The 72089-nt window shown below is 50.0% G+C and overlaps 2 protein-coding genes across 2 annotated transcripts; both read right to left on the bottom strand.

The window, feature by feature from the left end:
- Positions 1 to 38793: 38793 nt before the first annotated feature.
- RPP25L (ribonuclease P/MRP subunit p25 like) lies at positions 38794 to 49819 on the bottom strand. Its single transcript, XM_083155453.1, has 2 exons — positions 49531 to 49819; positions 38794 to 39759 (listed from the first exon to the last, which is right to left on the bottom strand). Exon 2 carries the CDS (start codon positions 39742 to 39744, stop codon positions 39187 to 39189), a length of 558 nt encoding a protein of 185 aa, XP_083011579.1. The 5' UTR covers positions 39745 to 39759; positions 49531 to 49819; the 3' UTR covers positions 38794 to 39186.
- Positions 49820 to 53043: 3224 nt separating this feature from the next.
- DCTN3 (dynactin subunit 3) lies at positions 53044 to 69800 on the bottom strand. The gene is made up of 7 exons (XM_083155452.1): positions 69648 to 69800; positions 68522 to 68606; positions 64932 to 65018; positions 63965 to 64048; positions 56197 to 56255; positions 54165 to 54224; positions 53044 to 53624 (listed from the first exon to the last, which is right to left on the bottom strand). The coding sequence occupies exons 1-7, from the start codon at positions 69729 to 69731 to the stop codon at positions 53535 to 53537; spliced, it is 549 nt and encodes a 182-aa protein (XP_083011578.1). The 5' UTR covers positions 69732 to 69800; the 3' UTR covers positions 53044 to 53534.
- Positions 69801 to 72089: the final 2289 nt, after the last annotated feature.

The following is a 72089-nucleotide window of genomic DNA, read 5'->3' as shown; positions in this document are numbered from 1 at the left end:
GAACGCTAGCTGTATTGTCCTCTAGTGATTAGAGAATGGTATCTGTATAGTCTTCTAGTCAGCAGAGAACGCTAGCTGTATTGTCCTCTAGTGATTAGAGAATGGTATCTGTATAGTCTTCTAGTCAGCAGAGAACGCTAGCTATATTGTCCTCTAGTGATTAGAGAATGGTATCTGTATTGTTTCTAGTCAGCAGAGAACGCTAGCTGTATTGTCCTCTAGTGATTAGAGAATGGTATCTGTATTGTCTTCTAGTCAGCAGAGAACGCTAGCTGTATTGTCCTCTAGTGATTAGAGAATGGTATCTGTATAGTCTTCTAGTCAGCAGAGAACGCTAGCTGTATTGTCCTCTAGTGATTAGAGAATGGTATCTGTATTGTCTTCTAGTCAGCAGAGAACGCTAGCTGTATTGTCCTCTAGTGATTAGAGAATGGTATCTGTATTGTTTCTAGTCAGCAGAGAACGCTAGCTGTATTGTCCTCTAGTGATTAGAGAATGGTATCTGTATTGTTTCTAGTCAGCAGAGAACGCTAGCTGTATTGTCCTCTAGTGATTAGAGAATGGTATCTGTATAGTCTTCTAGTCAGCAGAGAACGCTAGCTGTATTGTCCTCTAGTGATTAGAGAATGGTATCTGTATTGTCTTCTATCTAGCCATTAGAGAACGGTATCTGTATTGTTCTCTATCCACCAGAGAACGGCATAATAATAATACACCTGATTCCAACCTCCAGTAATTATTTTATTAGCATTACTTCTGCAGCTGATAACTGTCCCTACTTTCCAGCACTTTCCCCAGGTTTTAACTACTTGTCCCTAATATTTGTTGCCCCTGGAACTCCCCCTAATTGCCAATACTGGAATCATCTGAATGAGTGTTGGGTGTGACCGCGTCCTGCAGTCTGACACTGTAACGAGGGGAATTCCAGGAATGTGTCCCGAGGTGTCGGCAGCTGGCAAGTGATAACCAGTTACCCATCATTATCTTCTGAATCACGGGCACCAATAACTCTGCCACGTGCAGGATAGTAAACATGACACATATAGGGTCACTACAGAGGTCTAGTATTGCTGCTACGTTTCTAGATTGTCAGCTCATACGGTTCCTCCCTGCACTGGGGCAGATTATCTAGAAGTATGAAATGAGAGAGAACATCATTCCATTGCCGGTTGTATGTTGGGTCGGGCGGCTCTCTGCGATTCCAGGACAGCTGCTATTCTGAGAATAACACCTTGATGAACGAGTAATTCCAGTGAGTGGTAATACGCACAGGAGCGTCTGGGCATCGCCAGGTGAGTAATACACCTGCACAGATTCCATTATCCGCATGGTCTGGGGAAAGGTGTACATGCTTATCATGCTCCCTTACATGTATGTAGTAGGCTGCCATGTGAGGAGGGAGGAGCTTCCCTTACACGGCAGTCACAGGCGTCCTGTGCCCGCTCGGCCTTCCCTAGAGCTCTGTCATAGGCGGACGTGACTCTCCACCAGCTCTGTGAGAGCAGCAGGACCCCGCGCCCCAGCTTCTGCCAACGGACTAGTTCTAGGGAAGGCCCCTCACTTACTACATACAGAGAGGACATCCAGTAATGTCAGACAGTCACTAAGCGGCAGCAGCAGCGGGTCAGACAGTCACTAAGCGGCAGCAGCAGGTCAGACAGTCACTAAGCAGCAGCAGCAGGTCAGACTGTCACTTAGCGGCAGCAGCAAGTCAGACAGTCACTAAGCGGCAGCAGCAAGTCAGACAGTCACTAAGCGGCAGCAGCAGGTCAGACAGTCAATAAGCGGCAGCAGCAGGTCAGACAGTCAATAAGCGGCAGCAGCAGGTCAGACTGTCACTTAGCGGCAGCAGCAGGTCAGACTGTCACTTAGCGGCAGCAGGTCAGACAGTCACTAAGCGGCAGCAGCAGGTCAGACAGTCACTTAGCGGCAGCAGCAGGTCAGACAGTCACTAAGTGGCAGCAGCAGGTCAGACAGTCACTAAGTGGCAGCAGCAGGTCAGACAGTCACTTAGCGGCAGCAGCAGGTCAGACAGTCACTAAGCGGCAGCAGCAGGTCAGACAGTCACTAAGCGGCAGCAGCAGGTCAGACAGTCACTAAGCGGCAGCAGCGGGTCAGACTGTCACTTAGCGGCAGCAGCAAGTCAGACAGTCACTAAGCGGCAGCAGGTCAGACAGTCACTAAGCGGCAGCAGCAGGTCAGACAGTCAATAAGCGGCAGCAGCAGGTCAGACGGTCACTTAGCGGCAGCAGCAGGTCAGACAGTCACTAAGCGGCAGCAGCAGGTCAGACTGTCACTTAGCGGCAGCAGCAGGTCAGACAGTCACTTAGCGGCAGCAGCAGGTCAGACAGTCACTAAGCGGCAGCAGCAGGTCAGACAGTCACTAAGCGGCAGCAGCAGGTCAGACAGTCACTTAGCGGCAGCAGCAGGTCAGACAGTCACTAAGCAGCAGCAGCAGGTCAGACAGTCACTAAGCGGCAGCAGCAGGTCAGACAGTCACTAAGCGGCAGCAGCAGGTCAGACTGTCACTTAGCGGCAGCAGCAGGTCAGACAGTCACTAAGCGGCAACAGGTCAGACAGTCACTAAGCAGCAGCAGCAGGTCAGACAGTCAATCAGCGGCAACAGCAGGTCAGACAGTCACTTAGCGGCAGCAGCAGGTCAGACAGTCACTAAGCGGCAGCAGCAGGTCAGACTGTCACTAAGCGGCAGCAGCGGGTCAGACAGTCACTAAGCGGCAGCAGCGGGTCAGTCACTAAGCGGCAGCAGCGGGTCAGACAGTCACTTAGCGGCAGCAGCGGGTCAGACAGTCACTAAGCGGCAGCAGCAGGTCAGACTATCACAGCATGCCGGTGTAAAACGAACCTTGCAGTCAGGTGTAATTATTGCTGCATGTTACTTACACTCAGTAACTGCGTTCCCTGTATATTGTCATTCACCCTGATAATGTTCATATGTCACTATGTAATAAAGATCACCAATGACATAGAAACATAGAATGTGACGGCAGATAAGAACCATTTGGCCCATCTAGTCTGCCCATTTTTTAAACATGTTACCTCAAACCATATTTGATCCTTATTTTTATGTAAGGATATCAATATGCCTATCCCAAGCATGTTTACATTGTACTACTGTATTTACGTCTACCACCTCTGTTGGGAGGCTATTCCACTTATCTACTACTCTTTCTGTGAAGTAATTCTTCCTCAAATTTCCCCTGAATCTTCCTCCCTCCATGGAGTACCCAGACCCCCAGTAACCCCTCCACGGAGTACCCAGGCCCCCAGTAACCCCTCCGTGGAGTACCCAGGCCCCCAGTAACCCCTCCATGGAGTACCCAGACCCACAGAAACCCCTCATTGGAGTACCCAGACCCCCAGTAACCCCTCATTGGAGTACCCAGACCCCCAGTAACCCCTCCATAGAGTACCCAGACCCCCAGTACCCCCTCCATAGTGCCCAGACCCCCAGTACCCCCTCACTGGAGTACCCAGACCCCCCAGTAACCCCTCAGTGGAGTACCCAGACCCCCAGTAACCCCTCCATAGTACCCATACCCCCAGTACCCCCTCCATAGTGCCCAGACCCCCAGTAACCCCTCACTGGAGTACCCAGACCCCCAGTAACCCCTCCATAGAGTACCCAGACCCCCAGTAACCCCTCCATAGTGCCCAGACCCCCAGTACCCCCTCCATAGTGCCCAGACCCCCAGTAACCCCTCCATAGAGTACCCAGACCCCCAGTAACCCCTCCATAGAGTACCCAGACCCCCAGTACCCCCTCCATAGTGCCCAGACCCCCAGTAACCCCTCCATAGAGTACCCAGACCCCCAGTAACCCCTCATTGGAGTACCCAGACCCCCCAATAACCCCTCACTGGAGTACCCAGACCCCCCAGTAACCCCTCATTGGAGTACCCAGACCCCCCAGTAACCCCTCATTGGAGTACCCAGACCCCCAGTAACCCCTCATTGGAGTACCCAGACCCCCAGTAACCCCTCACTGGAGTACCTGGATCCACAGTAACCCACCATAGAGTACCCAGACCCCCAGTACCCCCTCCATAGTGCCCAGACCCCCAGTAACCCCTCACTGGAGTACCCAGATCCACAGTAACCCCACCATAGAGTACCCAGACCCCCAGTAACCCCTCCATAGTGCCCAGACCCCCAGTAACCCCTCCATAGTGCCCAGACACCCAGTAACCCCTCCATAGTGCCCAGACCCCCAGTAACCCCACCATAGAGTACCCAGACCCCCAGTAACCCCTCCATAGTACCCAGACCCCCAGTAACCCCACCATAGAGTACCCAGACCCCCAGTAACCCCTCCATAGTACCCACCCTCCCATTATGCTGTGAAGTCACCGTTCGGGAGGTAGCGGCTACACTGGGTAATTGGGGCGGTTTGAACCCTTTCTAGACTGCAGATACCATTTACAGGGTAAGAAATGTCTGCGCACTGGCAGTGAACATGTTAACCTTCCACAAGTCCTAAACTGTGTCATGTCGGAGCCTCGGTAACAGCCAACACCCCCCAAATATGCAGTGCCCCCCGCATCCACACCTCTGTACTAATTAAATAAATTACCTCCATGGGCATCCCCGGACCTCCAGTGGGAACTGCCATACTGGTGACATCGCGCCAGGCCCTCAGCAGGGGGCATCCAGGAACCACAGACTGCTTCATCCCAAACACAGCGTGGGGGTCCTGAGGACCCCATAGCCTGGCACAGAGACCTCTAGAGATGGGGGCATTATACGCTCAATCAGGAGACCGAGGGCAAATGGTGCCACCAGCTACCGGGAACCCGGCTCTAATTCTCCAGGTAACTCACTGTCCCCGAGATACCTGATCTCTGCAGTGATGCCAGCTATGTGCTGCATGCCAACTTTACAGCCTCAGCGTGGCCAATCTCTGAATCATATATCTCAGAGCCAGGGTGATGCCCTCCTGCTGTAAGTGCCCACTCTCCAAATGACAGAAGTGTAATTAATCTCAAACTGTGCCCTTAGTGCCTGGGTCTGTATCACCTGCAAGGTCCTGGGTGGTCAGTGTGATGCCAGGGGTGGGTGCATTCTCCTGGGCACAGGTTCTGTATCACCTGTAAAGTCCTGGGTGGTCAGTGTGATGCCAGGGGTGGGTGCATTCTGCTGGGCACAGGTTCTGTATCATCGGCAAGGTCCTGGGTGGTCAGTGTGATGCCAGGGGTGGGTGCATTCTGCTGGGCACAGGTTCTGTATCATCGGCAAGGTCCTGGGTGGTCAGTGTGATGCCAGGGGTGGGTGCTCTCTCCTAGGCACAGGGAATATACGACCTGTAGGTTGTAGAATTCGTGCCCCAGGGAACAGGCTCTGCCTGGCATGCGATGCCCCTGTGTGCCCCTTCTCCAGGACTGACAATGTCTCTCTGTGCATAACATTAACTTCAGGACTCACTCGCTGCTGCCGGAGCCGGGGAGGGGGGTAGACGAGGCGCCGCCCGGGCATCACACCCCTTATTAACCCTGATTGGCCCCCGACGGGATTGGCCACTCGCAGCCGCCCGGCCGGTCACAATGTGAGCGCTGCTGCCCTCCAGCGGCCACCGAGCAGAATGCACTGTTTGTTCAAAGTGGGAGCGCTGCTGCCCTCCAGCGGCCACCCAGGAAAATCTCCTGCTGGTCACACAGCGTGAGTGCGATGCTGCCATCCAGCGGCCACTGAGAAGATTGCAACATTGCTCATGCAGGACACAGATGAAAGCCTTATTATAATTCATGTAAAATCACTTGTAGCCTGTACCCTAATACGCAGGTTTGGATATTTTAAATAAGTAAATTATCTTTAAATGAATGCGATAATAATATTACATTTAGGTTATTTGCTGGCAGCCATAGGCGTGCGCAGAACATTTTATTAGGGGGTGCACCATCAAAGGGATGTGCCTAGCACTACCTATTGGGCATGTCTAACACCGCCAATCAGGCGTGTCTACCATCATATATGGACACTCACTACAATATAAAACGTCTCTCAGCCACACCATAATATGCTGCCTCTTTCAGTTTTAATCTTCTAATTACTCTGTGTAACAGTACATGCCAATAAAGTAAAAAATATATATGGATGAGGCAGGTATGTAGTGATATGGCAACAGTCTAGTACTATTAACAAACACACATAATTGATTGATGGGTGCTTTGTTTAATGGAATACAGTGCTAAAAAGCAAAAGTCTTTGGTAAAAGGTATTGCTGATATTCAAAGGTGTACATACGGGTGGGCACAGCATTAGATTGTGCCTGTGCACCCTTAACAGTCAATGTGCGCACACCTATGCTGGCAGCTGAGCGTTCTCTGCCTCTGATATGTTACTGAGCGGTGGTTATATTATTTATTATTATTTATTATTATTTATTTACAGTGTCTTATATAGCGCAGCAGATTCCGTTACAGTGTCTTATATAGCGCAGCAGATTCCGTTACAGTGTCTTATATAGCGCAGCAGATTCCATTACAGTGTCTTATATAGTGCAGCAGATTCCGTTACAGCGTCTTATATAGCGCAGCAGATTCCGTTACAGTGTCTTATATAGCGCAGCAGATTCCGTTACAGCGTCTTATATAGTGCAGCAGATTCCGTTACAGTGTCTTATATAGCGCAGCAGATTCCGTTACAGTGTCTTATATAGCGCAGCAGATTCCATTACAGTGTCTTATATAGTGCAGCAGATTCCGTTACAGTGTCTTATATAGCGCAGCAGATTCCGTTACAGTGTCTTATATAGCGCAGCAGATTCTGTTACAGCGTCTTATATAGCGCAGCAGATTCCGTTACAGTGTCTTATATAGGGCAGTAGATTCCGTTACAGCGTCTTATATAGTGCAGCAGATTCCGTTACAGTGTCTTATATAGTGCAGCAGATTCCGTTACAGCGTCTTATATAGCGCAGCAGATTCCGTTACAGTGTCTTATATAGCGCAGTAGATTCCGTTACAGCGTCTTATATAGTGCAGCAGATTCCGTTACAGTGTATTATATAGCGCAGCAGATTCCGTTACAGTGTCTTATATAGTGCAGCAGATTCTGTTACAGCGTCTTATATAGCGCAGCAGATTCCGTTACAGTGTCTTATATAGCGCAGTAGATTCCGTTACAGCGTCTTATATAGTGCAGCAGATTCCGTTACAGTGTATTATATAGCGCAGCAGATTCCGTTAGTGGCTTATATAGTGCAGCAGATTCCGTTACAGCGTCTTATATAGCGCAGCAGATTCAGATACAGGTTCTTATATAGCGCAGCAGATTCCGTTACAGCGTCTTATATAACGCAGCAGATTTAGATACAGGTTCTTATATAGCGCAGCAGATTCCGTTACAGCGTCTTATATAGCGCAGCAGATTCCGTTACATCGTCTTATATAGCGCAGCAGATTCCGTTACAGCGTCTTATATATAGAGCAGCAGATTCCGTTACAGGTTCTTATATAGCGCAGCAGATTCCGTTACAGCGTCTTATATAGCGCAGCAGATTCCGTTACAGCGTCTTATATAGCGCAGCGGATCCGTTACAGCGTCTTATATAGCGCAGCAGATTCCATTACAGCGTCTTATATAGCGCAGCAGATTCCGTTACAGCGTCTTATATAGCGCAGCGGATCCGTTACAGCGTCTTATATAGCGCAGCAGATTCCATTACAGCGTCTTATATAGCGCAGCAGATTCCGTTACAGCGTCTTATATAGAGCAGCAGATTCTGTTACAGCGTCTTATATAGCGCAGCATATTCCGGTACAGCGTCTTATATAGCGCAGCAGATTCCGTCACAGCGTCTTATATAGCGCAGCAGATTCAATTACAGCGTCTTACATAGCGCAGCAGATTCCGTTACAGCGTCTTATATAGCGCAGCAGATCCGTTACAGCGTCTTATATAGCGCAGCAGATTCCGTTACAGCGTCTTATATAGCGCAGCAGATTCCGTTACAGCGTCTTACAGTATATAGCGCAGCAGATTCCGTTACAGCGTCTTATATAGCGCAGCAGATTCCGTTACAGCGTCTTATATAGCGCAGCAGATTCCGTTACAGTGTCTTATATAGCGCAGAAGATTCCGTTACAGTGTCTTATATAGCGCAGCAGATTCCGTTACAGTGTCTTATATAGCGCAGCAGATTCCGTTACAGTGTCTTATATAGTGTAGCAGATTCCTTTACAGTGTCTTATATAGCGCAGCAGATTCCGTTACAGCGTCTTATATAGCGCAGCAGATTCCGTTACAGTGTCTTATATAGCGCAACAGATTCCGTTACAGGTTCTTATATAGCGCAGCAGATTCCGTTACAGTGTCTTATATAGCGCAGCAGATTCCGTTACAGTGTCTTATATAGCGCAGCAGATTCCGTTACAGTGTCTTATATAGTGTAGCAGATTCCTTTACAGCGTCTTATATAGCGCAGCAGATTCCGTTACAGTGTCTTATATAGCGCAACAGATTCCGTTACAGGTTCTTATATAGCGCAGCAGATTCCGTTACAGTGTCTTATATAGCGCAGCAGATTCCGTTACAGTGTCTTATATAGCGCAGCAGATTCCGTTACAGTGTCTTATATAGCGCAGCAGATTCTGTTACAGGTTCTTATATAGCGCAGAAGATTCCATTACAGTGTCTTATATAGCGCAGCAGATTCCGTTACAGTGTCTTATATAGCGCAGAAGATTCCGTTACAGCGTCTTATATAGCGCAGCAGATTTTGTTACAGCGTCTTATATAGCGCAGCAGATTCCATTACAGCGTCTTATATAGCGCAGCAGATTCCGTTACAGCGTCTTATATAACGCCCCAGATTCCGTTACAGCGTCTTATATAGCGCAGAAGATTCCGTTACAGCGTCTTATATAACGCACCAGATTCCGTTACAGCGTCTTCTATAGCGCAGAAGATTCCGTTACAGTGTCTTATATAGCGCAGAAGATTCCGTTACAGTGTCTTTTATAGCGCAGCCGATTCCGTTACAGTGTCTCATATAGCGCAGCAGATTCCGTTACAGCGTCTTATATAACGCACCAGATTCCGTTACAGCGTCTTATATAGCGCAGAAGATTCCGTTACAGCGTCTTATATAACGCACCAGATTCCGTTACAGCGTCTTCTATAGCGCAGAAGATTCCGTTACAGTGTCTTATATAGCGCAGAAGATTCCGTTACAGTGTCTTTTATAGCGCAGCCGATTCCGTTACAGTGTCTTATATAGCGCAGCAGATTCCGTTACAGTGTCTTATATAGCGCAGCAGATTCCGTTACAGTGTCTTATATAGCGCAGCAGATTCCGTTACAGTGTCTTATGCAGTGCAGCAGATTCTGTTACAGTGTCTTATATAAAGCAGCGGATTCCGTTACAGCGTCTTATATAGCGCAGCGGATTCCTTTACTGTGTCTTATATAGCGCAACAGATTCCGGTACAGTGTCTTATATAGCGCAGCAGATTCCATTACACTGTCTTATATAGCGCAGCAGATTCCGTTACAGTTTCTTATATAGAGCAGCAGATTCCGTTACAGTGTCTTATATAGCGCAGCAGATTCCATTACACTGTCTTATATAACGCAGCAGATTCCGTTACAGGTTCTTATATAGCACAGCAGATTCCGTTACAGGTTCTTTTATAGCGCAGCAGGTTCCGTTACAGTGTCTTATATAGCGCAGCACTTTCCGTTACAGAGTCTTATATAGCGCAGCAGATTCCGTTACAGAGTCTTATATAGCGCAGCAGATTCCGTTACAGCGTCTTATATAGCGCAGCAGATTCCGTTACAGTGTGTTATATAGCGCAGCAGATTCCGTTACAGCGTCTTATATAGCGCAGCAGATTCCGTTACAGCGTCTTATATAGCGCAGCAGATTCCGTTACAGAGTCTTATATAGCGCAGCAGATTCCGTTACAGGTTCTTATATAGCGCAGCAGATTCCGTTACAGTTTCGTATATAGCGCAGCAGATTCCGTTACAGTGTCTTATATAGTGCAGCAGATTCCGTTACAGCGTCTTATATAGTGCAGCAGATTCCGTTACAGTGTCTTATATAGCGCAGCAGATTCCGTTACAGTGTCTTATATAGCGCAGCCGATTCCGTTACAGTGTCTTATATAGCACAGCAGATTCCGTTACAGCGTCTTATATAGAGCAGCAGATTCCGTTACAGCGTCTTATATATCGCAGCAGATTCCGTTACAGTGTCTTATATAGCGCAGCAGATTCCGTTACAGTTTCTTATATAGAGCAGCAGATTCCGTTACAGTTTCTTATATAGCGCAGCAGATTCTGTTACACTTTACAATAGTAGACAGTGATAAAACAAACTGGGTACCAACAGACAGACTTGGAGGTAGGAGGGCCCTGCTGCAAGCTTACAATCTATAGGAACATTGGTGGGAAACACAAGGACAGGCACCAGTAATACCATAGCAGTCCCACCAAGTTACAGGTCCAGAAGGGAAGCTATATAATACATAGGTGTCTCAGAGGGTTATGTGTGCGGTATATAAATATGATAGGCTTGCCTGAAGAGGTGAGTTTTCAGGGAACACTTGAACGTTTGGAGGCTAGTGGAGAGTCTTATTGTGCGTGGAAGGGCATTCCATAGGGTGGGAGCAGCCCGATGAAAGTCCTTTATATCCTATGTCCATTACTACAGTACAGAACACTGATTGTATTCTGGGGCAGTAACTAGGAACATCTGACATTGTGTCTGGGCCTCATTCAGAGGGGGGGTAATGGAGATGTTGGGTGCAAGCGACCGATTCCATGAGTCACTGCACATGCGTCCCGATGATTATCACTCAGAGATGCAGATATACATTTCAGCCAGTCAGTGGGTGTTCCTGCGTGGTAACTGGGGCGGTGATTATCCAGATGTGGGCATGTCGCAGATGTGTCGCGGTCTGTCATGGATGTATTTGCATTGACATAAACCGCCATGTCCAGACAAAGACTCGGTGCCTCCATAGGGCTGGTGCAATCTCCGATGCTGTGATACGCACATTGATGGATTAGCGCCACAGCAGGGGGCATTAGCATAAAGGTAATATCATGGCTGCCGCTGCGCCCACCCCTGAATCAGGCCCACAGACACAGTACATTACTGAGCACGATGAAAACCAGATAACATCATGTGATATTTGTGGTGTTTTATCCTCTTTTCTTGTTCTACAATCTACGTTTGTACCGTCTATTTATAGATCATTTCCTGTTATCTGGGTCACATGATCTCCAGTTTGTGCCAACACAAAGTCTTTGTTGTCGGAATCTGTCACCAGAGCTGAATAGTCACACAATATACCACATACACAGGGCACATACGTTATTGTAAGATATACACAATATACCCCATACAACAATATATACAGGGCACATACGTTATTGTAAGATATACACAATATACCACATACAACAATATATACAGGGCACATACGTTATTGTAAGATATACACAATATACCACATACAACAAAATATACAGGGCACATACGTTATTGTAAGATATACACAATATACCCCATACAACCATATACACAGGGCACATATGTTATTGGAAGATATACACAATATACCACGTACAACAATATATACAGGACACATACGTTTTTGTAAGATATACACAATATACCACATACAACAATATATACAGGGCACATACGTTATTGGAAGATATACACAATATACCACATACAACAATATATACAGGGCACATACCTTATTGGAAGATATACACAATATACCCCATACAACAATATATACAGGGCACATACGTTATTGTAAGATATACACAATATACCCCATACAACAATATATACAGGGCACATACGTTATTGGAAGATATACACAATATACCACATACAACAATATATACAGGGCACATACGTTATTGTAAGATATACACAATATACCATATACAACAATACATACAGGGCACATACGTTATTGTAAGATATACACAATATACCACATACAACAATATATACAGGGCACATACGTTATTGGAAGATATACACAATATACCACATACAACAATATATACAGGGCACATACGTTATTGTAAGATATACACAATATGCCACATACAAACAATATATACAGGGCACATACGTTATTGTAAGATATACACAATATACCATATACAACAATATATACAGGGCACATACGTTATTGTAAGATATACACAATATACCATATACAACAATACATACAGGGCACATACGTTATTGTAAGATATACACAATATACCACATACAACAATATATACAGGGCACATACGTTATTGTAAGAAATACACAATATACCACATACAACAATATATACAGGGCACATACGTTATTGTCCGATATACACAATATACCACATACAACAATACATACAGGGCACATACGTTATTGTAAGATATACACAATATACCACATACAACAATATATACAGGGCACATACGTTATTGTAAGATATACACAATATACCACATACAACAATATATACAGGGCACATACGTTATTGTAAGATATACACAATATACCACATACAACAATATATACAGGGCACATACGTTATTGTAAGATATACATAATATGCCCCATACAACAATATACACAGGGCACATACGTTATTGTAAGATATACACAATATACCCCATACAACAATATATACAGGGCACATACGTTATTGTAAGATATACATACTATACCACATACAACAATATATACAGGGCACATACGTTATTGTCCGATATACACAATATACCACATACAACAATACATACAGGGCACATACGTTATTGTAAGATATACACAATATACCACATACAACAATACATACAGGGCACATACGTTATTGTAAGATATACACAATATACCACATACAACAATATATACAGGGCACATACGTTATTGTAAGATATACACAATATAACACATACAACAATATATACAGGGCACATACGTTATTGTAAGATATACACAATATACCACATACAACAATACATACAGGGCACATACGTTATTGTAAGATATACACAATATACCACATACAACAATACATACAGGGCACATACGTTATTGTAAGATATACACAATATACCACATACAAACAATATATACAGGGCACATACGTTATTGTAAGATATACACAATATGCCACATACAAACAATATATACAGGGCACATACGTTATTGTAAGATATACACAATATACCCCATACAACAATATATACAGGCCACATACGTTATTGTAAGATATACACAATTTTACCACATACAACAATACATACAGGGCACATACGTTATTGTAAGATATACACAATATACCACATACAACAATACATACGGGGCACATACGTTATTGTAAGATATACACAATATACCACATACAACAATACATACGGGGCACATACGTTATTGTAAGATATACACAATATACCACATACAACAATATACACAGGGCACACACTAAATTCCTGGTGTGCAGGACGCTACGCAGGGGCAGGTAGAAGAACTTTCCTCCAATCACATACCACCAGCCAGACATTTGCCCCTGTCAGTATCAGGCCTCGCTATTTATAATGCAGAGCAAGATGGCAGCTATTGTGGAACCAAATGATAGACATGCACATTGAGTTGACTCCTACAAAAGGCCGACAGTGTTCAATGTAGACGACGAGTACAAAACATCAACAAGTTATAAAGGTTGACGTTGGTTGATGTGTATTACACGCAGTGTGTGCCGCATGCAGAGGCATTGGTGCTCTTTGGTGTGAGTAACAGTATCAGGGATCTGTCCCCAGTGTCACGTGGCCATGGGCCTAATTCAGACCTGATCACAGGGCACATTTTGTTTGCAAATGGACAAAGCAGGTGGGGCAGATGTAACTGATGCAGAGAGATTAAAGCTGGGTACACACTGGTAGATATATCTACAGATCAATTGATTGTATTCTCCATACATGCTGCCCGATCTATCGGGACTGACATCACAAATGGGCGGGTGCATTTGCATGTGCCCACCCACTGAGCTGTCAATCACCGGCTGCTCCCAGCTCAGCTGTAAGGGCAGTCTGTGGATTGCCCGTATGCACAGCTCGATATACAGTATCTTTATAGATATATCGGGCATCAGCTGTTTTGCACAACCGACGTGATATACCTGTGAATGACGCCGTTCACAGATATATCGCTCGTACACACTGGTGCATCGATATATAATTCATTCAATTGCACGGCCAATATATTGGCCAGTGTGTACGCACCTTTAGAGTTGGGTGGGGTGTGTTCAACCTGAAATCTAAATTGCAGTGTAATAATAAAGCAGCCAGTATTTACCCTGCACAGAAAAATATATTTCACCCAACTCTAACTCTCTTTGCACCTGTAACATCTGCCCCACCTGCAGTGCAGCATGTTTTTTTCCATTTGGAAACACAATGTCTGAATTATTTTCCTGTCCCTGTCTTTGGATGTGAGCTGGGGGAGGAAGAGAGTTTAAAAATCATACTAAATGCATTGCATGAAACTATAGAAAATGCTGTTTCGGTGGCTTTTACCCATAACTCCCTGGGGCTCGTCGCTGTGTCTTTGCTAGAAGTGGACGGAGCAGAAATGTATTACTGACAAGAAGCAGAATAATGTGCTGGCAGTGGGCAGTGGGCAGCGCAGTCAGCAGTGGGCATCGCGCGGCCTCTGGTGTCATGGCAGAAGGTGAGATCCTCACATGGGGGCAGCACATGGGGGCATGTCAGCCCCTTCCTCTATAAAAGCCTTTCTGTGTTCTCTATATTTAGCCTCTGACAGCAGCCGAGCGGTTCCGGGCCCCAGAGAGAGCTGTCAGCTTCTCTCACACTCATCCTGTATCGGGCGTCCATCTGGGACAGTAATTAGGAAGTAATAGCATCTGCCATGACAAGAGCATTAGACGTGGACGGACACGTGGATTCCTGCTGCCTGGCCGGCCGGTTAGGGCCTCGTTAGAGGGATTGTCCTACAGGGACCCCCCGGGTATTCCCGACACAGGGACCCCACCGGATATTCCCGACACAGGGACCCCACCGTATATTCCAGACACAGGGACCCCCACTGGGTATTCCCGACACAGGGACCCCCACCGGGTATTCCAGACACAGGGACCCCCACCGGGTATTCCCGACACAGGGACCCCACCGGATATTCCCGACACAGGGACCCCACCGGTTATTCCCGACACAGGGACCCCACCGGATATTCCCGACACAGGGACCCCCACCAGATATTCACGACACAGGGACCCCCACCGGATATTCCCGACACAGGGACCCCCACCGGGTATTCCCGACACAGGGACCCCCACCAGATATTCCCGACACAGGGACCCCCACCGGATATTCCCGACACAGGGACCCCCACCAGATATTCCCGACACAGGGACCCCCACCGGATATTCCCGACACAGGGACCCCCACCAGATATTCCCGACACAGGGACCCCCACCGGATATTCCCGACACAGGGACCCCACCGGATATTCCCGACACAGGGACCCCCACCGGATATTCCCGACACAGGGACCCCCACCAGATATTCCCGACACAGGGACCCCCACCGGATATTCCCGACACAGGGACCCCCACCAGATATTCCCGACACAGGGACCCCACCGGATATTCCCGACACAGGGACCCCCACCGGGTATTCCCGACACAGGGACCCCACCGGATATTCCCGACACAGGGACCCCACCGGATATTCCCGACACAGGGACCCCCACCGGAAATTCCAGACACAGGGACCCCCACCATGTATTCCTGACACAGGGACCCCCACCGGGTATTCCCGACACAGGGACCCCCACCGGGTATTCCAGACACAGGGACCCCACCGGATATTCCTGACACAGGGACCCCACCGTATATTCCCGACACAGGGACCCCACCGAATATTCCCAAAACAGGGACCCCCACCGGATATTCCCGACACAGGGACCCCCACCAGATATTCCCGACACAGGGACCCCACCGGATATTCCCGACACAGGGACCCCCACCGGAAATTCCCGACACAGGGACCCCCACCATGTATTCCCGACACAGGGACCCCCACCATGTATTCCCGACACAGGGACCCCCACCGGGTATTCCCGACACAGGGACCCCCACCGGAAATTCCCGACACAGGGACCCCCACCATGTATTCCCAACACAGGGACCCCCACCGGGTATTCCCGACACAGGGACCCCCACCGGATAATCCCGACACAGGGACCCCCACCATGTATTCCCGACACAGGGACCCCACCGAATATTCCCAAAACAGGGACCCCCACCGGATATTCCCAACACAGGGACCCCCACCAGATATTCCCGACACAGGGACCCCACCGGATATTCCCGACACAGGGACCCCCACCGGGTATTCCCGACACAGGGACCCCCACCGGAAATTCCCGACACAGGGACACCCACCATGTATTCCCGACACAGGGACCCCCACCATGTATTCCCGACACAGGGACCCCCACCGGGTATTCCCGACACAGGGACCCCCACCGGAAATTCCCGACACAGGGACCCCCACCGGATAATCCCGACACAGGGACCCCCACCATGTATTCCCGACACAGGGACCCCCACCGGATATTCCCGACACAGGGACCCCCACCATGTATTTCCGACACAGGGACCCCCACCGAATATTCCCGACACAGGAACCCCCACCGTGTATTCCCAACACAGGGACCCCCCTGCGTGGGGCAGGAGAGGTGGGGGTGATGCGTGGGGCAGGAGAGGTGGGGGTGATGCATGGGGTAGGAGTGGTGGGAGTGATGCATGGGGCAGGAGAGGTGGGGGTGATGCGTGGGGCAGGAGAGGTGGGGGTGATGCGTGGGGCAGGAGAGGTGGGGGTGATGCGTGGGGCAGAAGAGGTGGGGGTGATGCGTGGGGCAGGAGAGGTGGGGATGATGCGTGGGGCAGGAGAGGAGGGGGTGAATGCATGGGGCAGGAGAGGTGGGGGTGATGCCTCTCCCTGAGCTCAGTCCCAGCTAGTACCCGTAGTGTAGGTGTGTAACGCACAGCAGGACCCCTCCTCCTCTCCCTGAGCGCAATCCCAGCTAGTAGCCGTAGTGTAGGTGTGTAACGCACAGCAGGACCCCTCCTCCCCTCCCTGAGCTCAGTACTGGCTAGTAGCCGTAGTGTAGGTGTGTAACGCACAGCAGGACCCCTCCTCCGCTCCCTGAGCTCAGTCTCGGCTAGTAGCCGTAGTGTAGGTGTGTAACGCACAGCAGGACCCCTCCTCCTCTCTCTGAGCTCAGTCCCAGCTAGTAGCCGTAGTGTAGGTGTGTAACGCACAGCAGGACCCCTCCTCCTCTCCCTGAGCTCAGTCCCGGCTAGAAGCTGTAGTGTAGGTGTGTAACGCACAGCAGGACCCCTCCTCCTCTCCCTGAGCTCAATCCCGGCTAATAGCTGTGGTGCAGGTGTGTAACGCACAGCAGGACCCCTCCTCCTCTCTCTGAGCTCACTCCCAGCTAGTAGCCGTAGTGTAGGTGTGTAACGCACAGCAGGACCCCTCCTCCCCTACCTGAGCTCAGTCCCGGCTAGTAGCTGTAATGCACCTGTGGGTACTTATGTAGTATCTGGGCGTCCGATTTTTTGATTGTATGCCTTAAGTTAAGGCATACAATCAGATGCGATGCGATGTGATATCGCATCGCATCGCATGCGACCATCGGATGCGATGCGATGACCCGATTTTTCCATAGGAATCAATGTTAAAATGGACTGAGTCCATTTTAACATGGAATTCAATGGGGAAAAAGGGGTCCTTTTCATACCCCTACTATCCAAGTGGGCATGGAGTTGGATATAAACCTGTGGCGAGCGTAGCGAGCCACCGAGCCCGAAGCGTGGCGAGCGAAGCGAGCCCCGCGAGGGGACGGTATTCTGTGTCCCCTCGTGGCTTTTTCCCATTGAATTCATGTTAAAATGGACTCAGTCCATTTTAACATTGATTCCTATGGAAAAATCGGGTCATCGCATCGCATCCGATGGTCGCATGCGATGCGATGTGCCCGATCCGACCCGATTTTTAAATCGGACGCCCAGATACTACATAAGTACCCACCTGTGTAACGCACAGCATGACCCCTCCTCCCCTACCTGAGCTCAGTCCCGGCTAGTAGCTGTAATGCACCTGTGTAACGCACAGCAGGACCCCTCCTCCCCTCCCTGAGCTCAGTCCCGGCTAGTAGCTGTAATGCACCTGTGTAACGCACAGCAGGACCCCTCCTCCCCTCCCTGAGCTCAGTCCCGGCTAGTAGCTGTAATGCACCTGTGTAACGCACAGCATGACCCCTCCTCCCCTACCTGAGCTCAGTCCCGGCTAGTAGCTGTAATGCACCTGTGTAACGCACAGCAGGACCCCTCCTCCCCTCCCTGAGCTCAGTCCCGGCTAGTAGCTGTAATGCACCTGTGTAACGCACAGCAGGACCCCTCCTCCCCTCCCTGAGCTCAGTCCCGGCTAGTAGCTGTAATGCACCTGTGTAACGCACAGCATGACCCCTCCTCCCCTACCTGAGCTCAGTCCCGGCTAGTAGCTGTAATGCACCTGTGTAACGCACAGCAGGACCCCTCCTCCCCTCCCTGAGCTCAGTCCCGGCTAGTAGCTGTAATGCACCTGTGTAACGCACAGCAGGACCCCTCCTCCCCTCCCTGAGCTCAGTCCCGGCTAGTAGCTGTAATGCACCTGTGTAACGCACAGCAGGACCCCTCCTCCCCTACCTGAGCTCAGTCCCGGCTAGTAGCTGTAATGCACCTGTGTAACGCACAGCATGACCCCTCCTCCCCTACCTGAGCTCAGTCCCGGCTAGTAGCCGTAGTGCAGGTGTGTAACGCACAGCAGGACCCCTCCTCCCCTACCTGAGCTCAGTCCCGGCTAGTAGCTGTAATGCACCTGTGTAACGCACAGCAGGACCCCTCCTCCCCTCCCTGAGCTCAGTCCTGGGTAGTAGCCGTAGTGCAGGTGTGTAACGCACAGCAGGACCCCTCCTCCTCTCCCTGAGCTCAGTCCCAGGTGGGCAGCTAAGTGATGGGCTGAGTGGATGTAATGCTGCTATTAGTTACACATGGCTGATGCACATTGCTGAGCTGTCTCCTCTCAGCCAAAGAATGAGGCCAAATGCACTTTACGTGTAAGTGCTCGCTGGTGCCTTCCACACGTCAGGGGCAATTCTGCCGAGTCTCATGGAGCGGTGCCAGGCTGCCATCCCACTGGTGCCAACGTGATAAGCAGGTCAGAGAGGAAGCCGGGATTATATATATAACTACAGGCTTATCTATCTATCTATCTATCTATCTATCTATCTATAACATATCTATCTATCTATCTATCTATCTATCTATCTATCTATCTATCTATCTATCTATCTATAACATATCTATCTATCTATCTATAACATATCTATCTATCTATCTATCTATCTATCTATAACATATCTATCTATCTATCTATCTACCTATCTATCTATCTATCACATATCTATCTATCTATCTATCTATCACATATCTATCTATCTATCTATCTATAACATATCTATCTATCTATCTATCTATCTATAACATATCTATCTATCTATCTATCTATCTATCTATAACATATCTATCTATCTATCTATCTATCTATAACATATCTATCTATCTATCTATCTATCTATCTATCTATCTATCTATCTATCTATCTATCACATATCTATCTATCTATAACATATCTATCTATAACATATCTATCTATCTATCTATCTATCTATAACATATCTATCTATCTATCTATAACATATCTATCTATGTATCTATTTATCTATCTATCACATATCTATCTATCTATCTATCTATCTATCTATCTATCTATAACATACCTATCTATCTATCTATAACATATCTATCTATCTATCTATCTATCTATCTATCTATCTATCTATCTATAACATATCTATCTATCTATAACATATCTATCTATCTATCTATAACATATCTATCTATCTATCTATCTATCTATCTATCTATCTATCACATATCTATCTATCTATAACATACCTATCTATCTATCTATCTATCTATCTATAACATATCTATCTATCTATATCTATCTATCAATCAATCTATCTATCTATCTAATATATATTTATCTTCTATCTACAGTATCTATCTAATATCTATCTATCTATCTATCTATCTATCTATCTATCTATCTGTCTGTCTGTCTATCTATCTCATATCTATCTATCTATCTATCTATCTATCTATCTATCTATCTAATATATATTTATCTTCTATCTACAGTATCTATCTATCTATCTATCTATCTATCTATCTAATCTATCTATCTAATATATATTTATCTTCTATCTATCTATCTATCTATCTCATTATCTATCTATCTATCTATCTATCTATCTATCTATCTATCTATCTACCTACCTACCTACCTCAGGGCTGTTACTAGGTGGTGCAGACGGTGCGCGGCACATAGCACATCTCCGCTGTGAACACATCTTCCGTCATTCCCCTTTGTGTGTGCACACCATTACCACTACTGTGTACTGCAATTTAGTATAGTACTAGTGTCCTCCTCCTCTGCAGGGCGCACTGCTACCATTACACATTGCAGTGGCACTACCCTGCAAGGGGCCTCTCATCTCTCGGCAGGGGCACTACCATGCAAGGGGTCTCTCACCTCTCGGCAGGGGCACTACCCTGTAAGGGGTCTCATCTCTCGGCAGGGGCACTACCCTGTAAGGGGTCTCTCATCTCTCGGCAGGAGCACTACCCTGCAAGGGGTCTCTCATCTCTCGGCAGGGGCATTACCCTGTAAGGGGTCTCTCACCTCTCGTCAGGGGCACTACCCTGCAAGGGCTCTCTCACCTCTCGGCAGGGGCACGACCCTGCAAGGGCTCTCTCACCTCTCGGCAGGGGCACGACCCTGCAAGGGCTCTCTCATCTCTCGGCAGGGGCACTACCCTGTAAGGGTTCTCTCATCTCTCGGCAGGGGCACTACCCTGCAAGGGGTCTCTCCCCTCTCGGCAGGGGCACTACCCTGCAAGGGGTCTCTCATCTCTCGGCAGGGGCACTACCCTGCAAGGGGTCTCTCTACTCTTGGCAGGGGCACTTCCCTGCAAGGGGTCTCTCCCCTCTCGGCAGGGGCACTACCCTGCAAGGGGTCTCTCATCTCTCGGCAGGGGCACTACCCTGCGAGGGGTCTCTCACCTCTCGGCAGGGGCACTACCCTGCGAGGGGTCTCTCACCTCTCGGCAGGGGCACTACCCTGCGAGGGGTCTCTCCCCTCTCGGCAGGGGCACTACCCTGCGAGGGGTCTCTCACCTCTCGGCAGGGGCACTACCCTGCGAGGGGTCTCTCACCTCTCGGCAGGGGCACTACCCTGCGAGGGGTCTCTCCCCTCTCGGCAGGGGCACTACCCTGCGAGGGGTCTCTCCCCTCTCGGCAGGGGCACTACCCTGTGAGGGGTCTCTCACCTCTCGGCAGGGGCACTACCCTGTGAGGGGTCTCTCACCTCTCGGCAGGGGCACTACCCTGTGAGGGGTCTCTCACCTCTCGGCAGGGGCACTACCCTGTGAGGGGTCTCTCACCTCTCGGCAGGGGCACTACCCTGTGAGGGGTCTCTCACCTCTCGGCAGGGGCACTACCCTGCAAGGGGTCTCTCACCTCTCGGCAGGGGCACTACCCTGCAAGGGGTCTCTCACCTCTCGGCAGGGGCACTACCCTGCAAGGGGTCTCTCACCTCTCGGCAGGGGCACTACCCTGCAAGGGGTCTCTCACCTCTCGGCAGGGGCACTACCCTGCAAGGGGTCTCTCATCTCTCGGCAGGGGCACTACCCTGCAAGGGGTCTCTCACCTCTCGGCAGGGGCACTACCCTGCAAGGGGTCTCTCACCTCTCGGCAGGGGCACTACCCTGTAAGGGGTCTCTCCCCTCTCGGCAGGGGCACTACCCTGTAAGGGGTCTCTCACCTCTCGGCAGGGGCACTACCCTGTAAGGGGTCTCTCCCCTCTCGGCAGGGGCACTACCCTGTAAGGGGTCTCTCCCCTCTCGGCAGGGGCACTACCCTGTAAGGGGTCTCTCCCCTCTCGGCAGGGGCACTACCCTGTAAGGGGTCTCTCCCCTCTCGGCAGGGGCACTACCCTGTAAGGGGTCTCTCACCTCTCGGCAGGGGCACTATCCTGTAAGGGGTCTCTCACCCTCTCTCTGTCACTGCAGGGAAATGTTTGTGTCAATCTATTGTCACTGCCGACGTTTTGGTCTCGACATAGACATTGTTGACGTAGACATATACCACAAGCGTTAGTCATTATCTATACGCCTGTATCAGCTGTGACGCAGTCGGTGGCGCAGCGCACATACACCACAGGGGCGATGAGCTCTGTCGTCCGCGCCATTTGCTTTGGATCTGACGGCGGAGGTGTAAATGCGCCAAACATGGCGGCAGCCAGGTAAGAGCTCTCCAACGTTTCTGGCATAGTAGCAGATAATAACGTGTATAGATTCCGTGCGTCAGTGTAATACTGGTACCAGCAGCAGATGATATATCCGCCATTATACCCCAATCACATTCGGTGACCTCTAGTGAGACTCCTCCGCCATCTTCCTCCACCGCCTGTAGCCGGGTATGAATATGTGATATTGTGCGTCCTTCCCTGGCGCTGATTGTCCGTCTCAGCAGGCAGCGTAATAAGCAGCTATCTGATAACTGAGCGCTGCCTGGCGCCTGTCACATCATCGGCCGAGTCCCTACTGTGATCCACCCAAACACTTCATACATTTCCCGCCACCACAGCAGCGTCACAGCCGGCCACTCAAGGTGACCTTGGGCACTGTCTGCCCACAGCGCGGTGTAACGTGTGGTCTCTGCCAGGAAAACAGCAAAACACTTATTAAGAGAAAATAATCAATGTCGTCTGCAGCGATTTAGGGGACTCGAGATTTACAGCCAACAATTACCCAGAGGAAGCTGGGAGTAGTAGTGTCACATAGATCATCCCCCCTGCATTGTAAGGAAGGGGGAATCGCAATTAAGTCTGCAGTGATGAAATGCATTAATAGACGAGGCCGCTAATTAGCCTGCGCTGCAGCCTGTATGATGCATGGGGGTAATGTACTGTATGTAGGGATAGTAGTCAGCTGTCTGCGGAGGATTCTCTCCCCACAATGCTCTAACAGCAGCCTCAGGTCCTCCCAGTGAGACCCTGTGTTATACAGCAGATACACGTGTCCCTGCAATGTCTTATACACCCACATAGAAACATAGGGGCGATTATCAATACACTGCGCATGCGTACAGCCCATACTCAGCATGCGCAATTACACCCTGGGCCAAATGGGCGGCATAGTAGCCAACATTATTCTCCCTGTTGCACCCAAGCTCCGATTGATCTATAAGGATTATATTGGTCTCTAGTTTCTCTGCGCTCCAGGAACTAGGACGATATAACATCTGTAGTATCGGCCGGTGTAATGGTAAGCTCCACTGGGGCAGGGACTGATGTGAATGTTCATATATACTCTGTACAGCGCTGCGGAATATGTGCGCTATAAGTAACTGGTAATAAATAATAATATAGAGCAACACGTTTTTATTTTCACCCCAACAATTTCTTCCCCAAATGCTTATTATCATTCTCCTTTATATGTTTGGCGCTTACAGAGGATAGAGCTGACATACAAGGGTGCACTGAAACAAATCATGTCAGAGAATATTTTGGGGTGATGCGGCGGAACAAGGGGAAGCCGGGGAATCTTTATTACTGCGCCTAATTTCCCCCCAGTGTGGTCTCAGCTCAGGGTCATTTTAACCCTTGAACCCCTAAGTACCCCAGTTACAGGAGAGGTGAGTGCCAGCCAGGCATCGTTACCTGGATCAACTCTAGGACTACTGGTGGTAATGAGCCCCACTTAACCCATACATCAGCCACAGGTCCTGAAAGCCGTCAGTGGATAGTAGCAGTGGCTTAGCCCAAATCTGGCCTTCACTTGTTGCTACAGCCCACACTACCGTGATGAATGGTACAAACCGCGCCATCTTCTCTCTCCTCCCGTCCATGGGTTATTATAGTCACAGGACACCTGCCGCCCGCCCCGTTCTCGGACTGGACGCTGTCAGCGGAGATTTGCGAACGCTGTAAAAATCATTCAATGTTCGGCGACCATCATATGATTTGGGGCCCGCACACTACCCTGTAATACATCCATTCGCAGTGCTGCTGATGTGTTCGCTGGGTGGCGGGCATTTGCTCATCTGGGGGGGGGGGGGGGGGGGGGGGCGACATCGCTGCTTAGTGAGCCAACCAGAATCAGTCCCTATGTGTATAAGCGACACTACTGTGTGGCATAATGTGAATAAAGGGCACTATAACTATGTGGTGTAATATGAATCAGGTGCACTACATGCAGGGTATTGTGAGTATAATACCCCTTTCACATTGCAGCTAGAACACGGTATATTGGTTTAAAACGTTTCTAGCTGTAATGTGAAAGGTGCAGTGAGAATTTACTGGTTTTAAAATACCAGTAATTCAAAACGGGTTAAAAGCAGAGTCCTGCCCGTCAGAGCCAATCCATTGAAATTGTGCTACTCTGTGAGGAAGGGCACAAATTTAGTAGTTTGAAAGTGGTTCCGAAAACCCTGGTACTGGCCCGGGCACCGCCTAATCGGTGCTTAAACCTAATGTCCACCTAACGACTACCTCCCGGTGCCCTCGGACCCCTTAGAGCACAAGTACAGAATTCATGGCACCTGTAGCCGCCATTTATCAGTTCCACCTGCTTGGACCTCGCTGACGTGGAGGCAGGTCATGCGTGTGGTAATGCCGGAGAGGCTCATTATGTTTGTGCAGGCCGGGTATAATGTGGGTGCGGATTGCACTGGAGTGGCGACTGTCTCCGCTACGTTCCCCCATTCTTCCTTGGCAGACTTGCGCTGTGTCTGCAGATAACTGCTCAGAGAACAGATTATTGCAGTGAATGGGGACGTTCGGCCGGTTATCAGCCCTGTGACGGCATCTCTCAGCCTGGCACAGCACATTCAGCTGAATAGAAGCAGAGCTCCGTGTAATCTTCCTCATGGCTCAGCAGATATGAGAACCGGGCCTCGCACACAAAGCGTCTTTGTACAGAGACAATTCCTTCCAGTCTGTGCCTGAAATCTGGGAGCCAGAAATACAGACATTGTTACTGTGATGAATGAGGGCTCCGCTGGCAGGACCATGTGCCAGTCTCACGGGGCCCCGAGTCCGATATCTCTAGAGGAGGCATGATATGAATAGACAATTCCATCCCCCCTGTGACCGGACGCCTGCCCTTACGCTCTGGCCAATAGGGGATTCCCTGTTACCGTCAGTAACCGCCTGTTACTGACTACACCCACTACGCGGTGGGCGGGGATATCGCTGCCACCACCAGGCTCCTACTTAGGTGAGGCCTGGAGCCACCGTTACCTCCTCAGGCCTAAACGCTGGCACCTGAGTAATACGTGCTGGAGTGTGCGTGTCAACATGCTGCGGACACAAACCTCACTGGCGTCACTTGGTTCCCCACTGGTCACGGACCAGACCTCTGCTTCAGTAGCTGGCAGAGCGGTACTTCGGAGGACGCTGGATACTGGTACCCAGAACAGCCGGAGAACGGAATTATTGCAGTAATTCTGTTGGTCGCAAGATGGAGATGGTCGCCTTGTGGCAGAAAGGTGTTTATTTGCCAATAGATCTTAAAAGATCTCTTCTCCTTTTACTAGGAGGTACAGCATACAGGTAATGTTACAGCGTTCAGATCAGGTAGATGTACAGTTTCCAGGGCTCACAGGCCCTCCTTTTATGCTACTCCAATACACATTACCACAGGGGGTAAGCCCACACTGGGGTCTCCAACCAATCAGCTTAAGTGCATGAGACGTGCATGCGCTGGGCACATGCACATTCAGCATTGTTCTTATGGACAGAGGGGAGTGGTTACTCCTCGGAGCCTGTGCTGGAACCTGGCTAGTCCTTTCCCCCAGCCTGCACACAGCCCCCCCCCAGTGCCCGGAGTGCTGGGGGTTAATCACTTTCACCTCGCCGCAGCCTCTGACCGGGGCTGTGGTGCACCCCTCTCTCCCCCCGGCGCCTGGAGGCAGCGCGGCACTACCACCGCCTCCTGCCTCCGGCACGCCAGGAGTTAAGAGTCCCTCTTGCTGCAGCCGCCGGAGCTGACCGGGCTGCAGCACAACAATGCCCGTGTCTGGCTCCCCGTCTTCTTCCCGGAGGTACGCAGCACTGCCTCCCGCCTCCGATGCGCCGGGGGTTAAGTGTGCCTCTGATCCCCCGTGCCGGAGCCGCACGCCGGGAGCCGGAGTGTCCAGATGCCCAGCTGCAGTGCCGGTCAGCTTCCCGGCCTCTGACCCGCCGCAGCTCCTGGTGGGACCTGGAGGGTGCACACAGAGGGTGTCCGCGGCCGCCGGATGGGGACCGATGCCGCAGCGCCAATAAAAAACCACAATACTATCCACATTTGAATTTGGCACCAAGCGCCCTTTGTCTAAGATGGCGCCATGGCACGGAGGGTTAACTCCTTCACCAGAGGGTGCTCCTGCCCATATGGCTCCTCCTGGCTCAGTACTGCTCCCTGTCCATGCAGTGACGCAATAGTCCGAACCACAATGTCCTGGTAATAAATATGTGTCATCAGCACTGGAGCTGGTACCAGAGCCTCCCTCAGTGACTGGAATGCCAACTCACAAGCAGGTCTTGGGAAGACCCTTCCTAGTCACTACTGTAAGGGGCGTCACTTCCGAACTAGTCAGGGACAACTGGTCCGTAGGGCTTTACAGGCTCTAAGGTCAGTACCTGTCTGGGGGTTGTGGGCTGGGGACAGCCTTTGGTCGCTTCCAACTTCACTGGTCTGGGCCTACCCCTGTCTCCTCCCACACTAGTCCCCAGGCACTGCACCTCTGTCACTTCACCCGGTCACCCATCTGCACTAACTGTCAGACCTGCCCTCTTGTCCTTCTCAAAGGACCTATGTCTCTGGGAACCCACCCTGTCTGTTGTATCCCCTTTCCACCTTCCTGACTACCCTGGGCATGAACCCTTTCCGCCAGGGCACACTACCTGTCCCCACCCCATCAAGGCCACTGTGCGCTTGGCACCTGATGCCTGCCAGGGATGAGTCAGAGAGTTGAGCCTCCCTAACCCCCTGCCAGTGGCCCAAACTTTCTCCTAAAGGGGGACACTCTACAGGGGGATCTAGGTTGACATTTATAGGGTCATTCTAGTTGGGGTCAGTCATGTAAAGGTCAGTGTGGTCGCTCGTACTCACCACCGGAGTTGGCAAACCACTAGGAACAGGAGCATCGCTGGGTACCCCCACAGGATTCAACAAGCTGGCACACACATCCTCTGTGTTGCTAGGGGACATAGGCACACCAGAGGCAAAAGGCATGCTGGGGAGATGTGCTGATCTAGCTGGTGTGGTCTGTTCCTCTGGTCTGGTGTCAATGGTAAGGACGGTAGTCTGGCAGCTTAACTCCAGGCGATGGTGTTAGCAAACGTGGTAACGATTCCACCACCAAGATCATTCCCCAGGACTACATCTGTTGGGAGGCCATCCATGACGGCAACATCTCGCAACTCTGGTCAGCCCCCCAATCTAGGTAGACTCTGGCCATGGGTACCTCTCGCTTCGCTCCATCTGCCATTGTAACATTGGCAGTGCAACCCTGCAATACTGTATGAGATCCCCGGCAGCATGAGATCCCCAGCAGCATGAAATTCCCCGCAGCATGAGATCCCCCGCAGCATGAGATCCCCCGCAGTATGAGATCCCCCGCAGCATGAGATCTGTCCCATTGGTCGCTCAGTTTAGACAGTCGGCCACCACTAGGAAGAGCGCTGGTGGTGTTGAACTTCTTCCAGTTACAGATGATGGAGGTCACTGTGCTCATTGGGACCTTCCGATATGTTTCTGTGCCCTTCCCTTAGTTTGTGCCTGGAGATAATCCTGTGTTGGAGGTCTGCAGACAATTCCTGTGACTCCATGCTTGGTGTGTGCTCTGACATCACTGTCACGTGTGGGACCTTATATAGGGCCGTATTCATCAAATAATATTTGCGGCTAAATCCCCGAAAACACCCGTTTTAAACCTCAAATATTTAGTATCCCCCTAATGTATCACAGGGCACCTTTTGCGATTCCCTCCTGCACCGCCGCCGGCCGCATCCCCTATAGGTTTCTATGGGGGATGCGAAGCTGCCCGATGTATCAACAATGGGCAGTCTGGCTTCGCATCCCTGGGCTATCGCCATTCTGATATGGCCATACCCCATTGTAGCCTATGGCTACACATCGGTCAGCGGGGTTGCGGGTGGTCAGCGTGTAACCAAGCATGCGCAGACCCCCCCCCCCTGGCTTCGGGCATCGCAGGGACGGGATCTTTTCGGAGCCCTGTCCCTGCCCGGTAATACATTGAGGTGAAATGATCGGTAACATTCCGCCCAGATCGCATTGTAAATGCGATCAATGGTAAATGGGGCCCATAGACAGGTGTGCGCCTTTCCAAATCATGTCCAATCACCTGAATGTACCCCAGCTGGACTGTAACCTGTAGGAACATCTCAAGGATAATAAGCGGAACAGGATGCACCCAGGCCGTGAATACTTGTAAATGTGATTTCTAAGAGAACGTCCGGATTCAGGCCTGGAACATCTCACACCTCCTGTAGCTGAGCTCAGCATTCATCCATCTGCGGAGTTACTCAATGCGACAGGTAATGGGTCCGAGTCCCCTCGCACCAGGGCAGTGTGTGACCCCTGTACAACCTCAGTCAGGGCAGCTGGGAGAACGCACAGGACGTACGCGGCGTATTACACAGCTTTAGCTTCTTACCCCCTCGGGATACCGCCATTAGGTTTACCCTATAAAGGTCGACATGCATTAGGCCAACACCTGATATAGGTCAACAGGGTCAAAAGGTCGACTGTGGGAAGGTCAACTGTCAAAATGCCAACATGAGGTTTACATGTTTTTGTGCCGACAGGCGGTATTTCATCCGCTACGGCGCGGTGGGAGATTATAACAGTGTGCCGAGCGCAGCGAGCCGTGCGAGGGGACGCGGCACATTTAGACGGTGTCCATGTCGACCTTTTGACTGTCAACTTAATGCGTGCGTCGATCTTCTCACCCTGTTGGCCATGTTGAGCCCTGTCGACATTATCAGCCATACCCCCTAGTTCCTTTTCTCTTCACCCCTTCTCGATCCTTGTTCCCAACCTGCCCCCATTATCTGACAATTTCATACTCAGCACTGATCTATGCAAACGTGTGGCCTATACACGAATCTGGGCCTGGATACAGGGCCTGATTCAGTGGCGTCCAGCACAGGGCAAGGCCACCCCACCTGCTTGGTACAACCCTGATTTACAGCCACATCGCTAAACTACGAGCATCATCAGCGGCTGCCTGGCTGCGTAGTGGGTGCGTGTGACGTCACACAGCCACCGCCGGCCCTCCACCCGCGCCAGAGGTAAAGTCTGTGCATGCTTACCACTAATGATGCCAGCGAGAGAGATGGGTAAGGAGCGGTCACCAGTCCTGAGACAGCTACATCATTATCAGAGCGACTCTCTGCCAGCACCACCTAATCCCACTAATGCGGCCATCTGTGGGTGCCCAGGCATCCGACCATAATCCTGTGTATACTGTACCCACTGCTCTATGTGATGCCAGCTCTATGCATCTCTCACATTGGCACACAATGTCTCTAGTTTATTGAGCCATGAGTTTATCTGTGCCACTCCCAGAGCAGCTGGCAGACGTCCTGGTGGCCCAGCAATTGCTACTTTTTTTTTTATTACAGACTATCTTATTTTAATTGGTGCAGTTGCTGCAGAACCTCTTGTAAACCAGTCAGGCTATATAAGGTTATTTTGCATTTTGGAGATTCTATGGCAGGTTTATTTATTACCAATTCTATACAAGCAATAGCCACTTGGGAGGTCTCACTGTCCACACGAGGTGGCGCTGAGGCACATATAGGGCCTTATTCTGGTTGGTGCGGCCGGGCCGTACGCGTACGTTCCGGGGTTTTTTATGATCTGCGCATGCGTACATTCGCTAATGCGCAGGCGCAAACACTCCACAACGCTTACGGACGGGTCTCTACGTGCGAAAAAACCTGTACGCGAGTGTACGGGCATTGGGGGCGGCATAGGGGCGTGTTGAGGGGAGCGGCCGAAATAATGATGGAAAATGGGCGTAAACATGGGCGTACACGGGGGTGTGCACCAAAAATGAGCGGTGCTACTACCGCACGATCGACTAAAGCACCGTTCATTTCGGACACAAAACAGGCGGCCGCCAACCGCCATCTCAGACCACCCCTACAGATACCGCATGCCAGCGTGCGCCTGGGTTTGCTAATTTACGCTGATTACTACTCAAACACATACACCTGAATGTAATAAGCAATGCTGCAGTCTATTAAGTCCAAACCATGATTTCACTACCTGCAAGCCACACACAGCACTCAAACACATTGGAAGCTTATCTTTCTATACTTCTCTACATGTAAAGGTTTGTTTAATTTAAGCTAAGAATCTTTTTAAGACCTGCTTATATATGCTAAGGTAGGTATTTGTTAAACAGTTATACACATTCACTACGTGCTTTCATAGACTTTACACAGTAGCACACTCAATCTACAAAAGTCGACATGTGTCAACATGTTCACTCTAATACAAACATAGGTTTTGTATTTATGATACAATAACATAAACCACATCTAACACCTACAAAGGATGTTTCAGCAATGTTTTAAGCCCATGCCCAATATTTTGCACATTAATTAATTCAATCAATTAATTAATTTTCATAATTATAGTTGAAAGGCAAGATTTGCAGGTCCATATATGTGAAGGGTATGGCAGCGTACACGGACGTACGCTCACTCTCACGAGCGGTGACATAAGCTGAGTTTTCTATTGAAAACAATAGGGACCCGTCCGTGCAAGCTGGCGTACGCTCAGATCTCCGCAAGAAGTCGGCGGGAAGACGGACGAGAGACGTCCGTAAACGGTGGCGTACGCTCTGTTGTACGCCAGTTGTCGGAGTGTAAGGGCTGGCCCGTCCGTGTACGTTGGCGTACGCACAATTGTACGCCACTCCCCTTTGTTTCTGGCCGTACGTATGCGGCTGAGTTGTGGGTGGACTTAACCCCAACAGCCGCGTACGGATAGCGTACGTTAATAGCGAACGTACGCACGTTTGGCCGCTACGATCAGAATAACCTCCATAGTTACATAGTAGGTGAGGCTGAATAAAGACTTGCGTCCATCTAGTTCAACCTATGTTTATAGTAGCTAATCCCTTGTTGTATAGTATGTTATGATATTTTAAAGACAGATTATGTTACTTATTTGTACCCATGGATGTTTTTAACCAATAAATGTTTATACAACCTTATTTTAAATTTATTTATAGTGTCTGCCGACACCACTTCTCCAGGAAGAGAGTTCCAAAGTTTGACTGCTCTGACTGTAAAGAAATGTTTTCTTCTAGATGAACAAAATCTTTTTTCTTGTAATCTAAACTCGTGCCCTCGCGTCCTAGATTCCTTTCTAGTAGAAAAAGGGTGTTTGACAGTTCCTTATATTGGCCCCTAATATATTTATACATGTTGAGCATGTCCCCCCTTAAACGTCTCTTCTCTAGTGTAAATAGTCCCAGATTGCTTAATCTCTCCCCGTAGCTTAAATTCTCCATTCCCCTAATAAGCTTTGTTGCTCTTCTTTGGATTTTTTCTAATCCTATGATGTCCTTTTTATAGTGCGGGGCCCAGAATTGTACTCCGTATCCGAGGTGCGGTCTCACCAATGCTTTGTACAGAGGCATAATTACTTTTGAGTCCCTAGTTTCCATGCCCCTTTTAATACATGCGAGAATTTTGTTGGCCTTATTTGGTGCTATATTACATTGAGCACTACACCCCAGTTTATTGTCTATTTGGACTCCTAGATCCTTTTCCAGTACTGATTTACCCAATTCACCCCCGCTTTGGTTATAACTAGCACACTGGTTATGTCTCCCAAGGTGTATGACCTTGCATTTGTCCACATTGAACCTCATCTTCCACTTTTTTCCCCACTCATCCAGATTGTCAAGATCATTTTGAAGCGTGGTGACATCTTCTGATGATTTAATAACTCTGCTCAGTTTTGAATCATCAGCAAAGATGGAAACATTGCTGAGTAACCCCATCCCAATATCGTTAATAAAAATGTTAAATAAAATGGGCCCTAGAACCGACCCCTGTGGCACTCCACTTAGTACCGGTATCATATCTGATACGGCACCATTCACAACCACTCTTTGTTCTCTATTACACAGCCAGTTCCCTACCCATCTGCAGATATTTGCCCCTAATCCCATGTCCTCCATTTTATTAATCAATCTCTTGTGTGGGACAGTATCAAATGCTTTAGCAAAATCTAGGAAAATCACATCTACAGCGTTTCCATTATCAAGGTTTTTGCTAACCTCTTCATAGAAACCAAGTAGATTAGTTTGGCATGAAGGATTTTTCACGAACCCATGTTGGTTAGTACTGAGTAAACTATGAAGGTCTAAATATTCCTGAATCCCATCTCTTAAAAACCCTTCAAATAGTTTACCCACTATTGATGTTAAACTAACAAGTCTGTAATGAGCGTGATCCTCCTTTTTTGAATATGGCACTACCTCTGCTATTCTCCAGTCGTTTGGTACCTTTCCTGATGATAGTGAATTATCAAAGATATAATGTAGAGGGGAAGCCAATTCCTCCCTTAATTCCATTAGTACCCTAGGATGAATCCCATCTGGCCCAGGTGATTTGTTTTGATTTTGCTGAGCCTCAATATTATTTCCTTAGTAGAGAATTCAATATTGAGTTCCGGCTTGTTCATCCCATTTGTGGTATGTGTGCATTCCACAGTCTGCTCTCCCTTAGTAAACACTTTTAGCCACATAAAGGGGGAGGAGCGGGCGCTGAGGCACATAAAGGGGCAGGAGCGGGCGCTGAGGCACATAAAGGGGCAGGAGTGGGGGCGCTGAGGCACATAAAGGGGCAGGAGTGGGGGCGCTGAGGCACATAAAGGGGCAAGAGTGGGGGCGGTGAGGCACATAAAGGGGCAAGAGTGGGGGCGCTGAGGCACATAGAGGGGCAGGAGTGGGGGCGCTAAGGCACATAGAGGGGCAGGAGCGGGCGCTGAGGCACATAAAGGGGCAGGAGCAGGCTCTGAGGCACATAAAGGGGCAGGAGCGGGCGCTGAGGCACATAGAGGGGCAGGAGCGGGCGCTGAGGCACATAAAGGGGCAGGAGCGGGCGCTGAGGCACATAAAGGGGCAGGAGCGGGCGCTGAGGCACATAAAGGCTGGTTTCTCCAAAGTCAGGGGGGACCACACATCAGTTTGCCCCCTGATTTTGGGGTAACCAGCAGTCAGTGTTGGCCTACTCTTGACAGGCTGATGGTTGGACAGATCACGTTCTAACCAGCCAATAAAATAGTTGACGCGCAGGGCCAGCTTCATGAACAAGGGGCCCCTAAATCCTAACTTCCTTCAGTGTCTCTCCAGCCGCTTTCAGCCAGTAGCTGTTTGTCAGGGCAGGAGAGAGATTTTGGGGACTATTCTGGTTGATTGGCAAGGCTGCCTTGCGAGTCCACCAAACCCCGCCTTGTGACTAGTTGGCTGCTACCACCCATTCACAAGTGCACTCAGTAAAATCCATTGGCAGCCTGTGGGAGATCCGCGACCATGGAAAGATGAGGAAGGTGCGCGCATGAGCAACCTTACATACGCGTGTACGGCGGGAAGGAAATGGGCGGGCAGCTACCATCCGGTGACGTCAGCTGCCCGCCCACCGCACCTGCGTCGTGGCCTCATTACCACAGAACGCCCAGCATTCTCATGGGGGCACCCACAAAACAATGGGCATTCCCATATACTAATAACCATCGGACCCGGGGCAAATGCAAACAGACATATGTAATACATAACCAATGTAGCCGGGCAGCAATCTCTCCTAGCCCTGCTGGAAGGCCCCTAGAATTGTGGGGCCCTTGGGCAGCTGCCCAATAAGCCCAGGAGTTAAGATGGCCACGGCCGGGTTCTCTCTTCTTCCCAGACTGCGAGCGAACAATTAAGATAAAATAAAGAACTTTTTACTATAATTGGATATAAAGAAACCAAACGGTGAACCGCAAATTCTAGAAATAAACCAGAACTATTCCTGCTGCAGATTAAACCTTCTCCGCTGACAAAAGACTATTTAAGGCCGGGAACGGAACACAAGCCGATGAATTATTCAGAAGCCTCCTGCTATCATTGTACAATGCTGCACTGTGAGCAGAGCGCTCTCTGGTGTCCTTTAATAGAATTGCAGCGGAGAGAAATCAGCAATGATTTAACCCATTAGTAATCATTTCCAGGAAGCCGATGGTGTAAGATGTAAGCGCTGGGCTGTTTCCACCGCTTAGTAAATACAGCAGTCACATCACTTGGCTCTCCTGTACTAAACTTGGGCTGCGATGAACATCAGAGGCATAGCACCTCGGCCTGAGTTAGGACAGGAGCACAGTAAAAAAAACAATGTCCCCCAGACGTCTGGGTGGTGATAGCAGCGGCAGGCACTGGGGACAAACACATGTTACAGGACAAGAAAATAAGCAATGTATAATGCCTGTTGCCTTACGTTACATCCAAATGCAGCTTGAAGAGAGCGCTGGGAAATGATTATTCTTTGCCAATATTGGACACTAAGTAACAGAGCACCGGCACAAGCACACGACAGTAATATGTGCTGCAAATTAGTAATATATACCCAGTACTTAATAAAAACATTGATGCAAAAAAGTAACGTCTCCAATTCCTCCCAAAAACGCAGCCCATTATTATAACAAAAATTAGGTGGAACTGTCCTTGTACCCTCCCACACACAAACTGTGCATGTACTTATTAATATTTAGTATAATAAACCAAGCACTTCAGTGAGTTTTGTTGGTAAAGTGCTTGGTTTGTTTGGGTCCCACAATTTTTTTTGGGGGGGAAGGACTACCTGTGATCATAATGAGGAAGCTGCTGAGGGTGTCAGTGGTGGAGATTGCATGGGCTGGTCCGTACTACTGGCAGCAGACACTATTATTTTACAAATGATCATCATTTTGTAAAATAAATGTCATTTAGGTGCTCTGGCACCGACGGGGAGAGGCAGGGGGTCACGCACCGATGGGGAGAGGCAGGGGGTCACGCACCGACGGGGAGAGGCAGGGGGTCACGCACCGACGGGGAGAGGCAGGGGGTCACGCACCGACGGGGAGAGGCAGGGGGTCACGCACCGACGGGGAGAGGCAGGGGTCACGCACCGACGGGGAGAGGCAGGGGGTCACGCACCGACGGGGAGAGGCAGGGGGTCACGCATCGACGGGGAGAGGCAGGGGGTCACGCACCGACGGCGAGAGGCAGAGGGTCACGCACCGATGGCGAGAGGCAGAGGGTCACGCACCGACGGCGAGAGGCAGAGGGTCACGCACCGACGGGGAGAGGCAGAGGGTCGCGCACCGACGGGGAGAGGCAGAGGGTCGCGCACCGACGGCGAGAGGCAGAGGGTCGCGCACCGGCGGGGAGAGGCAGAGGGTCGCGCACCGACGGCGAGAGGCAGAGGGTCACGCACCGACGGCGAGAGGCAGAGGGTCACGCACCGACGGCGAGAGGCAGAGGGTCACGCACCGACGGCGAGAGGCAGAGGGTCACGCACCGACGGCGAGAGGCAGAGGGTCACGCACCGACGGGGAGACAGAGGGTCACGCACCGACGGGGAGAGGCGGAGGGTCACGCACCGACGGGGAGACAGAGGGTTACACGTGCCTATTAGTAATGTCATCATATGTAATCAGATAATTGGGCTGAAGATGTTATTTTACAGACATGAAACGGCATACGAGAGATCTGCCTCCATGTATAATGAGGATGCTGATGGTGGTAATTGGGGTCTACATAGCCATGGGCAGAAGCAAAAACACAATTACCAGAGACTAACGAGGATCCAACTCGTCTCTAAACCTGAGCTAATCCCTGAACTCAAACAGAATCTCATATCAAAGAGTAAATGGATCCCGCGTGACAGATAGCAATCCCACAGCGCGCGACACATAGCCCTCCCATGGCGCCCCCCCCCACTGCGCGCAACACATAGCCCTCCCATGGCGCCCCCTCCCACGGTGCCACCCCCCGCGGCACATAGCCCTCCCATGGCGCCCCCCCACTGCGCGCAACACATAGCCCTCCCACGGTGTCCCCCGCGGCACATAGCCCTTCCCACGGTCCCCCCCCCCCGTGGCACATAGCCCTTCCCACGGTGCCCCCCGCCCCTGCGCGACTCATAGCCCTCCCACAGCGCCAACTAACCACTGAACTTATGGAGACAGCAATGTCTTAGGTGAGAGCCACACTTCCCCCCACAAACACCCCAACACTTTATATGGGCCCCGCAAGGAGAGAGATGGGAACCCCAATAGCTCAAATACCAACCACCGAAGGTCCTGGCAAATGACCAATCACCTTCTATTCCCATCTACACCATAAACTCCCATTGGCTGATGTGGGCTGGCCACCGACCCCAGAAGAGGCCACTGATCCAGTCACAACGGGGTCCGGATGACATTTCTACATTGTACAGGTCGACAGTTGATGGCATGCAATAGGTCAACATTTACAAAAGGTCAAAATGCAATAGGTCGACGTATAAAAAGGTCAACATGAGTTTTTCATGCCCAGCATTCAGCAGACTGTAACATCCTTATTACAACAGGGCATGACCATATAAATCAAGGTGCCCATACACGTTACAATTATTGTATACAATATTGCATCTCATCTCGGTTTTGCGATGAGATGAGATCTAGTACAAAAAGTATGTGCTGCATGTATGTATGTGCTGCATGTATGTATGTGTGTTTGTATGTGCTGCATGTGTGTATGTATGTGTGTATATGTATGTGCTGCATGTATGTATGTGCTGCATGTGTGTATGTATGTGCTGCATGTATGTATGTGTGTATGTATGTGTGTATGTGCTGCATGTATGTATGTATGTGCTGCATGTATGTATGTGCTGCATGTGTGTATGTATGTGCTGCATGTATGTATGTGTGTATGTGCTGCATGTATGTATGTGTGTATGTATGTGTGTATGTATGTGCTGCATGTATGTATGTGCTGCATGTGTGTATGTATGTGCTGCATGTATGTATGTATGTGTGTATGTATGTGTGTATGTGCTGCATGTGGGATGCAGTTAAAATCCCGGCGGTCGGGATCCCGGCGTTCAGAATCCCGACCGCCGAAATGCCGACATATTCTCCCTCCTGGGGTGTCCACGACACCCCTGGAGGGAAAATAAATTAGCGTGCCGAGCGTAGCGAGCCCGCAAGGGGGGCCGATCCACATCCCCCCCTTGTCGGCATTCCGGCGTCGGGATTCTGAACGCCGGGATTCAATACTGAATCCCTGCATGTATGTATGTGTGTATGTGCTGCATGTATGTATGTGTGTATGTGCTGCATGTATGTATGTGCTGCATGTATGTATGTATGTGCTGCATGTATGTATGTATGTGTGTATGTGCTGCATGTATGTATGTGTGTATGTATGTATGTGCTGCATGTATGTATGTGTGTATGTGCTGCATGTATGTATGTGTGTATGTGCTGCACATACTTTTTGTACTAGATCTCATCTGACCTTATCGCAAAATTGAGATCGGATGAGATGCAATATTGTATACAATAATTGTAACGTGTATGGGCACCTTAAGTCTAGGATGAAAGTGTAGGAGCCAGACACATAAGTTCAGCTTAAATACATGCTCGATGCCTGGGGTGACCTGCTCTTTGCAGGGGGCAGTTTTACCCCTCCTCTTCTTCCCTCCCTCCGCACAATTACCATGAGCGGTAACGGCAGAGTGGAGTGACGGACGACCCACTCAGCTGTACCACAGCAGGTCTACGGTGCGGCCATTTCAAAACTCGAGGCAGCTTGCGAGCCAACTGGAACTTGTGGTCCAACACTCAATCAGGAGCTACCACTGCCGCTCCGGACTGCCTGTCAGACCACAAGCTCCGATTGGCTCACGGCCAGGTGGGTTGTCCACCACGCTGCCCGGCTTGGTATACAAGCGCACCAATTTGCCCAGCACGATCTGCCTCCTGGCAAATCTGGTCGTAATGGCGACCTGGCCCCCCAGAATTACAATATTCTATCCTACATGAAAAGGATCAAGCAAGAACTAGCGGTGTCAGAGAAGTGTCAGCCTGCCAGCTGCAGTCAGAGCACTTATAGGGGGATATTCAATCACCGCCGAGCATCTCCTGTCCCGGCCACAACTCGCGGCCACGCCCCCTTCTCTCCCCGCTGCAGGCAGGACATTGAATCCCGTCTGCATGTTCTCGGTCGAGTTGACAGAGAACGGGTCTGGGTCACGGAGGTCGAGCAAGCTTGACTGCCGTGACCCCCACATTGAATACCCCCCATAGTGATCAGCACTACTGCCGCGTGGGACCGCTGTCAGCGGAGAGAGACGCACTACTCCCAGGTACAGGTGACACAGTAGGCGCTCCCAGAGCAGACTGGCTGATGTCCCGGCACAGAATTCAGCATACAAGCTTCTGCCATCCTAACCTTCCAGTATGTATTAGTGATTGGCGCAATGTACTGTATAGGAAACATGGTTCCTGAGACAGGCTGAGAGATTGTAGGAAAATACACATTTATTGTGAGGTAAGGCTCAACATCTGCAGTTAGTTGGTGCACATTGCCATATCAGCGACAAGCTACACCTGGTTCCGAGGACACTCCTAAGAGAACAACCAGATCTACAACACGTCCGACCAATCTCTATAATCCCCATACATACATTTTGCTACAAATACAATAGAAATAACTTGTGCAGTGTTTGATCAGGGCTGACTATTATCTGACGTCTGAGATGTCATGTGAGGCACATGTAACATAATGTAACAGGGTGTTGTCATTTGTGTCCTCAATGGACGCCATCGAGCCAGGATTTCATGTATATATGGGTTCAGCTTAGTAATATCCACCCCCACCAAGTGCCCTTATGTTACCGTACTCAACCCTATGTCTTCTTCTGCACCTCCCCACGTCCTCCAGATGGTCTAAGCTGTTTCCTTCCATTTGCCCCCCCTCTACCCACCCCTGGTCTCCTCCTCTTTGGCCCCTGGTTCTCCACTTTCAGTTCCTGGATCCATTGGGACTCATAGTTGCCCGGAGCTTGGTACCCGGGTTCGGCGGCATCGAGGGGATCTTTACTCAGCAGAACGCAGATAGAAGGTCTGTTCCTTTTCACCGTCAGCGGATCCAGCCCCACCTCGGGCACGATCGGCTCCCAGATCTCTTCAGTCTGTCTGTAAAGGATCTTTGTGATCTGGTGAAGATCCTTTACGGCCCTTTTCAGGATCTCCACACAGGTGATCGTCTTGCTGAGCGCTTTGCCAGTGCCGCTGAACATGATCTGCCGCACACTATCGCTCTCCATCTTGCTTATAGCGAAGCCCATCAGGTTCCGGATTTTGCTGCCATCTTTCACCTTCATCTCAATGATGTCCGGCGAGAGGACGACAAAGGGCCGCTCTATGGGCTTCTCCTCCACTCTCACCTTCTTATAGTTCTCCATAGCCAGGTGACGGAGCTGGAAGACCAAGCAGAGACAGGACAATGAGTTCCAACCATGATAACAGAAAGCAACAACGGTACAGTTTGGAGAAAAGGTTAGAAATATGGTGACGTCTGCAAGCAGAGAAATGTTCCTCCGTCTGGGACAGCGGTAATCCCGGGGCAGGCTAGTCAGAGAACCTACTGCTCTCATTCTACACCATACTGGTGATGGGACAGCGGTAATCCCAGTGCAGGCTAGTCAGAGAACCTACTGCTCTCATTCTACACCATACTGGTGATGGGACAGCGGTAATCCCAGTGCAGGCTAGTCAGAGAACCTACTGCTCTCATTCTACACCATACTGGTGATGGGAGATGCGGGAATCCCAGTGCAGGCTAGTCAGAGAACCTTCTGCTCTCATTCTACACCATACTGGTGACGGGACAGCGGTAATCCCAGTACAGGCTAGTCAGAGAACCTACTGCTCTCATTCTACACCATACTGGTGATGGGACAGCGGTAATCCCAGTGCAGGCTAGTGAAAGAACCTTCTGCTCTCATTCTACACCATACTGGTGATGGGACAGCGGAAATCCAGGTGCAGGCTAGTCAGAGAACCTACTGCTCTCATTCTACACCATACTGGTGATGGGACAGCGGTAATCCCAGTGCAAGCTAGTCAGAGAACCTACTGCTCTCATTCTACACCATACTGGTGATGGGACAGCGGTAATCCCAGTGCAGGCTAGTCAGAGAACTTACTGCTCTCATTCTACACCATACTGCTGATGGGACAGCGGTAATTCCAGTGCAGGCTAGTCAGAGAACCTACTGCTCTCATTCTACACCATACTGGTGATGGGACAGCGGTAATTCCAGTGCAGGCTAGTCAGAGAACCTACTGCTCTCATTCTACACCATACTGGTGATGGGACAGCGGTAATCCCAGTGCAGGCTAGTCAGAGAACCTACTGCTCTCATTCTACACCATACTGGTGATGCGAGATGCGGGAATCCCAGTGCAGGCTAGTCAGAGAACCTACTGCTCTCATTCTACACCATACTGGTGATGGGACAGCGGTAATCCAAGTGCAGGCTAGTGAAAGAACCTTCTGCTCTCATTCTACACCATACTGGTGATGGGACAGCGGTAATCCAGGTGCAGGCTAGTCAGAGAACCTACTGCTCTCATTCTACACCATACTGGTGATGGGACAGCGGTAATCCCAGTGCAGGCTAGTCAGAGAACCTACTGCTCTCATTCTACACCATACTGGTGATGGGACAGCGGTAATCCCAGTGCAGGCTAGTCAGAGAACCTACTGCTCTCATTCTACACAATACTGGTGATGGGACAGCGGTAATCCCAGTGCAGGCTAGTCAGAGAACCTTCTGCTCTCATTCTACACCATACTGGTGATGGGACAGCGGTAATCCCGGTGCAGGCTAGTCAGAGAACCTACTGCTCTCATTCTACACCATACTGGTGATGGGTGTGAAGATCCCGGGATCATGCAGCAGCGCAGCGCGACTTATGCCTCACGCAGAGCCCCGGGGTCACTCCGAGTCCCAAAGATCGCACAGGAATACACAATAGCAAAGGTACAAAAGTATTACCTTTATTTTACACACGGGTTATACATGTAAAATCAGCAATTACAGTCTATATACATTATATACAGAAAGGCCATCAGTATTAGTCACGTTATCAGAACCTTACCACGTTACCTTCAGATTAAGCTCAGATGGGCAGGACACGCTAGTCCACGACTCCCAGCGCTGGCTCTCATTCACATCTCTCTCCTCTCTCCCTGCAAACACCCACTTACATCCCAAAGGCACCCCTCTCCCCCTCCCTCAGGAATTCTTAACCCTTTCTATGCTGGGTGCAGTTGCATGAATGTAACAGGGTCTCCTATTACCTGTCCAGGGGCTGATTAACTCACTCCCTTCATCTGGCTTTGAAGCTTGTGTATGTGAGGGATTTCACACCTTCATGTAAACAGATCTCTTCTCTGGAGAGTGACCCTGGTGTTATCCATCCTTTAGCTTCTTGTTATTTGGGGGGGAAGTGTATGTCTCTGCCACTACCTGTTGTCTCTGTTACTAAACAGCCTATAAAGAGGTCCTTTGATCCCTGAACCTAAGACTACACAAAATAAACACATTCCAATCTAATCATTTGGTCCATTCTAGCCAGACCATTTGTCTCCACATATACAGTTGCATTATTTGAGTAATATACATTTGGGAAGACTGCCATAATTAACTTCATAGTCACAAATCCCTTATTCATGATACCATCGCAGTTTACTAAGAACAGGACCTGGAGGCAGTGACGTAACCACGGGCAACGCTGATCCTCCCTCCCAGTTTCTCCTGTGCCCAGAAAACTATCTTCTTGCCTTCATATGCATATGTAACAGTATGGGATACAGTATACAAAGCTTTGGGAACATATTACAGTCATTTACATAACATGAGGGAATATTTCCCTCCAGTAGCACACATACTCAGCCTAATGGAATAACCTGTTTGGATTATTCAGTATAACATCCTATTATTGTCCGACATCCAGCCCTGTGATGTCCCCTGTATACAGCAGTCTGGGGAACACAGCTCAGATGTGAATACAGTCAGTATAACATCCTATTATTGTCCGACATACAGCCCTGTGATGTCCCCTGTATGCAGCAGTCTGGGGAACACAGCTCAGATATGATTACAGTCAGTATAACATCCTATTATTGTCCGACATACCGCCCTGTGATGTCCCCTGTATACAGCAGTCTGGGGAACACAGCTCAGATATGAATACAGTCAGTATAACATCCTATTATTGTCCGACATACAGCCCTGTGATGTCCCCTGTATGCAGCAGTCTGGGGAACACAGCTCAGATATGAATACAGTCAGTGATAATATCCGGTTATCGCCGGCATTTTGCAATTCTCTTTGCTGAAGCGCAGAAAGAGGCGGGAGAACAACATATGACGGAAAGGGGCGTGGCCTGGTTCCGTCACACAGCACCCCTGTTGTTTACCGCCGCTGCGATTCACGGCTACACAATGTCCCTGCGTATTGCTTATCCCTGGCCCTCCTGGGCTCAGCCATTCACAGTTTATCGCACAACCTCCAGTACTCCTGGTACAGGGTTTTCCACTGTCAGGTGGGAATGTTTCCTCCTCGCCTTCCCTTTTGGTTGTTCCTCGTCCCTCCGCCTCTGGCGCAACTGGGAGGGGCCCGATCTGTGCACGCAGACCAGCATCAGGGAACCTGGCCGCTCTTAACAACAGTGCTGATGTTGGCTGCAGAGGAGCGGCGGGTACCGACAATGTCCCTCCCTCAAACGCCTTCACATCCACCCCACTTGGGTCTGAAACCTCCCCCAGCCCCTGAAGCCGCTGGGCCTCCCCTGGGCAACCTTCCATCCATGTCTGTTCATCCACCTTGCAGGGCCTCAGCACACTCTGCCCCCACCTGCCCTCAGCAGTAGGCAGTGGCCCAGGGAATTCTCCTTCACACCATGGCTGCAGAAGAGCAAGGGGTATCCGCAATCCTTCCCTGGCTCTTCCCTCAAAAGCCCCCACAAACACCTCCCCCAGTTCTAGATGGTCCTCTGGACCCTTACGTGATGCTTGAAGGGCCTTGCTGGTGGGATCCTTCTCCCCCACCTCCCAGGGCCTGAGCACACCCAGCCTCCACCTGCCCTCAGCAGCAGGCAGCGGTCCTGGGGATTCTTCTTCACACAATGGCTGCAGAGAAGCAGGGGGTATCCGCAAGTCTCCCCCTGATTTACCCACAATCCCCCCCCTTGGGTCGAACACCTCCCCCAGCCCTTTGAACAATAACTGCTGGGCCTCCCCTGGGCAAACTTCCATCTTCCCCAGGGTGCACTGCTTCCCCAGCCTGGCTATGAGAGGGACTGGTGGGGTGGCATTGTACGGCAGCACTGCTGGCATCTCCCTTACAGCCCCAGGTGCAAACTCACATTCTCTTGCTCGTGCCATGCTGGGTGGTGAGGTGTCTTCCTCTGAGGCGCAGGGGGGTGCTGAGCTATGCCTCTGACCATCCCCTCCATGTTTGCTTGCTTGGCTGCCTGTTTGCGGCAGCGGCTCCCCGGGCACATAATTACAGTCAGTCACTCTTGCAGGGGACTCACAGAAGCGCTGCACCCCAGCCTCTACTCCCTGCTCTGGCACCCCGGTCACATACCTGCCCTTTGACTTCAGCTCCTCCTGGCTCTGATGGCTAAGTGGGAACAGTCCTGGATAATCCTCCTGGGGTGGTAGAGTGGCAGAGCGCACCCCAGACACACTTCCTTCCATCTCCCCCTGCTGAATATGCTGGGGCTCCTGGGGCAAGATGCCCTCATTCGCTGGGCCGCTGGTGGTCATGTAGGGGAGAAGTACTGCCCCCTCTGCTGGGGCACAATCATTGTAGACCCCCTGGCTGCTAGTTTCAAAGTCTCCATCTCCCACATCTGCAAAAGGGAAGATGTACTGCCATTCTTCCTGGGGTGCCATTTTTGGGTGCACCCCCATCCTTTGGCTAGCTGCTTGGAGCAGTGGCTGACCACTGCTTTGTACCTCCTGTGGCGAGGACTCAGCCATCCCAGTCCCAGCCTCCAAGATCTGCTCTGCTCTGGGGCAGCCCCTGCACTGTATACTGGCACTGCTCCATCTATGACAGGCTCCGTGTGCACCAGTCCATCATCACCATGTGGGGCCACAGTGCCCAGCTCCGCCACACTACTTGGCACAATGCAGGGGGAATAAATATCCTCTTCCCGATATCCATCTGCCACAATCACAGTCCATGATGTTAGGGCTCCTTTAGAGTCCGGGGTCCCTGGTGCGATATCACAGGGACACTCCACAGCTAGTTCCTCATTTCCCAACTCACTGAATGGGAACAGTTCTGTGATTTCTCCCTGTGTCAGTGGGGGATCTAGTTCTGTGGCTCTCTGAGGATGCATGAGCCGCAGCAGCCGCTGTTCCTCTGCCTCCCCCCGCTGACACTGGTCCAGCCACTCTGGGGAATTCAGCTCCCCCTGTGCCAGGGCGACCCTCTCTGCATTATCATAACAGTGCAGGAGACACTGCAACTGCTCCTGGGCACTTCTCAGTTCTCCTGGACACAGGACACAGTTCCTATACACGCTGAATGCATGTAGCGGGTCCTCTTGTTGCTCGTACACCCATCGGATAAGAGTGCAGTGCGAGCGGCCTTCAGGGGGTGTGCTGCATCGTAGCCTCCATTCGTCAGTTAGGTCCTCCAGACTCATTCTTGCTAATGGAGCTCCAGATTCTGCAGGCCACAGTTCCTCTGCCTCACCCCCTGGGATCTCGGTAGTGGACCCCTCGGTCATCCACCCCGGTGGCACCATCAACTCCTCCTCCCTTTGAGTTCTCTTCGCGGGCTCCTTCCCAGGAACCACGTTACCCGGTGCTGGCACGCTGGCCTCAGCGATCCGGCTTCTATGCATTAGCTGATGCGTGGCGTTACTTACTTCTGTGACAAAAGTCTTCCACGCCACCGTATGCAGCAGGTTTCCTGCAGCAGCCTCAGATACATACTGCTTAAATTCATCGGTCAGGTAAGCTGCTTTCTCCTCTGTAGTAGCACCTGTCCATACATTAATCCACCGATATGCTGCTCCCCAATCCTCCCAGAGGGGCTGCATCAGCGTGGATGGGCTTCTCCAGTCCCATTCCTCAGCCAGACGACTCCATGACGATTCCTCATCTATGAGCCTCACTGCTCTGGGTGACTGTGGGCACCTCTTGCCTCTCTTTGGACGTCTCTGTCCTTTTCCTGGAGCCATTCTCCACACGGGCTGCACTCGTAGAGCTTGGTCAGCGTCACTTGCTGGACCCCCTTACGTCAGCTTCCGCTTCTGGGCCACGGCACACTCCGCCGTTCCCTCGCTTGCAGGGATTGTCCCCTGGACAAGCCGGCACTTAAGCGGAATTCTTCCCTCGCTTAATGCCCTTGCAAATTATACTTTTTCTTCTCACCGGCATCCTTTTTAGGAACAATGGTTACCAGGTCCCTCAAACATGAGCTAATACTGGCCAATTACTGGCTATTGTGTTTCCAGAGCCTGGTCGCATCAAGATACGAGCCCCTAGCTCTCCCTCCTTTGGGTGTGCGATCCCCACCGCTTGCCACCAAATGTGAAGATCCCGGGATCATGCAGCAGCGCAGCGCGACTTATGCCTCACGCAGAGCCCCGGGGTCACTCCGAGTCCCAAAGATCGCACAGGAATACACAATAGCAAAGGTACAAAAGTATTACCTTTATTTTACACACGGGTTATACATGTAAAATCAGCAATTACAGTCTATATACATTATATACAGAAAGGCCATCAGTATTAGTCACGTTATCAGAACCTTACCACGTTACCTTCAGATTAAGCTCAGATGGGCAGGACACGCTAGTCCACGACTCCCAGCGCTGGCTCTCATTCACATCTCTCTCCTCTCTCCCTGCAAACACCCACTTACATCCCAAAGGCACCCCTCTCCCCCTCCCTCAGGAATTCTTAACCCTTTCTATGCTGGGTGCAGTTGCATGAATGTAACAGGGTCTCCTATTACCTGTCCAGGGGCTGATTAACTCACTCCCTTCATCTGGCTTTGAAGCTTGTGTATGTGAGGGATTTCACACCTTCATGTAAACAGATCTCTTCTCTGGAGAGTGACCCTGGTGTTATCCATCCTTTAGCTTCTTGTTATTTGGGGGGGAAGTGTATGTCTCTGCCACTACCTGTTGTCTCTGTTACTAAACAGCCTATAAAGAGGTCCTTTGATCCCTGAACCTAAGACTACACAAAATAAACACATTCCAATCTAATCATTTGGTCCATTCTAGCCGGACCATTTGTCTCCACATATACAGTTGCATTATTTGAGTAATATACATTTGGGAAGACTGCCATAATTAACTTCATAGTCACAAATCCCTTATTCATGATACCATCGCAGTTTACTAAGAACAGGACCTGGAGGCAGTGACGTAACCACGGGCAACGCTGATCCTCCCTCCCAGTTTCTCCTGTGCCCAGAAAACTATCTTCTTGCCTTCATATGCATATGTAACAGTATGGGATACAGTATACAAAGCTTTGGGAACATATTACAGTCATTTACATAACATGAGGGAATATTTCCCTCCAGTAGCACACATACTCAGCCTAATGGAATAACCTGTTTGGATTATTCAGTATAACATCCTATTATTGTCCGACATCCAGCCCTGTGATGTCCCCTGTATACAGCAGTCTGGGGAACACAGCTCAGATATGAATACAGTCAGTGATAATATCCGGTTATCGCCGGCATTTCGCAATTCTCTTTGCTGAAGCGCAGAAAGAGGCGGGAGAACAACATATGACGGAAAGGGGCGTGGCCTGGTTCCGTCACAATGGGACAGCGGTAATCCCAGTGCAAGCTAGTCAGAGAACCTACTGCTCTCATTCTACACCATACTGGTGATGGGACAGCGGTAATCCCAGTGCAGGCTAGTCAGAGAACCAACTGCTCTCATTCTACACCATACTGGTGATGGGACAGCGGTAATCCCAGTGCAGGCTAGTCAGAGAACCAACTGCTCTCATTCTACACCATACTGGTGATGGGACAGCGGTAATCCCAGTGCAGGCTAGTCAGAGAACCTACTGCTCTCATTCTACACCATACTGGTGATGGGACAGCGGTAATCCCAGTGCAGGCTAGTCAGAGAACCTACTGCTCTCATTCTACACCATACTGGTGATGGGACAGCGGTAATCCCAGTGCAGGCTAGTCAGAGAACCTACTGCTCTCATTCTACACCATACTGGTGATGGGACAGCGGTAATCCCAGTGCAGGCTAGTCAGAGAACCTACTGCTCTCATTCTACACCATACTGGTGACGGGACAGCGGTAATCCCGGGGCAGGCTAGTCAGAGAACCTACTGCTCTCATTCTACACCATACTGGTGATGGGACAGCGGTAATCCCAGTGCAGGCTAGTCAGAGAACCTACTGCTCTCATTCTACACCATACTGGTGATGGGAGATGCAGGAATCCCAGTGCAGGCTAGTCAGAGAACCTACTGCTCTCATTCTACACCATACTGGTGATGGGACAGCGGTAATCCCAGTGCAGGCTAGTCAGAGAACCTACTGCTCTCATTCTACACCATACTGGTGATGGGACAGCGGTAATCCCAGTGCAGGCTAGTCAGAGAACCTACTGCTCTCATTCTACACCATACTGGTGACGGGACAGCGGTAATCCCAGTGCAGGCTAGTCAGAGAACCTACTGCTCTCATTCTACACCATACTGGTGATGGGACAGCGGTAATCCAAGTGCAGGCTAGTGAAAGAACCTTCTGCTCTCATTCTACACCATACTGGTGATGGGACAGCGGTAATCCAGGTGCAGGCTAGTCAGAGAACCTACTGCTCTCATTCTACACCATACTGGTGATGGGACAGCGGTAATCCCAGTGCAGGCTAGTCAGAGAACCTACTGCTCTCATTCTACACCATACTGGTGATGGGACAGCGGTAATCCCAGTGCAGGCTAGTCAGAGAACCTACTGCTCTCATTCTACACCATACTGGTGATGGGACAGCGGTAATCCCAGTGCAGGCTAGTCAGAGAACCTACTGCTCTCATTCTACACCATACTGGTGATGGGACAGCGGTAATCCCAGTGCAGGCTAGTCAGAGAACCTACTGCTCTCATTCTACACCATACTGGTGACGGGACAGCGGTAATCCCAGTGCAGGCTAGTCAGAGAACCTACTGCTCTCATTCTACACCATACTGGTGATGGGAGATGCAGGAATCCCAGCTCATGCATCCAACAAGTAGAATGCTCCACACATGACCCAGTCCTGCACCCACTGCAGAGGGGTGCCGGATGGCTCCCCGACAGTCGGGATTCCGAAAGTCATTACTCCGACGTCGGAATCCCGACTGCTCCCTCGTGGGGGTCCACGACCACCATAGAGGGAGAATAAAATAGGTGGCGAGCGCAGCTCGCCACCGTGCCCGCAGCGTGGCGAGCGCAGCGAGCCCGCAAGGGGCTTCATTGCGCTCCCCCCGCCGTGCAGTCGGGATTCCGACGTCTGACTAATGACTGTCGGAATTCCGACCGTCGGGGATTTATACCACACCCCTGCAGAGCGAGAGGTGCCAGGGCTGGATATACCTGGGCAGAAGGCCCATTACTGTATTATGATGGGGCGGGGCTTCGTGGGTGTCAGGGGCGGAGCTATGCTAAGTCTCCCGGCACTTTGAAAAAATAACAAAAGCAAAACATCGGTTTTGCTGTGCCATCGATGGTGGGAAACCATCTGGCTCTACCCCATCGATGGCAAAAGTATTCAATGGCCATCCCTAGCCATACAGCCGCCTACCCCTGGCCTGGCATCCGGACCCTAGGAGTAAGTGAATGATTATGTAGGTGACCCCGTGTGGGGGTTACATATGGTTTTGTTTGCACAATAGTAATGTAATGATCCTGCTCAGTGTAATTATTATACACATTTCCTGAACAATAAGCCCCTTCAGCCTGGTCTGGGCCTCCTGGTAGACGTACTGTGCACACAGAACACGCAGTATACGGGGTACCCGGCCCATACAGGAGCCCCGGGCAGTACATGGGGGTATATATGTGGGCCAGCCCGCCGCAGAGTGCCAGAACCTCGGACAGGGCGTGCCTAACCCCCCCGTACCCTGAGTGACAGCTATTGGGGATATGAGGGGCTATACAGGCCGGCTGCACCCTCACTACTCACCGCACACCGAACCTCTCCTCACTCCCCCGCTACACAGGGCGCCGCCATTACACTCACTGACGTCATCCACAGCGTGCACCAATCACTGGCGTCTCTGGGCTCCGTCACACTGAGGGCACGCCCACATCGCGTTCCCGGAGTCCGAGGGCGGCTGCTGACCTCTGCTGGAGACAGGCGGTACTGCAGATCTGAGCCATCGCCTTTATAATACTACCCACCGTGTACTATTACCCCCATTGTCCTTCTAATATCCCCACTGCCCTACTATTACCACCAGTGTCATTCTAATACTCCAACTTTCCTCCTATTACCCCCAGTGTTATTATAATACCCCCACTGCCCTATTACCCCCAGAGTTATAATACCCACACTGCCCTACTATTACCACCAGTGTCATTCTAATACTCCAACTTTCCTCCTATTACCCCCAGTGTTATTATAATACCCCCACTGCCCTATTACCCCCAGAGTTATAATACCCCCACTGCCCTACTATTACCACCAGTGTCATTCTAATACTCCAACTTTCCTCCTATTACCCCCAGTGTTATTATAATTCCCCCACTGCCCTATTACCCCCAGTGTTATTATAATACCCCCACTGCCCTATTACCCCCAGTGTTTTTATAATACCCCCACTGCCCTATTACCCCCAGTGTTATAATAATACCCCCACTGCCCTATTACCCCCCAGTGTTAATATAATTCCCACACTGCCCTATTACCCCGTGTTATTATAATACCCCCACTGCCCTATTACCCCCAGTGTTATTATAATTCCCCCACTGCCCTATTACCCCCAGTGTTATTATGATTCCCACACTGCCCTATTACCCCGTGTTATTATAATACCCCCACTGCCCTATTACCCCCAGTGTTATTATAATTCCCCCACTGCCCTATTACCCCCAGTGTTATAATACCCCCACTGCCCTATTACCCTGTGTTATAATACCCCCACTGCCCTACTATTACCACCAGTGTCATTCTAATACTCCAAATGTCCTTCTATAACCCCCAGTGTTATTATAATACCCCCACTGCCCTATTACCCCCAGTGTTATTATAATACCCCCACTGCCCTACGATTACCACCAGTGTCATTCTAATACTCCAACTGTCCTCCTATTACCCCCAGTGTTACAATACCACCACTGCCCTATTACCCCCAGTGTTATAATACCCACTGCCCTACTATTACCACCAGAGTCATTCTAATACTCAAAATGTCCTTCTATTACCCCCAGTGTTATTTTAATACCCCCACCATAGTTGCCTACCCTCCTGTATTCTGCAGGGGGCTCCCTGAAATAGCAGCAATCTCCCTCTCTCCCTCATTAGTCTAGCAATCTCCCTCATTTCACCTAGCCCACATTACACTGTTACCCATAGTTACCGCCACTCCTGCATTCTGCAGGAGACTCCCTGACATAGCAGCAATCTCCCTCTCTCCCTCATTAGTCTAGCAATCTCCCCCATGTCACCTAGCCCACATTACACTGTTACATCATAGTTACCTCCCATCCTGCAGGAGACTCCCTGACATAGCAGCAATCTCCCTATCTCCCTCATTAGTCTAGCAATCTCCCTCATGTCACCCAGCCCACATTACACTGTTACATCATAGTTACCTCACCTTCTGCATTCTGCAGGAGACTCCCTGACATAGCAGCAATCTCCCTCTCTTCCTCATTAGTCTAGCAATCTCCCCCATGTCACCTAGCCCACATTACACTGTTACATCATAGTAACCTACTCTCCTGCATTCTACAGGAGACTCCCTGACATAGCAGCAATCTCCCTCTCTCCCTCATTAGTCTAGCAATTTCCCTAATTTCACCTAGCCCACATTACACTGTTACATCATAGTTACATTCCCTCCTACATTCTGCAGGACACTCCCTGACATAGCAGCAATCTCCCTCTCTCCCTCATTAGTCTAGCAATCTCCCTCATGTCACCTAGCCCACATTACACTGTTACACCATAGTTACCTCCCCTCCTGCATTCTGCAGGAGACTCCCTGCAATAGCAGCAATCTCCCTCTCTCCCTCATTAGTCTAGCAATCTCCCTAATGTCACCTAGCCCACATTACACTGTTACATCATAGTTACCTCCCCTCCTGCATTCTGCAGGAGACTCCCAGAAATAACAGCAATCTCCCTCCCTCCCTCATTAGTCTAGCACTCTCCCTCATGTCACCTAGCCCACATTACACTGTTACACCATAGTTACCTCCCCTCCTGCATTCTGCAGGAGACTCCCTGACATAGCAGCAATCTCCCTCTCTCCCTCATTAGTCTAGCAATCTCCCTCATGTCACCTAGCCCACATTACACGGTTTCATTTTTTGGAAAAAAGGAATGAGAGCTAGAAACATTTACATTGAATCATCAGCGCCATTTCCCAGCACTTTACCAAGTATAGTAACTTATACTAACTGCTATGGGGATCATCTACATTGGATAAAAGTCATTTTATAGGATTCCTCTCAGATGTAGCAGTACACACTTCTAGGTACCACGTTCACAATCTCTCCATATATGGAACTAGACACGCCCTTTGGGTGGAGCATGACACGCCCCTACAATGGGGCACTATGCAAAATTCTACAACCAACTATACTCTCCCTGAAACTAGTTTTCAAAAGTAGGCAAGTATGACCCCCACCACCCTGTTACCACCAGTGCCAATCTTATACCTCCAGTGTTCACACAATACTGCCACTGTCCTCCTATTACCCCCAGTAATATTATATTACCCCACAGCCACACAATACTCCCACCGTCCTATTACCCCCAGTGTCCACACAGTACTCTCACCGTCCTATTACCCCCAGTGTCCACACAGTACTCATCCCCTGCCCTCTGTCCGCCCTTCTCCTTGTAGCACCCAGTGGTGGCAGAATTGCCCGGGACCTTGTGGCATGTCACCGCTTGTTGTATTGAGGCTGGATCTGTCACATCTGCACATGTGCACACGCAATGTTTCATGTTATTATATATATTGTATTTGTGGTATTGTGAATATGTTTGTGCCAACAGAGCAATATAGTGTAATGAAATGGACGACAGATTTCTAGAGGAGTCTTATGCCGGCTTCCTCCAACATTCGGGGACTACGTCACGCCTGGGTATGGGGGTGCAGTACAGTTCCCCCCACATTCAAAATAACGATATGTTCAAAATACCGTCATTCCTTATTCCAACATGGTGAAAATGCCGACATTTAAAATGTAAAAAAGTTGATTTTACGTGTGTGTATGTCGCCAGGACCACTGCCCGGCGCTCTGTTAGAATCTAACACTATGCCCACTAGGATCGTGAAGAAAGAACAAGTCGGTTGCAAAGAAAAAAAAAAAAATCATTAAAAAAACTTTTATGAACATTTGTAATTTAGGCATTTGGAGCGTGTGAGCGTAATGAATGTGTGTAAATGGGTGACATCCCCTGGATATACCCAGACACTGGGCCTGTACCTGCAGAGGGATCCATACAGTCAAGAGACACAGCAGCATTTCATGTGTCACTTTATTACAGATTATAAGCAATGAGCGAATACGGAGCAGTCAGTAGCGGGCATACACTCAGGAATGTCAGTTATTGTACTGGGGGCATTATTATACATTGCCCATAAGCACCTCTCTGTATAATAACCTGTAATATTACCTGACGGTGAAGGACAGTCACGCACGGAGACTAGCCTCTGGCGTTAATAAGGGTACGGAGGGGATAACCAGCAGGTGGCGCTTTGGGCAGAGCTGGTGGTCTCGGTGTTACTGTAATCCTGGCATTAGCGCAAAGGTTAGAAAGTGACATGAACTGAAGTCGCAGACGCTTCCACCTGTCAACGCAGTGTCTGCCACACATTACCGCATCGGGATCCGGGAGACAACCTGCTGAGGCCGGCAGGGAAAGGACCTACAGTATAGCTCAGGACAGACAACATGCGATACACATACAGAGTCTTATAAATAACAGGCGTGACGGACGGACGGACGAGATCACTCAGAAAGCGGTTTCACTTGTCTCGCTGCCTCCAGCCGGGTCAGGGTCTCGTCCCACATAACAAACTGCTTGGACAGGAGCACGGTCTGGGTGCGCTGGTTAAGGAGACATCATTCTCCCATACAGAGCATTACAGCATTGGGGCATCGGAGGTCACGTAAAGGCCGATCTCACCCGCATGCCTATCGATGGTTTACACAACAGCTTGCACGCATGGCCGATCATCGAATGATTTCTAAGGCGTTCACTCTCTGGTGACTCAGATATGCGGCGCCTTGGTAACGGAAGAGGGCGGACAGCTAACATCTACCATACGTAGTTCCGGCTGTAGGATCTATATCCAGACACCTCTGGAATACGCCATCTGTGCCATGTTCCTGCCCTGATGTGCCGCCCATTTATATACACATATATATATAACCTGGGAATCCCAAGATACAAGGTGTTCGCCCACATTCCTAACACCGTGACCGGAGACCAGGCCATGAGCACAGCGGGGAACCGGATCTATATATATATATATATAGATCTGTCCAGCACAGCACCAGAGCGCAGATCCTATAACCTGTCACAGTGATGCCGCCTGTAACCTTCCGCCATGCCGGGACTACCCACACAAAGGATACCATTCTGTTATAATCCTCAAACAGCTTCTTTGTCTCGGCTGTGACCTCCTCGCACTGGTCCTGGTAACACAAAGCCAATGGTTAGATGGATCCTACTGGTCAGGGGGCATCTGCCATGTGACCCAGCCGTCTGCTGACCTGAGGCATCATAGTGATCCCTACAGAGTCCTATCACTGCCCACCGGCCCCCGCAGGCGATCCCTACAGTGTCCTATCACTGCCCACCGGCCCCCGCAGGCGATCCCTACAGTGTCCTATCACTGCCCACCGGCCCCCGCAGGCGATCCCTACAGAGTCCTATCACTGCCCACCGGCCCCCGCAGGTGATCCCTACAGAGTCCTATCACTGCCCACCGGCCCCCGCAGGTGATCCCTACAGAGTCCTATCACTGCCCACCGGCCCCCGCAGGTGATCCCTACAGTGTCCTATCACTGCCCACCGGCACCCGCAGGTGATCCCTACAGTGTCCTATCACTGCCCATCGGCCCCCGCAGGTGATCCCTACAGAGTCCTATCACTGCCCACCGGCCCCCGCAGGTGATCCCTACAGAGTCCTATCACTGCCCACCGGCCCCCGCAGGTGATCCCTACAGTGTCCTATCACTGCCCACCGGCCCCCGCAGGTGATCCCTACAGTGTCCTATCACTGCCCACCGGCCCCCGCAGGTGATCCCTACAGTGTCCTATCACTGCCCACCGGCCCCCGCAGGTGATCCCTACAGAGTCCTATCACTGCCCACCGGCCCCTGCAGGTGATCCCTACAGAGTCCTATCACTGCCCACCGGCCCCCGCAGGTGATCCCTACAGTGTCCTATCACTGCCCACCGCCCCCCACAGGTGATCCCTACAGTGTCCTATCACTCCCCACCGCCCCCCGCAGGTGATCCCTACAGTGTCCTATCACTCCCCATCTTACCCCGCAGGTGATCCCTACAGAGTCCTATCACTCCACATCTTCCAGTGTCCTATCACTCCCCATCTTACCCCGCAGGTGATCCCTACAGAGTCCTATCACTCCACATCTTCCCGCGCAGGTGATCCCTACAGTGTCCTATCACTTCCCATCTTCCCCCGCAGGTGATCCCTACAGTGTCCTATCACTCCCCATCTCCCCCTGCAGGTGATCCCTACAGTGTCCTATCACTCCCCATCTTCCCCCGCAGGTGATCCCTACAGTGTCCCATCACTCCCCATCTTCCCCCGCATGTGATCCCTACAGTGTCCTATCACTCCCCATCTTCCCCCGCAGGTGATCCCTACAGTGTTCTGCTGCATCATTCTGGGCCCCCCCCCCCCATCATGTCACACCCACCTGCTGCATCATTCTGCGTCCCCCCTATGTCATGTCACACCCACCTGCTGCATCATTCTGCGTCCCCCCTATGTCATGTCACACCCGCCTGCTGCATCATTCTGCGTCCCCCTATGTCATGTCACACCCGCCTGCTGCATCATTCTGCGTCCCCCTATGTCATGTCACACCCACCTGCTGTATCATTCTGCGTCCCCCCTATGTCATGTCACACCCACCTGCTGCATCCCCCCTATGTCATGTATCACCCACCTGCTGCATCATTCTGCATCCCCCCTATGTCATGTCACACCCACCTGCTGCGTCCCCCCTATGTCATGTCACACCCACCTGCTGCATCATTTGCGTCCCCCCTATGTCATTTCGCACCCACCAACTGCATCATTCTGCGTCCCCCTATGTCATGTCACACCCACCTGCTGCATCATTCTGCGTCCCCCCTATGTCATGTCACACCCACCTGCTGCATCATTCTGCGTCCCCCCTATGTCATGTCACACCCACCTGCTGCGTCCCCCCTATGTCATGTCACACCCACCTGCTGCGTCCCCCCTATGTCATGTCACACCCACCTGCTGCGTCCCCCCTATGTCATGTCACACCCACCTGCTGCGTCCCCCCTATGTCATGTCACACCCACCTGCTGTATCATTCTGCGTCCTCCCTATGTCATGTCACACCCACCTGCTGCGTCCCCCCTATGTCATGTCACACCCACCTGCTGCTTTATGTGGATCTGGGACAGAGTTTGAAGTTTGGAGGCCTGCGCTGGGACCGCTGTGGAGACAGATGGGAAATACAGACATCACTGCACAAAGTGCTCATCAGTCACATAGAAGACATCACCTATACATAATGTATTACACTACAGGTATCACACCGTCCCCTATACATAATGTATTACACTACAGGTATCACACCGTCCCCTATACATAATGTATTACACTACAGGTATCACACCGACCCCTATACATAATGTATGACACTACAGGTATCACACCGACCCCTATACATAATGTATGACACTACAGGTATCACACCGTCCCCTATACATAATGTATTACACTACAGGTATCACACCGACCATCCCCTATACATAATGTATGACACTACAGGTATCACGCCGACCATCCCCTATACATAATGTATGACACTACAGGTATCACACCGACCCCTATACATAATGTATGACACTACAGGTATCACACCGACCATCCCCTATACATAATGTATGACACTACAGGTATCACACCGACCATCCCCTATACATAATGTATGACACTACAGGTATCACACCGACCATCCCCTATACATAATGTATGACACTACAGGTATCACGCCGACCCCTATACATAATGTATGACACTACAGGTATCACACCGACCCCTATACATAATGTATGACACTACAGGTATCACACCGACCCCTATACATAATGTATGACACTACAGGTATCACACCGTCCCCTATACATAATGTATGACACTACAGGTATCACACCGTCCCCTATACATAATGTATGACACTACAGGTATCACACCGTCCCCTATACATAATGTATGACACTACAGGTATCACACCGTCCCCTATACATAATGTATTACACTACAGGTATCACACCGACCCCTATACATAATGTATGACACTACAGGTATCACACCGACCCCTATACATAATGTATGACACTACAGGTATCACACCGTCCCCTATACATAATGTATGACACTACAGGTATCACACCGTCCCCTATACATAATGTATTACACTACAGGTATCACACCGACCATCCCCTATACATAATGTATGACACTACAGGTATCACACCGTCCCCTATACATAATGTATGACACTACAGGTATCACACCGTCCCCTATACATAATGTATTACACTACAGGTATCACACCGACCATCCCCTATACATAATGTATTACACTACAGGTATCACACCGACCGTCCCCTATACATAATGTATTACACTACAGATATAACACCGACCGTCCCCTATACATAATGTATTACACTACAGATATAACACCGACCGTCCCCTATACATAATGTATGACACTACAGGTATCACACCGACCCCTATACATAATGTATGACACTACAGGTATCACACCGACCGTCCCCTATACATAATGTATTACACTACAGGTATAACACCGACCGTCCCCTATACATAATGTATGACACTACAGGTATCACACCGACCGTCCCCTATACATAATGTATTACACTACAGGTATCACACCGACCGTCCCCTATACATAATGTATTACACTACAGATATAACACCGACCGTCCCCTATACATAATGTATGACACTACAGGTATCACACCGACCGTCCCCTATACATAATGTATGACACTACAGGTATCACACCGACCGTCCCCTATACATAATGTATGACACTACAGGTATCACACCGACCGTCCCCTATACATAATGTATGACACTACAGGTTTAACACCGACCGTCCCCTATACATAATGTATGACACTACAGGTATCACACCTACCGTCCCCTATACATAATGTATTACACTACAGATATAACACCGACCGTCCCCTATACATAATGTATGACACTACAGATATAACACCGACCGTCCCCTATACATAATGTATGACACTACAGGTATCACACCGACCGTCCCCTATACATAATGTATTACACTACAGATATAACACCGACCGTCCCCTATACATAATGTATTACACTACAGATATAACACTGACCGTCCCCTATACATAATGTATGACACTACAGGTATCACACTGACCGTCCCCTATACATAATGTATGACACTACAGGTATAACACCGACCGTCCCCTATACATAATGTATTACACTACAGATATAACACCGACCGTCCCCTATACATAATGTATTACACTACAGGTATAACACTGACCGTCCCTATACATAATGTATTACACTACAGGTATAACACTGACCGTCCCTATACATAATGTATGACACTACAGATATAAAACTGACCGTCCCCTATACATAATGTATTACACTACAGATATAACACCGACCGTCCCCTATATACATGATGTATTACACTACAGGTATCACACCGACCGTCCCCTATACATAATGTATTACACTACAGGTATCACACCGACCGTCCCCTATACATAATGTATGACACTACAGGTATCACACCGACCGTCCCCTATACATAATGTATGACACTACAGGTATCACACCGACCGTCCCCTATACATAATGTATGACACTACAGGTATCACACCGACCGTCCCCTATACATAATGTATGACACTACAGATATAACACCGACCGTCCCCTATACATAATGTATTACACTACAGGTATCACACCGACCGTCCCCTATACATAATGTATGACACTACAGGTATCACACCGACCGTCCCCTATACATAATGTATGACACTACAGGTATCACACCGACCGTCCCCTATACATAATGTATTACACTACAGGTATCACACCAACCGTCCCCTATACATAATGTATTACACTACAGATATAACACCGACCGTCCCCTATACATAATGTATGACACTACAGGTATCACACCGTCCCCTATACATAATGTATGACACTACAGGTATCACACCGTCCCCTATACATAATGTATTACACTACAGGTATCACACCGACCATCCCCTATACATAATGTATGACACTACAGGTATCACACCGTCCCCTATACATAATGTATGACACTACAGGTATCACACCGTCCCCTATACATAATGTATTACACTACAGGTATCACACCGACCATCCCCTATACATAATGTATTACACTACAGGTATCACACCGACCGTCCCCTATACATAATGTATTACACTACAGATATAACACCGACCGTCCCCTATACATAATGTATGACACTACAGGTATCACACCGACCCCTATACATAATGTATGACACTACAGGTATCACACCGACCGTCCCCTATACATAATGTATTACACTACAGGTATAACACCGACCGTCCCCTATACATAATGTATGACACTACAGGTATCACACCGACCGTCCCCTATACATAATGTATTACACTACAGGTATCACACCGACCGTCCCCTATACATAATGTATTACACTACAGATATAACACCGACCGTCCCCTATACATAATGTATGACACTACAGGTATCACACCGACCGTCCCCTATACATAATGTATGACACTACAGGTATCACACCGACCGTCCCCTATACATAATGTATGACACTACAGGTATCACACCGACCGTCCCCTATACATAATGTATGACACTACAGGTTTAACACCGACCGTCCCCTATACATAATGTATGACACTACAGGTATCACACCGACCGTCCCCTATACATAATGTATTACACTACAGATATAACACCGACCGTCCCCTATACATAATGTATGACACTACAGATATAACACCGACCGTCCCCTATACATAATGTATGACACTACAGGTATCACACCGACCGTCCCCTATACATAATGTATTACACTACAGATATAACACCGACCGTCCCCTATACATAATGTATTACACTACAGATATAACACTGACCGTCCCCTATACATAATGTATGACACTACAGGTATCACACTGACCGTCCCCTATACATAATGTATGACACTACAGGTATAACACCGACCGTCCCCTATACATAATGTATTACACTACAGATATAACACCGACCGTCCCCTATACATAATGTATTACACTACAGGTATAACACTGACCGTCCCTATACATAATGTATTACACTACAGGTATAACACTGACCGTCCCTATACATAATGTATGACACTACAGATATAAAACTGACCGTCCCCTATACATAATGTATTACACTACAGATATAACACCGACCGTCCCCTATATACATGATGTATTACACTACAGGTATCACACCGACCGTCCCCTATACATAATGTATTACACTACAGGTATCACACTGACCGTCCCCTATACATAATGTATGACACTACAGGTATCACACCGACCGTCCCCTATACATAATGTATGACACTACAGGTATCACACCGACCGTCCCCTATACATAATGTATGACACTACAGGTATCACACCGACCGTCCCCTATACATAATGTATGACACTACAGATATAACACCGACCGTCCCCTATACATAATGTATTACACTACAGGTATCACACCGACCGTCCCCTATACATAATGTATGACACTACAGGTATCACACCGACCGTCCCCTATACATAATGTATGACACTACAGGTATCACACCGACCGTCCCCTATACATAATGTATTACACTACAGGTATCACACCAACCGTCCCCTATACATAATGTATTACACTACAGATATAACACCGACCGTCCCCTATACATAATGTATGACACTACAGGTATCCCACCGACCGTCCCCTATACATAATGTATTACACTACAGGTATCACACCGACCGTCCCCTATACATAATGTATGACACTACAGGTATAACACCGACCGTCCCCTATACATAATGTATTACACTACAGGTTTAACACCGACCGTCCCCTATACATAATGTATTACACTACAGATATAACACCGACCGTCCCCTATACATAATGTATGACACTACAGGTATAACACCGACCGTCCCCTATACATAATGTATTACACTACAGATATAACACCGACCGTCCCCTATACATAATGTATGACACTACAGGTATAACACCGACCGTCCCCTATACATAATGTATGACACTACAGGTATCACACCGACCGTCCCCTATACATAATGTATGACACTACAGGTATCACACCGACCGTCCCCTATACATAATGTATGACACTACAGGTATCACACCGACCGTCCCCTATACATAATGTATGACACTACAGGTATCACACCGACCGTCCCCTATACATAATGTATGACACTACAGGTATCACACCGACCGTCCCCTATACATAATGTATGACACTACAGGTATCACACCGACCGTCCCCTATACATAATGTATTACACTACAGGTATCACACCGACCGTCCCCTATACATAATGTATTACACTACAGATATAACACTGACCGTCCCCTATACATAATGTATTACACTACAGATATCCCACCGACCGTCCCCTATACATAATGTATGACACTACAGGTATCACACCGACCGTCCCCTATACATAATGTATTACACTACAGGTATCCCACCGACCGTCCCCTATACATAATGTATGACACTACAGGTATCACACCGACCGTCCCCTATACATAATGTATGACACTACAGGTATCACACCGACCGTCCCCTATACATAATGTATTACACTACAGGTATCACACCGACCGTCCCCTATACATAATGTATGACACTACAGGTATCACACCGACCGTCCCCTATACATAATGTATTACACTACAGATATAACTCCGACCATCCCCTATACATAATGTATTACACTACAGGTATCACACCGACCATCCCCTATACATAATGTATTACACTACAGATAGAACACTGACCGTCCCCTATACATAATGTATTACACTACAGGTATCACACCGACCGCCCCCTATACATAATGTATTACACTACAGATATAACACTGACCGTCCCCTATACATAATGTATTACACTACAGATATAACACCGACCGTCCCCTATACATAATGTATGACACTACGGGTATAACACTGACTGTCCTGTATTACACTACAGATATAACACCGACCGTCCCCTATACATAATGTATTACACTACAGATATAACACCGACCGTCCCCTATACATAATGTATGACACTACAGGTATCACACCGACCGTCCCCTATACATAATGTATGACACTACAGGTATCACACCGACCGTCCCCTATACATAATGTATGACACTACAGGTATCACACCGACCGTCCCCTATACATAACGTATGACACTACAGGTATCACACCGACCGTCCCCTATACATAATGTATTACACTACAGATATAACACTGACCGTCCCCTATACATAATGTATTACACTACACTACAGGTATAACACTGACCGTCCCCTATACATAATGTATTACACTACAGGTATCACACCGACCGTCCCCTATACATAATGTATTACACTACAGATAGAACACTGACCGTCCCCTATACATAATGTATTACACTACAGGTATCACACCGACCGTCCCCTATACATAATGTATTACACTACAGGTATCACACCGACCGTCCCCTATACATAATGTATTACACTACAGGTATCACACCGACCGCCCCCTATACATAATGTATTACACTACAGATATAACACTGACCGTCCCCTATACATAATGTATTACACTACAGATATAACACTGACCGTCCCCTATACATAATGTATTACACTACAGGTATAACACTGACTGTCCTGTATTACACTACAGATATAACACCGACCGTCCCCTATACATAATGTATGACACTACAGATATAACACCGACCGTCCCCTATACATAATGTATGACACTACAGGTATCACACCGACCGTCCCCTATACATAATGTATGACACTACAGGTATAACACCGACCGTCCCCTATACATAATGTATTACACTACAGGTATCACACCGACCGTTCCCTATGCATAATGTATGACACTACAGGTATAACACTGACCGTCCCCTATACATAATGGGGTGGTGGGAAGGGAAGCAGTCGGTAACAGTACAGTACTGGGGAGGAGAGAAAGTTAGCAGTCGGTAACAGTACAGTACTGCTGAGGAGAGAAGGGAAGCAGTCTATAACGGTACAGTACTGGGCTGGGGGGGAAGGGAAGCAGTTTGTTACGGTACAGTACTGAGCTGGCGGGAAGGGAAGCAATTCTGGCGGAAGGGAAGCTGTCGGTAACGGTACAGTACACAGGCTGGCGGGAAGGGAAGCCGTCTGTAACAGTACAGTACTGGGCTGGCGGGAACGGAAGCCGTCTGTAATGGTACAGTACTGGGCTGGCAAGAAGGGAAACAGTCGGTAACGGTACAGTACTGGCGGGAAGGGAAGCCGTCTGTAACGGTACAGTACATTTGATGTGCTCGCTGTCCAGCAGTTGGTAACGGTACAGTACTGGTGGGAAGGGAAGCTGTCGGTAATGGTACAATACTGGGCTGGCAGGAAGGGAAGCCGTCTGTAACGGTACAGTACTGGTGGGAAGGGAAGCCGTCTGTTACGGTACAGTACTGGGCTGGCGGGAAGGGAAGCCGTCTGTTACGGTACAGTACTGGGCTGGCGGGAAGGGAAGCTGTCGGTAACGGTACAGTACTGGCGGGAAGGGAAGATGTCGGTAACGGTACAGCACTGGGCTGGCGGGAAGGTAAGCCATCTGTAACGATACAGTACAGAGCTGGCGGGAAGGGAAGCAGTTCTGGCGGAAGGGAAGCTGTCGGTAACGGTACAGTACTGGGCTGGCGGGAAGGGAAGCTGTCTGTAACGGTACAGTACTGGCCGGAAGGGAAGCTGTCTGTAACGGTACAGTACATTTGATGTGCTCGCTGTCCAGCAGTGGATGAAGAGTGTGCAGTTCTTCCAGCAGTGCGGCCTGGGTCAGGATATACTGCTCTTCTACAGGGAGAAACAAACACAAGAAACATCATTCACACAAGTTGTTCACATATTACCCTGGTCTGATAGTAAACCACTACTACTTCAGTGGGACTTAATTAAACAACTGACTGTTGCTTCTAAAACTGTAAACTTTATCCTCAGTCCCGATCTGCTGCTACCTCCAATCTGTCCTCACCGCTCCTCTCTCCATACCCAGCAAGTTTGAAACCGATCATTTTGCTTTTACTTTCTGCTAGGAAGTAATTTGGTCAGTCAAGTGGTCACTGGCGGTAAGTCACCTCAGAGGTAAGGAGGATTTAGCCTTAATATTATATATCTATAACTGTATTATTATCGTTTATTTATATGGCGCCTCAAGGGTTCTGCAGCACCTGGCAACACGTAGATGGTGATTACAGTACACATGCAAATTAGGACAAGTACATGGTACACAAACGACAGCTACAGCAGCGGACACTGACACAATTATAGCAGTGGCAGAGATATATCTCAGACAAGCACATGAGGAGAGAGGACCCTGCTCGTTAGAGCTTACATTATAACGCAGACCCCTCTTCTGCCTTATACCCAGCCATCTCTCATGCTCACTCCTATCCCCCAGTTTGTGTGCCCCTTCCCTTTATAATGTAAGCTCTAACGAGCAGGGCCCTCTCTCCTCATGTGCTGTTCTAAGATATATCTCTGCCCTGTTTAGCTTTGTAGGGATGTATACAGCTGCTGGGTCTGTCTGTACATCTGCGCATCTCTCTCTGTGTGCCCGGAGAGGCGTTATAGGAGACCCTGCACCTGACAATGACTGTTATACTAAGTCACTGCGCTCCGGTATAGCGGCTACTCACTGCAGCAGCGCCTGTCACCTCCGCCATGAAACAAAACTCACCTGCCAGAATGATTTCAAGTTTTATGGTGTCAGGAACCGCAATTCTGTCGATGTATTGTGGGTCCAGATATTTTATCAGGTCCTCAACTAGAGCAGGAGAGAAAGAGACAGGGACGGAGTGAGCTGGGACCAGCGCCAATCACCGGTATACACCACCGGTACATACGTGATACACGCACAGTATATAAGAGCACAACGCACCGGACACCTCACAGGCTGGGACCAGCGCCAATCACAGGTATACACCACCGGTACATACGTGATACACGCACAGTATATAAGAGCTCAGCACAACGCACCGGACACCTCACAGGCTGGGACCAGCGCCAATCACAGGTATACACCACCGGTACATACGTGATACACGCACAGTATATAAGAGCACAACGCACCGGACACCTCACAGGCTGGGACCAGCGCCAATCACAGGTATACACCACCGGTACATATGTGATACACGCACAGTATATGAGAGCTCAGCACAACGCACCGGACACCTCACAGACTGGGACCAGCGCCAATCACAGGTATACACCACCGGTACATACGTGATACACGCACAGTATATAAGAGCACAACGCACCGGACACCTCACAGGCTGGGACCAGCGCCAATCACAGGTATACACCACCGGTACATACGTGATACACGCACAGTATATAAGAGCACAACGCACCGGACACCTCACAGGCCGGGACCAGCGCCAATCACAGGTATACACCACCGGTACATACGTGATACACGCACAGTATATAAGAGCACAACGCACCGGACACCTCACAGGCCGGGACCAGCGCCAATCACAGTTATACACCACCGGTACATACGTGATACACGCACAGTATATAAGAGCTCAGCACAACGCACCGGACACCTCACAGGCCGGGACCAGCGCCAATCACAGGTATACACCACCGGTACATACGTGATACACGCACAGTATATAAGAGCTCAGCACAGCGCACCGGACACCTCACAGGCCGGGACCAGCGCCAATCACAGGTATACACCACCGGTACATACGTGATACACGCACAGTATATAATAGCTCAGCACAACGCACCGGACACCTCACAGGCTGGGACCAGCGCCAATCACAGGTATACACCACCGGTACATACGTGATACACGCACAGTATATAAGAGCTCGGCACAGTGCACCGGACACCTCACAGGCCGGGACCAGCGCCAATCACAGGTATACACCACCGGTACATATGTGATACACGCACAGTATATAAGAGCTCAGCACAACGCACCGGACACCTCACAGGCCGGGACCAGCGCCAATCACAGGTATACACCACCGGTACATACGTGATACACGCACAGTATATAAGAGCTCGGCACAGCGCACCGGACACCTCACAGGCCGGGACCAGCGCCAATCACAGGTATACACCACCGGTACATATGTGATACACGCACAGTATATAAGAGCTCAGCACAGCGCACCGGACACCTCACAGGCCGGGACCAGCGCCAATCACAGGTATACACCACCGGTACATATGTGATACACGCACAGTATATAAGAGCTCAGCACAGCGGACACCTCACAGGCCGGGACCAGCGCCAATCACAGGTATACACCACCGGTACATATGTGATACACGCACAGTATATAAGAGCTCAGCACAGCGCACCGGACACCTCACAGGCCGGGACCAGCGCCAATCACAGGTATACACCACCGGTACATATGTGATACACGCACAGTATATAAGAGCTCAGCACAGCGCACCGGACACCTCACAGGCCGGGACCAGCGCCAATCACAGGTATACACCACCGGTACATATGTGATACACGCACAGTATATAAGAGCTCAGCACAGCGCACCGGACACCTCACAGGCCGGGACCAGCGCCAATCACAGGTATACACCACCGGTACATACGTGATACATGCACAGTATATAAGAGCTCAGCACAACGCACCGGACACCTCACAGGCCGGGACCAGCGCCAATCACAGGTATACACCACCGGTACATACAGGATACACGCACAGTATATAAGTGCTCAGCACAGCGCACCGGACACCTCACAGGCCGGGACCAGCGCCAATCACAGGTATACACTACCGGTACATATGTGATACATGCACAGTATATAAGAGCTCAGCACAGCGCACCGGACAACTCACAGGCCGGGACCAGCACCAATCACAGGTATACACCACCGGTACATACAGGATACACGCACAGTATATAAGAGCTCAGCACAGCGCACCGGACACCTCACAGGCCGGGACCAGCGCCAATCACAGGTATACACCACCGGTACATACGTGATACACGCACAGTATATAAGAGCTCGGCACAGCGCACCAGACACCTCACAGGCCGGGACCAGCGCCAATCACAGGTATACACCACCGGTACATACGTGATACACGCACAGTATATAAGAGCTCAGCACAGCGCACCGGACACCTCACAGGCCGGGACCAGCGCCAATCACAGATATACACCACCGGTACATACGTGATACACGCACAATATATAAGAGCTCAGCACAACGCACCGGACACCTCACAGGCCGGGATCAGCGCCAATCACAGGTATACACCACCGGTACATACGTGATACACGCACAGTATATAAGAGCTCAGCAAAGCGCACCGGACACCTCACAGGCTGGGACCAGCGCCAATCACAGGTATACACCACCGGTACATACGTGATACACGCACAGTATATAAGAGCTCAGCAAAGCGCACCGGACACCTCACAGGCCGGGACCAGCGCCAATCACAGGTATACACCACCAGTACATACGTGATACACGCACAGTATATAAGAGCTCAGCACAGCGCACCGGACACCTCACAGGCCGGGACCAGCGCCAATCACAGGTATACACCACCGGTACATACGTGATACATGCACAATATATAAGAGCTCAGCACAACGCACCGGACACCTCACAGGCCGGGATCAGCGCCAATCACAGGTATACACCACCGGTACATACGTGATACACGCACAGTATATAAGAGCACAGCGCACCGGACACCTCACAGGCCGGGACCAGCGCCAATCACAGGTATACACCACCGGTACATACGTGATACATGCACAGTATATAAGAGCTCGGCACAGCGCACCGGACACCTCACAGGCCGGGACCAGCGCCAATCACAGGTATACACCACCGGTACATATGTGATACATGCACAGTATATAAGAGCTCACCCGGGACGGCAGCAGTATCACCCGCTATTCCCCGTACAGCCACCCCTGTGTCATCCTCCTAATGTAACATCTACATGTATGACTACACTATGATACATTACTGATGATACAGTCCCCAATACATAGAAGGTTACGCGCTTCCCTCGGGACATTTAACCTTTGTTTGGTACAACAATGTGTCATAGCACAAAGGTTACATATTATATAAAAGGCATGGGACCTGTGGCACTATAAGTACCAGCAAGCCATGCTGACTACACAAACAGCAGCTGGGGACCATAAGAGACCCTATGTAGAGGGTGCTGCCAGGACAAAGGGGCAACCTGTGGCGGGCAGCTGAGGTCAGTCCAGGGAATACTGGGGATTGACCCCGACCAATACGAACACTTACTCTTCTTGTACAGCGTCTTCACTCGCTCACGCTTGCTGGCGATGTTCCCGAGCGCACCCTGCACCTTTATCAGCCCATCTGCAACCTGAGACATAAAGGAAGGCTGGTCAATGCCGTCACCCGGGGAGCCACCCACCTGTCACCCCGGGGAGCCCCCTGCACCCACGCCTGTCACCCCGGGGAGCCCCTCGCACCCACACCTGCCCCCCCCAGGGAGCCCCCTGCACCCACACCTGTCACCCCGGGGAGCCCCCTGCACCCACACCTGTCACCCCAGGGAGCCCCCTGCACCCACACCTGTCACCCTGGGGAGCCCCCTGCACCCACACCTGTCACCCCGGGGAGCCCCCTGCACCCACATCTGTCACCCCGGGGAGCCCCCTGCACCCACATCTGTCACCCCGGGGAGCCCCCTGCACCCACATCTGTCACCCCAGGGAGCCCCCTGCACCCACATCTGTCACCCCAGGGAGTCCCCTGCACCCACACCTGCCCCCCCCCGGGGAGTCCCCTGCACCCTCACCTATCACGCTGGGGAGCCCCCTGCACCCACACCTGTCTCCCCGGGGAGCCCCCTTCACCCACACCTGTCTCCCCGGGGAGCCCCCTGCACCCACACCTGTCACCCCGGGGAGCCCCCTGCACCCACACCTGTCACCCCGGGGAGCCCCCTGCACCCACACCTGTCACCCCGGGGAGCCCCCTGCACCCACACCTGTCACCCCGGGGAGCCCCCTGCACCCACACCTGTCACCCCGGGGAACCCCCTGCACCCACATCTGTCACCCCGGGGAGCCCCCTGCACCCACACCTGTCACCCCAGGGAGCCCCCTGCACCCACATCTGTCACCCCAGGGAGTCCCCTGCACCCACACCTGCCCCCCCCGGGGAGTCCCCTGCACCCTCACCTATCACGCTGGGGAGCCCCCTGCACCCACACCTGTCTCCCCGGGGAGCCCCCTGCACCCACACCTGTCTCCCCGGGGAGCCCCCTGCACCCACACCTGTCTCCCCGGGGAGCCCCCTGCACCCACACCTGTCTCCCCGGGGAGCCCCCTGCACCCACACCTGTCACCCCGGGGAGCCTCCCCCTCACCTATCACGCTGGGGAGAACATCGGCCTCACCTTTCGCGCAGGGACCCCGCTCTCCCCGTACAGTCGCCGCTCTACCTCCTGCAACCGGTTCTGCATCTCCCGCACCTCCGCCATCCTTCCTCTGTACAGCGACACTTCCGGGGGCGCCGGTTGTGACGTCACCGCGCAACAGCCCCGCCCCCGTCAGTGTCACTCAGGCTGTGTCCATGGTGATAGTGAGAGCGGTGTCTGTGCGCTACACGCCGTATGGTGCTGAGGCTGAGGAGAGCTGGAGTGTAGCTGGGCGGCGGGAGGATGTGGCCCCACACGGTATATACACCGGGGGAATAACTCACAGCATCATTATATATATCTAACACTAACTCACAGCATCATTATATATCTAACACTAACTCACAGCATCATTATATATCTAACACTAACTCACAGCATCATTATATATATCTAACACTAACTCACAGCATCATTATATATATCTAACACTAACTCACAGCATCATTATATATATATAACACTAACTCACAGCATCATTATATATCTAACACTAACTCACAGCATCATTATATATATATATATATATATATATATATATATATATATATCTCTAACACTAACTCACAGCATCATTATATATATATATATATATATATATATATATCTAACACTAACTCACAGCATCATTATATATATCTAACACTAACTCACAGCATCATTATATATCTAACACTAACTCACAGCATCATTATATATATATATATATATATATATATATATATATATATATATATATATATCCTGGATATGGTAGGCACACTCACTTATAGCAAGCACCCGACTGGGGTTGCACATCAGTGATACCTTAGTCAGGTCACAAACACAGTCCAATCCAAATAATGGCACTCACCAGAGCTTCAATCTTTCCAGTAGGGTTTTTTTAATCCACACCACAGGAAACTTTACATGAACAAAGTCAGGTTGACGTTAATCATGACCGCCTCGTGCAAGGACATACACACGTTTCCTGTGGTATGGATTAAAAAACCCTACTGGAAAGATTGAAGCCCTGGTGAGTGCCATTATTTGGATTGGACTCAGGGCCGGCGCCACCACTAATCAAATCTAGGCATTTGCCTAGGGCACCGGCCACTAGAGGGTGGTATTTCGTCCCCCCTTGCCGCCCGGGTATCTGTCCTGCGGCGTATATGTGCGTAAAAGCTGGCAGCGGGGGGTCCCTGCAGTCAATAAGAAATAACGAGCGCTATCCGCCGGGCTATGCGGAAGCGCTTCTGTTTTGTAAACACTGGATATTTGGGTCGGCACTCCTGGTTGTATTAACATGTAGTACTTCTGGTGCCTCCCTGCGTGTGTTCCCACACAATGTATATCAAGGAGCTGTAGGTGGCACTCTGAGGATTCACGGCAACCCCAGAATTAAATGGCACATGCAAAACACTGACATGGCTATGGTCGACAAAGAAAAAGGTTGACATGGACACCAATGAAGTGCCACACTTATGTCAACATTTACATGTGTTGACCTTTTTGTGTTGATTTTTCTTGTGGCAATTTTTTTCCAGTGGCAACTTTGTGCACGTCAACCTAGACATCATCAACCAAGACGGTGTATAATATATAACACCTGTTCTGTTTTACTGTAGGTGCTTTAAGTCAGATCTTTTACTTCCACTATTACTGTTTATGTAAATGCATTCTGTATGACAGCAACATCCTACCATCCTGCTACAAGAATATATAACCAACTAGGTGATTCATCGTGCCCCGTGCCCCCCCCCCCCGCAATTCACGGAACCCCCGCGCCCCCCCTCCCGCGATTCACGCCCCCCCTCCCACAATTCACAGCACCCCCACGCCCCCCTCCCGCAATCGCAACCCCCCCTCGCGTGATTCACGCCCCCTCCCGCGCTTTGCGGACCTCCGCCCCCTCCCGCAATTCGCGGACACCTGCGCCCCCCCTCCCGCAATTCTGCCGCCCTCCCTCCCTTGATTCGCGGCACCCCCCGTGCCCCTCCCGCAATTCACGGCACTCCTGCGCCCCTCTTTAGTCCCCCGTATGCCCACACACCCCTATCACTACCCAGCTTCCTGCTCTCCTGAACCGTAACTTCCACCACTTGGGAAGTCGCTGACGCTGTGTTGCCCACATACCCCTATCATGCCTCATAGCCCAGCCTCCTGCTCTCATGCACCCTAACTCCCACCCAGTAGGAGGAGACACTGACTCAGGGCCACTGTCCTGTACTCCTGTACTGCCACGCTGGACCCTCACCCACTGGCAGAAGCTGCACAGTGTCTCCCACCCTCCTCTTTAGTCCCCCTTATGCCCACACACCCCTATCACTACCCAGCCTCCTGTTTTCCCTGTGTCGTGACCTCCGCCAGTGGGGAGCCGCTGACTCAAAAACACCCTACTATACTATTGCACACACACACCTAAACAACACGCACACACAG

Source organism: Crinia signifera, chromosome 1 (genome assembly GCF_055691185.1).
Source record: "Crinia signifera chromosome 1, ASM5569118v1, whole genome shotgun sequence".
Taxonomy (NCBI): domain Eukaryota; kingdom Metazoa; phylum Chordata; class Amphibia; order Anura; family Myobatrachidae; genus Crinia; species Crinia signifera.
The sequence above is the reverse complement of the archived record's forward strand: the minus strand, read 5'-3'. Positions and strand labels throughout refer to the sequence as shown.

Bases quoted from the DNA above. Each gene is read 5' to 3' on its own strand.
- RPP25L (XM_083155453.1), bottom strand. From the start codon at position 39,744: ATGGAGAACTATAAGAAGGTGAGAGTGGAGGAGAAGCCCATAGAGCGG.
- DCTN3 (XM_083155452.1), bottom strand. From the start codon at position 69,731: ATGGCGGAGGTGCGGGAGATGCAGAACCGGTTGCAGGAGGTAGAGCGG. The intron at 65,019-68,521 runs GTAAGTGTTCGT...CTCCTGCTCTAG, and splicing joins GAAGACGCTGTACAAGAAGA to TTGAGGACCTGATAAAATAT. The intron at 54,225-56,196 runs GTGGGTGTGACA...TTGTGTTACCAG, and splicing joins AGATCCACATAAAGCAGCAG to GACCAGTGCGAGGAGGTCAC.